We start from the raw sequence: 72,089 nt of genomic DNA, 5'->3' as shown, positions 1-72,089 counted from the left end.
GTCTCTGTCATAGTCATTACCAGCGAGAGGTGATTTCCCATGTAATTATTACTACTCTGCCAACGGTTGTCATACGGGTGGTGTCTGTTTTGGTGAAGATTTGTGTTGTAAGAATTGCCTTGTCGTGTCCAGTTATTATTTCTTTCATCGCGGAATTGTGACGGATGTGACCTGTAATTGATGTGTTCCTGTTTTAGCCGCCCACGATTGTCAGTGTCAACTTCCAATTCCTGTAACAGTCCCTGAAAAGTTTCAATGTCGTCTTTGCAACGTACTTCCAAAATAATATGTCGTAAATGTTCAGGCAATTTGATTAAGCAAATGCGGATGAGTTCTGAGGGGCTGTATGGGTTTGACAGATACTGATTCTTATGCAACATGTGTTCAAAATATTTTACAACACTGGAAAATTCAGATTGTTGAAAGTATTTCATCATCATTATGCTATGTTTTACTGCGAAAGGCAAAGGTCCCGAGTTCGAGTCTCGGTCCGGCACACAGTTTTAATCTGCCAGGAAGTTTCATATCAGCGCACACTCCGCTGCAGAGTGAAAATCTGATAATGAGAGAATTGATGAAGCCATGCTTGTGGATGAATGTAGTTGCCAGAATTCTTAAATGTTTTGAATTTACGTGTAGTAATGAACAGCTTATAGTGAAAATCATCATGTCGGCGAGTCGCATATCGGTCATTGTTATTTCGTTTGGGCGGTTCCATCTCAAAATTCGGTGTACCTTGCCAATTTCTTTCATAATTTCACAAGTGCCCTGTGTTATTGTTTTGTGGCTGTTCCGTATTTCTATGTCCCTCTTCCCATATTGGAGCGCGAGTGTCCTCTGAAATATGTAATTCTTGTATTACCTGTCTCAACTGATCTTGTACTTCCTGGATTTCTCTTTTGTACTATGTATTGATTTGATTTTGATTTTGTTTGAATTTTATAATTTGTTCATACTCTTCTGTGTCAGTGAAGGCTACAGGTCTTGTGTCATTCTGATCATCATCTGCCTTAGTAGATAAGTTAGAGAACTGATCCGAAAGTTCGGCTACTTTCTCCGATAGTGAACTGATTTCCTCAGTGTGTTTTTCTGAACCAAGTTTCAGAGTGTCCATTTGTGTTGAAATCGTATCTACTGTGTCCTATAAGTTTTCCTGAATTTTTGCAAGTTGCGTAACCGAATCGGTAGATGCAACTGAGTCAGTTTTAGCTTGCAAGGTGTCGTGATTTTCATGAACAATAGTTTGCAGTTCTTTTATGGCTACTTCGTGATTCTGTAATGCATTTTCATGACGCGAAAAAATAGGTTGAAAATGCTCACAAATTTGTGTTTTTACGTCATTACAGAGTTTTTGACATTTTAAGTAACTCAGCAGTTAAACCTTCACGTGTTTGTTCAAGCGTTTGTTCCACTGAGTCTAACTTCTGAAGCTGTTGCTGTGTTTGTCTCTGATTTTGTTCCATCGTGTATAACTGTTGCTGTGTTTGTCTCTGATATTGTTCCATCGTGTCTAACTGTTGCTGTGTTTGTCTCTGATTTTGTTTCATTTGTTGCATTAATTGCAATGATAATGTATTTGTGTCTGGAATCTGGTCCTCTATGCTTTCCGGCAGTGCATTCACATTGTGACCTGTTGCCGACCGATCGATCGATCGATCGGTACTGATTCCCTGTTCACTAATTGTTTCACTGTCTACACCATTATTTATTGCTTGGTCCATTTCCCTATGCACAGTTACCAAATTACTATTCTGAATATTTATTAATTCATTACACGGTGGCGCTAACACACTACTCTCGTCTTCACTGTCATTTCTCAACTTACTTTCCAGCCTAGTGTTACGTTTTTCACATGCCATAATTGTCACAATATTTCACACGGTAACACAGAAAAGCACAATTTGAAGAGCAAAAAGAGAAAACACATTAAAATAGCACTGAAAATAATATCCAATTAATTGGAAGCGCGGCTGCGAAATACTTGGTGCAAATTTACGTGCATGCCACAACTGTTTTACACTAGAACAATGAAAAACAACAACTACAAAGAAAATTCTCTCTACAATTACGCGCTAGCAATAAACAATAACTACACTAATTACTCAAACTACAAGGAAAAAATCAGAAGATTCCAGTGAGGTATCCTCGGCTAAGGGTCGACATATGAAACATCCCCTTAGAAAAATTAATGAACTACTGTGCTGGTAAACCCCTTACATTATTTGATTTTCAAACAGCTGAGCAGAACTGAACATACTCCGACGTTTCTCTCTTTGCTTATTCTGATCAACACTAAACTGACACACTATATTTTTGGCGCAACGCAATCTGACTTTCAACAATCCCTACAAAAGAATGGCCCTGACTCACAATAACCTATAACTTTCATGAATCACTTACCTCACAAAAATCTTCGTTACTCGAACTACTGCAGTACAGCGAGCGCCAATACTGCCAGCTAAATAAAAGATTCTAACTACTGAAGGCACTAACTACTGATAGGCATAGTTAGCAAATGAAGGTTTTTGATAGAGAACAAACAATTTATTTACCTTAATAATGTTCAAAAGTCATCATATATATATATATATATATATATATATATATATATATATAAGTTCATGATATCCAGTATTAGAAATTTACTCTTTCTGGCGGACACACGTCCAGATCGTCCGCTCTTAAAACTCCGCCATCTCTCCCCCCACATCCACCACTGCTGGAGGCTCACCTCCAACTGCACAACGCTGCGCGCTGTTCACATCCAACTGCCCAACACTACAATAGAGACTATTCCAACAATGCCAACCAGCCACAGACTTCACACAGCACAGTCAGTGATTTTCATATAGAGTGCTACGTGGTGTTACCAACATAAAAACCTAAACAGCCTACTTACAATCTGAGTCTGGCGTCTGCTTTTCCCACTATTTGTTTTATGTGCTCATTCCACTTAAGGCTGGCTCTGAGCACAATGGGATTTAACATCTGAGGTCATCAGTCCCGTAGAACTTAGAACTACTTAAACCTAACTAACCTAAGGACATCACACACATCTATGCCCGAGGCAGGATTCGAACCTGCGACCGTAGCGGTCGCGCGGCTCCAGACCGTAGCGCCTAGAACCACTCGGCCACTTCGGCCGGCATTCCACTTAAGGTCGCTCTAGATAGTTACCCCTAGACATTTTACGCTAGATACTGTTTCCAACGGTTTATCATCAGTAGTGTAGCTGTACAGAAGTGGACTTCTTTCCCTGCGTGTACGCAGTATGTTACATTTATTTATGTTCAGGGTCAACTGCCAGAGGCTGCACCATTTACCACTTCTCTAGGGGTCATTCTGCAAACCGTTACTATCTTCTGGCTTTGCTACTTTGTTATAGACAACCACATCATCTGCGAACAGCCTTAAACAGCACCCGACACTTTCTACTAGATCATTTATATATATTACAAACAATAACGGTCCTACCACACATCCCATAATTCAACGCAACATACTGACGTCAACGATATACACTACTGGCCATTAAAATTGCTACACCAAGAAGAAATGCAGATGATAAACGGGTATTCATTGGACAAATATATTATACTAGAACTGACATGTGAATACATTTTCACGCAATTTGGGTGCATAGATCCTGAGAAATCAGTACCCAGAACAACCACCTCTGGCCGTGATAACGGCCTCGATACGCCTGGGCATTGAGTCAAACAGAGCTTGGATGGCGTGTACAGGTATAGCTGCCCATGCAGCTTCAACACGATATCACAGTTCATCAAGTGTAGTGACTGGGTATTGAGACGAACCAGTTGCTCGGCCACCATTGACCAAACGTTTTCAATTGGTGAGGGATCTGGAGAATGTGCTGGCCAGGGCAGCAGTCGAACATTTTTTGTATCCAGAAAGGCCCGTACAGGACCTGCAACATGCGGTCGTGCATTATCCTGCTGAAATGTAGGGTTTCGCAGGGATCGAATGAAGGGTAGAGCCACGGGTCGTAACACATCTGAAATGTAACGTCCACTGTTCAAAGTGTCAGCAATGCGAACAAGAGGTGACCGAGACGCGTAACCAATGGCACCCCATACCTTCACGCCGGGTGATAGGCCAGTATGGCGATGACGAATACACGCTTCTAATGTGCGTTCACCGCGATGTCGCCAAACACGGATACCACCATCATGATGCTGTAAACAGAACCTGGATTCATCGGAAAATATGACGTTTTGCCATTCGTGCACCCAGGTTCGTCGTTGAGTACACCATCGCAGGCGCTCCTGTCTGTGATGCAGCGTCAAGGGTAACCGCAGCCATGGTCTCCGAGCTAATAGTCCATGTTGCTGCAAACGTGGTCGAACTGTTCGTGCAGATGGTTGTTGTCTTGCAAACGTCCCCATCAGTTAACTCAGGGATCGAGACGTGGCTGCACGATCCGTTACAGCCATGCGGATAAGATGCCTGTCATCTCGACTGCTAGTGATACGGGGCCGTTGGGATCCAGCACGGCATTCCGTATTACCCTCCTGAGCCCACCGATTCCATATTCTGCTAATAGTCATTGGATCTCGACCAACGCGAGCAGCAATGTCGCGATACGATAAACCGCAATAGCAATAGACTACAATCCGACTTTTATCAAAGTCGGAAACGTGATGGTACGCATTTCTCCTCCTTACACAAGGCATCACAACAACTTTTCACCAGGCAACGCCGGTCAACTGCTGTTTGTGTATGAGAAATCGGTTGAAAACTTTCCTCATGTCAGCATGTTGTAGGTGTCGCCACCGGCGCCAACCTTGTGTGAATGCTCTGAAAAGCTAATCATTTGCAAATCACAGCATCTTCGTCCTGTCGGTTAAATTTCGCTTCTGTAGGACGTAATCTTCGTGGTGTAGCAATTTTAATGACCAGTAGTGTAGATCTATAATTGTGTGCATATATTACGGCCCTTCTTATAACCGGGAATGACCTGCACTTTCTTGCAGTGGCTAGGTACCATTCGCTGTTCAAACGAAAAATTGCTACTAGAAGGGGAGCAAATTCTTTCTCATAATCTTGGTATAATCTTATGAGTATTTTATCTGGTCCTGACACCTTTCCACTACTAAGCGATTGTAGTTCTTTTTCTATTCCGCGATCGTTTATCTCAATATCTGCCATTTAGACGTTAGTACGACGATTGAAAGCAGGGGCCATGTTACGGTCTTCCGCGGTGAAATAATTACGGAAGACCTAATTCAGTATTTCGGCCTTCTCTGTTATCTGTTGTTTAGGTGCCAGTATAGTCACTAAATGAACTAACAGATGAGTTTGATCCACTTCCTGATTTTACTCTGAACATACTCGTCTAGGGAATATTGCAAGATGCCTTTGAATTTTTTCCATTTGTTCTCCACATCTTCGTCCTCATCATCGAATATTTGTTGCTGACCGCTCAGATACTCTGAAACATGAAGTTCGTCAGTCTTGGTAAGAAAAATATCTTCCTATCTTTGTTAACATTCTTTGTAAGACCCGTTATCATAGATGCTGTCACAGCCTTATGATCACTGATACCTTCATCTGCATTAAGTGATTTGATAAGTTCAGGTCTGTTTGTTGCCAGGAGGTCTAAGACGTTACCCTCACGAGTTGGTTCTGTGATTATCTGCTTAAAGTAATTTTCGGACAAGATACCCCGAACAATGTGACACGAATCCCTGTCTCTGGCACCACTTTTGATAGCGTGACATTCCCAGTCTATACCTGGCATGTTGGTCACCCGCTATTACAACGGCATGATCAGGAAAATTATTAACGATATTCTGCAAGTTTTGTCTGAAACGCTCTACCACTAGAGCTCCTGAACCAGGTGGTCTATAAAGGCATCCGATTACCTTTTTTGACCGATATTTGATACTTAATTTCACCCAGATTAATTCACAGTCGGAATCCGTGATAACCTCGCTAGATTTTATCGAATTCTTTACTGCAATAAACACGCTGCTACCATTGGCGACAAACTTATCTTTACGATAATAATCATATTAACCTTTTCTGTCTCTGATCTGCGACGACGAACATTCTTTGAGGACATTGTGACTAATTTAGTAGGCAAATCATCGTTGATCACAAGTGAGGATTTCTATAACACAAAAAAGGTCCCATGTGCACGTCGCACGTACTCCGCTACCCTAGTAGCCATTTCCTGCGTGTGGTGTACGCTTGCCCTACTACTGGGAACCCTACAATTCTGCACCCTATAGCGGAGGTCGAGAAATTCGCATTCGATACCGTCGCAGAGTCACCTGAGCCTCTGGTTTAGACCCTCCATTCTGCTCCAAACCAGGGATCGCGATCAACCCTTTACGATGCTACAAATAGACAGATTAGCCTGCACCCTGCGTGCGATGCTACTTTCCTTCACCAAATCAGCCATCCGCGGAAAGGAGCCGAGGATGCCCTCAGAATCCAAGCGGCAGGCGTAATTCATTCCGATATATGCCACTATATGCAGCCGGTTGCAATCAGTGCGCTCGATAGCTGCGGGCAGGGCTTCCTCCACATCACGGGCGAGACCGCCCCCCCCCCCCTCCCCCGCCCCGGCAAATATCAAATATACCGAGTGCACACTGGCATTATTTCCTGCCCTGCCTGCTATTTCCCTGAGGGTCTCCGCCACTCACCTAACATTGGAGCTCCCAATGACAATCATACCCACCCTCTGCACTTGTCTGAACTGGTCAGGAAAATCGTTCGCTGGCCCAACGGGAGAGGCCGTGCTGCCTCAGAATTGTCATTAACACTGGGTAGCACCTCGTACCGGTGGTTAAGACGTAGGGATCCAGCCGCGCGACCTGCTCTCTCTTTCGCCTTCCGCCCAGTGACACGCAAACCCACCACTGTCTGCCACCCACTCTCGAGTGAGGACGGACCTGTCAGATGTTGCGTATCAGAAGATGCAGCGACATCCGCGTCATCAGGGGATTCCAACAGCACCAACGGTGTCGCAGGTGTCCTCAACATCGCCCCGATATTGCCGCAACTTCCAGCTCTTGCCTGAATCATGTCGACGGTAGCAAACGCAGCTGCCAGCTGTTTATGGACAGCAGCCAATTCTCTTTCTGTCCACTCACAACAAGCACAGTCCCTAGCTATATCGTAGTGTGTAAAAAATGGATATAAGATTGCAAATGGCGCTAATGAGTTCGGAATGTACGCAAAATATAACGAGAAGAATAAAGGAATACTAAAAACTGCTCTGCAGAATTCTCACTATAGCCTGAGACGGCAAGCTCTTAAAGGGAAAGAAATTTCTCTGCTGAAGTGGATGTATCTATAGTTACCTGTTACTAGAAACTCTGCTGACCGAAAAGCTACTACACGAGATAAGCATGCAAAATAGAATGCACTGATCTAAACTATATGCCGTGTACCAGCACGAGATTTAAACTTAGTGGTGTCACGTGGAGCTTCTCGCGGTGGTAAAATTGTACTAGAAGCTGCCTTTCACAAGGATTTGCAACAAGATTTACCAGTACACAAAAGCAAAAACTTACAGTAATTTGCTAACCGCTAGTCTACACAGTGAATTAAATAGGTATAGCTCACTTCTTAGAAGAGCACGTGAAAAAAAAGAGCTAAATTACTGTGTATCAGACAACTGCTGCAGCTGCTGCTACCGCTGCTGGCGCGTCCGCTCGGCTCGGTGTCCGCCGGAACATTATCATATTATCAACGCAGAGATATCCTTGAGGCGCGATTCCTATAAGCATAGCACATTCGGAAGAAATACATGGGTGCAGGAAAGTGGTGCTGCGGTCTCGCCCTCATAGTTAATTTAACACTATTTAACAGAACTTATTTAAGTCTTTTGGTATTAATCTACTCACAATTTTGCCTGTGCATTATGCCTGGTACCAGAGTGAGGAAGTTATCATTGTCGAAAATGACACCATAGTGGTATCTCCCTTTTGGTTAAACCTTAAACAACAACACTGTAACCAATGAATATAGGACATAGCTTGCTGTCATCAATCATTGTAAAATACAGGCGATTTCTTTTTGTTGCGGCTGCCACGTGAGACTTGGATGCGTGTAGTGGTAAACTTCTGCGTTACTTGAAAGCTTATGCAGTTACATCGTAATGGAATTTTAAGCTCTGCTTCAATGCCTGCAGAAAATAATAATGGATTGAAGTAAGTCCACCTTTTCCCAAGAATAAAAATGTCGTTTCATTTAATCCCCGAACACGTTCCATCGCTGTCGTGGCATCTAAGTGGGTTCTTTTCTTTTATTGTTTCTGTAATGTATACATTAAAATTTTATATAGCATAGGAATATGTTGACTTCAGACTTCTTTTAAAATAGTGGGGTATATCCATTTGTTTTTACACTTACCTGTCCTGAAATGAGCCCGCCTCCGTAGTTGAGTGGGCAGTATAGATACTGTGTTGTGAAGGAACCCAGTTCGATTTTCGGTACTGGCAAGGATGTTTTCTTGGTGCAACGACTGGTAGCGGCTCCTCGGTCTGGAAAGTCGGCGAAGTGGCCGTAAGAGCTGCATGCTGATCACATGCCTTTCCATAGTCCATCTCCATGAGCCCGCACGGCAGAGGACGACAAGGCGACTGACAGACATACCTTAGGCCAGAGGATCCCAAACTGATGGGCGCGCCCCCCCTGGAGGGGGGGGGGTGGAGTTAGCGGTATAAACTTAATATTTAATATCGATATTTTAATAAAAATGAATGTGCAGGTATTAATGATAGATTATGGTGCTAAATGCAATCGTTTGGCGTCCCACTTCCCGCAATCCTATCTCAATAACCTATCCTAGAACATACAGCTTTTGAAGATCACGTTTAGAATGTCACGTTTAGAATGTCACACACAGAAACTCTCAAAATTACGAATGCGATATGCGTTAATTCTAATATATCAGATTTGTAAACAACTTACTTCTGACAATTGGAAAACAGAAAAGTCAGTTATTAACTACTCTGTACATTTGTACACATGAACTGAACGGAATCATGTTATAACTTGTAGCCGTAGTAGGCTATGTTCATCAGAGTAATAAGCACTTATACTGCGTAAGTGCAAAAATGCCTTTTTATTACCCTGTCAACCCGCGGATCCCCATGTGATGCGATTACAGTGACTTTAACAGACTGTATACGCTTCAAATGAACTGGCAGGTTCGTAATTTGGGCGCCAGGGTTATGCCCTTTGTCACCAGAAAAACGTGCACAACGTGAATGTGAAACCACCAAGCGAGGTGGCGTAGTGGTTAACACACTGGACTCGCATTCGGGAGGACGACGGTTCAATCCCGCGTCCGGCCATCCTGATTTACGTTTTCCGTGATTTCCTTAGATCACTTCAGGCAAATGCCGGGATGGCTCCTTCGAAAGGACGCGGCCGACTTCCTTCCCCATCCTTCCCTAATCCGAGGCCGGCCCGAGTGGCCGAGCGGTTCTAGGCGCTACAGTCTGGAACCGCGCGACCGCTACGGTCGCAGGTTCGAATCCTGCCTTGGGCATGGATGTGTGTGATGTCCGTAGGTTAGTTAGGTTTAAGTAGTTCTAAGTTCTAGGGGACTGATGACCTCAGCAGTTAAGTCCCATAGTGCTCAGAGCCATTTTTGAACCTAATCCCAGCTTATGCTCCGTCTCTAATGACCTCGTTGTCGACGGGGCGTTAAACACTAATCTCCTCCTCCTGAATGCGAAACTAGTACAAGTGTTCGTTATGAGCAGAGTACTTCACGCCGTTCTGGAAACATTGCCGTGAGTGCTAACAATGAAACGTAACCCAGCTAGGTAGACAATGAAGTCCATTAGTGAGGCTATTTTTTTTTTCTCGAACGGTCAATACTACAGCTCTTTCATTCGGATTACTTATCTGACGAAACAGTTATTTTTCTTCTGCCTTTTTGAAATACGGCATAATTTCGTTTGAAATTAGAGTACGTTCTTTGCTGCGATGTGTGAGGTGTATCCATGACCTTACTTAATTACTTTGAAATTTGACAACAAATTCATTGATGTTGTCTCAAAACTTGTAACGTTTCATTTATAAGTAACGAAAGACAGGGGCACGAAAACGATTTTCGCATAAAATCCCAGGCTGCACTGCTCAGAACAGCACCACAGAACAGGTAGCAAATTCTTAGGGTGCCTGTGGGCTGTTTCCGCCCTAATCCGGGAAAAGCCCGTTTCTTCCAGCAAGAGCCCTGCTCGGCCACCCGGTCGCAGACTAGTGGTGGGCAGAAAATCGTGTATGTTAGAAATCACAGTGATTGAGAAGTCACAGATATCACAATAACAACTTTACAAAATCTACCTGCGACTTCAGTCACAGTTAGCAGTCGCAAGTAGCATTTCACATTCAACGCCGTGAGCCATCTGTTGGCCGAATTCCATGCTCCTTTCTGCGATTTCAGTGACAAGTCGCGGCTAGAAGTCGCAAGTAGCAACTAAAAAGCGCAGTTAACAGTGCCATCTGTTGGCCAAAGTTCGTACTACGCTCACCTCTGCGACAAGCTATCGAGTCCAACTGCGGTTTCCGTGACAAGTCGCAACTAAGAGTCGCAAGTAGCAACTAAAAAGCGCAGTTAACATACTTTCCCCAGTGCTATCTGTTGACCGACGTACGTACCTCGTTATGAGAGCCTTGTGCCTCACGAGAACGACGTGCTGTGTGTGCATATGAAGAATGTACACTCCTGGAAATTGAAATAAGAACACCGTGAATTCATTGTCCCAGGAAGGGGAAACTTTATTGACACATTCCTGGGGTCACACTGACAGAACCACAGGCACATAGACACAGGCAACAGAGCATGCACAATAACGGCACTAGTACAGTGTATATCCACCTTTCGCAGCAATGCAGGCTGCTATTCTCCCATGGAGACGATCGTAGAGATGCTGAATGTAGTCCTGTGGAACGGCTTGCCATGCCATTTCCACCTGGCGCCTCAGTTGGACCAGCGTTCGTGCTGGACGTGCAGACCGCGTGAGACGACGCTTCATCCAGTCCCAAACATGCTCAATGGAGGACAGATCCGGAGATCTTGCTGGCCAGGGTAGTTGAGTTACACCTCCTAGAGCACGTTGGGTGGCACGGGATACATGCGGACGAGCATTGTCCTGTTGGAACAGCAAGTTCCCTTGCCGGTCTAGGAATGGTAGAACGATGGGTTCGATGACAGTTTGGATGTACCGTGCACTATTCAGTGTCCCTTCGACGATCACCAGTGGTGTACGGCCAGTGTAGGAGATCGCTCCCCACACCATGATGCCGGGTGTTGGCCCTGTGTGCCTCGGTCGTATGCAGTCCTGATTGTGGCGCTCACCTGCACGGCGCCAAACACGCATACGACCATCATTGGCACCAAGGCAGAAGCGACTCTCATCGCTGAAGACGACACGTCTCCATTCGTCCCTCCATTCAGGCCTGTCGCGACACCACTGGAGGCGGGCTGCACGATGTTGGGGCGTGAGCGGAAGACGGCCTAACGGTGTGCGGGACCGTAGCCCAGTTTCATGGAGACGGTTGCGAATGGTCCTCGCCGATACCCCAGGAGCAACAATGTCCCTAATTTGCTGGGAAGTGGCGGTGCGGTCCCCTACGGCACTGCGTAGGATCCTACGGTCTTGGCGTGCATCCGTCCGTCGCTGCGGTCCGGTCCCAGGTCGACGGGCACGTGCACCTTCCGCCGACCACTGGCGACAACATCGATGTACTGTGGAGACCTCACGCCCCACGTGTTGAGCAATTCGGCGGTACGTCCACCCGGCCTCCCGCATGCCCACTATACGTCCTCGCTCAAAGTCCGTCAGCTGCACATACGGTTCACGTCCACGCTGTCGCGGCATGCTACCAGTGTTAAAGACTGCGATGGAGCTCCGTATGCCACGGCAAACTGGCTGACACTGACGGCGGCGGTGCACAAATGCTGCGCAGCTAGCGCCATTCGACGGCCAACACCGCGGTTCCTGGTGTGTCCGCTGTGCCGTGCGTGTGATCATTGCTTGTACAGCCCTCTCGCAGTGTCCGGAGCAAGTATGGTGGGTCTGACACACCGGTGTCAATGTGTTCTTTTTTCCATTTCCAGGAGTGTATTTCAATACTGGTACAAGTCCATTTTTGTTCATTTTGAGATACAGAGTCGTAAAGTTAAATGAGCGCTGAAAAATCTGCAGTTGAGATGCCAGAAATATTCAAGCTTCTGGCTTCTTGCTAGAGATGAACCTTTATTTATGTTTGTTTGGATCATTAATTTCAGAAGCATTATAGACAGAAAAGTGGAGGTAATGGACTTGTACCACTATTGAAATAAGCCCTTCATATTATATGACGACACGCACATTCGGCATCAGTTATCATTGGTCAAACACTGCTGTGACTCTGAATGTATTATATTAATATGAAACAATATTGCATTTTTCTCATGAAAATATCAACTAACGTAACAAATGTGTTTGATTCTGCTTCCAACATGACAGTTTTGGTTAATACTCCACACGCCTACAGGACTTTGCAATGTTAACGCAGCAGAACTCGGACATCTGTATAAGTGTAGTGAAATGAAAACAGTATTATTGAGTCATATGAATGCCTCACTTTTGTTCCGACACAGTTCAAGACTCGGGAGAAAAGTTTTACACCTAGTGTTCTACATGGCAACTTCACACACATGAACTTTTTGCCGACACTACTACCACCTACGTAAGCAAGCTTTTCCTGTGTTACTTTCAAGTAATGCACTTAAGCTATTCCTGATTTAACTGGAAGATCTGTATTTCCCACTTTCATATCAACAGCCTCAAAACGCATATTGTAGACTTCGGGATATGTTACAGGTGAGTGCCACACCAAGATTGTGGAGAAAGGGAGGCGGCATGTCACTCTCCAACAAGTGTTTACCAATAAGTAAGTGGCGGAAAATTACGGGTATTGGACGGCTTAACATGTGGAAAATGAGATTTTCATTATTCACTCACTGTATTTAACATTTATTATTCCTTTAAAATCGCACAACAACTTCAATAAAACACAGTTTAATCACTCACACACTTATTTCACAATTATTTCACTTTTAAACTGCAAATCCTCTAAGAGCTGTCCTGAATCTTCACGAGTCTCTCTCAACAGCCTTGATGTGGATAGATACGTACAGCAACCAGTAATCAGGGTCAGAACTGCGTCTGCAAAAACACAAGGATTATTAAACGATTTTTGCTGTCACTAATTACTAGCAATCTAATTGACAGAGTAGATTGCTAATATTTGCTGTAATGAATATCACATTTGCAAGAACGATCTCACTGAAGTAATGGAGTCCATCGAAACGCTTAGAAACTAACCTCTCGTCTGACGAAAACGGTCTAAAGACGCAGTGGCAATTTCTTCAGATCTGTTGACAATGATATTTTGAGTTAACACTTTACTGAGTGACTGAAATGTAGTTCGGGTACCTGTGAACATAACAATATGTTAGAATTCATTTTCTGAACACGAACTATTACGGTACTGTATGGCTACTTACCTATTAATTACACTATTAATATTTTCACAGTTGATTCTTTAATACAAAATTAAAGCCAACGGAAGAAAAAACGTAAAACATACTTACCAATGACAAGTTTGTTGAGATGCAATTTTCTGTGTGGACAGATGTAACTTTTTCGTACGGTGGTAAAAGTAGCAGAAGTCACAGAAATCGCAGAAGTCGCAGAAATCGCGGAAGTAGCAGAAATCGCAGAAATCGCAGTGGCGGAGGGATACACGACCTATGTTCCTTAACTGCGACTCTTAACTGCGACAAATCACAGTTAAGAATAACAGATACTGAAAAGTAGTTTTCACAGAAATCACTGATATTGGAAAATCGCAGTTTAGCCCATCACTATCGCAGACAGACAGTGCACTGACTACCTGCGCTGCGGCTGGGCTTCTCCGTTATTCGCCCCACTCCTCACAGGCAGTCATCTGAGGTGCCGACAGATGACAGTAGCTTTCCTTTATTTCAGTTGGTTGCTTGCAGTTGTTGACACATCTGATGTATTGGATTTTGCTGAAATCGCGTTGAATCTTTCACAGCTGTGCCTCAGTAAAATCAGTGTTAGTGCGAAATTATACTGTGAACTTCTTGTTTTCTTTTTACTTCACCATGAGTGGCGTGAAAAAACGTAAATATAATGATGATTATATCAAATACGGTTTTGCTTCTACACAAAAGAATGGTGTTGAGCAGCCGCAATGTGTTATTTGCTATGAGGTATTGAGCAATGATTCCATGCGACCTTCTCGTCTGGAACGCCATTTGTGGGCAAAGCATGGTGCAATGAAAGAGAAGCCGAAGGAATTTTTTGCTGCAAAATGTGATAATTTGAAACGGATGAAGTGGGACACTGCTAGATCCTTCGCTCAGACATCAGAAAAGGTACTGGCAGCCTCGTATGAGTTATCGTTATTTATTTCAAGGACCAAGAAAAGTCATATAATAGGAGAGACACTAGTCAAACACTGTTTGTTGAAAGCTGCTGATATTGTTCTTGGGTCAGAAAGTAAACAAAAACTTTCACAAATACCGCTTTCTGACAATACCGTGAAACGTCGGATTGATGATATGGCCGAAGACATACAAAATCAATTAGTTACAGCCGTCAAACAATCGCAGTTTTTCGCAATACAGTTAGACGAGAGTACCGACGTTGCGAATTGTTGCCAACTGCTAGCTTTCGTTCGCTATATAGAAAATGAAGCAATTAAAGAAGAGTTAAAGACAACTTCAAAAGCAATTCATATAATGGCAGCCGTCTCTGAATTCTTTTGTAAAAATGAGCTATCATGGCAGAAACTGATAGGCGTATGCGCCGACGGTGCTCCATCAATGCTTGGATATCGCTCAGGATTCGTGCAAATGGTCAGAGACGAAAACCCTAGTGTTACTGCTATCCACTGTGTAATACACCGTCAAGCATTGGCAGCTAAGACACTTCCAAAGGAACTCAATGATGTCTTGAAATTGTGGATCAAAATTGTGAATCATATTAAAAAGGGTGCGTTAAATTCCAGATTATTTACGGCTCTTTGTAAAGACTTGGGAGCAGAGTATAAAACATTTTTATTTCATACAGAAGTACGCTGGCTCTCAAAAGGAAATATGCTAGGAAGATTATTTGAACTTCGAGGCGAAGTGATGCAGTTTTCGGGAAAATAACAAACAAACTGCATTATATGTGGAATTTAGAATCTTTAAACACATTGAATTTGAAAATACAAGGTGGAGAGTCAAACATAGTTTTTCATTGGGATGCCATCAAAGCGTTTACTGATAAGTTGCAACTATGGAAACGTAAAATTTTAGCCTGTAATTATTTCTGCGTTCCCATATTGTTTGGAATCCTGGAAGAAGCCCGATTTCACAACGATTTTAAGGATACCAACACTAAGAGTAAAATATCGAACCATTTGCAGCACCTTATTGATGAATTCGAACGATACTTCCCTAACAGTTGTGATGATAAAATTTATTATAGGTTAGCGACGGATCCATTTCACGTTGACGTGGATGTGTTGGCAGACAGACTACAAGAGGAAGTCTTAGAAATTAAAAATGATTCTGCAGCGAAGTATGACTTTGAGAAGATGGATAAGCCTTTATTTTGGGTGAAATATCTCACGGTGTATCCCAGCACAGCAGAACAAGCACTGAAACTGTATTTACCATTTTCATGCACTTATTTGTGCGAAAGAGCATTTTCAGCGGTAGTGGCGATAAAAAATAAGCTTAGAAGCAAACTCAGTATTGCCAATGATTTACGTTGCGCAGTTTCTACTATTCAGCCAAGAATTCAAAATCTTGTAAAAAATATGCGAGCTCATCCTTCACATTGATTTATTTGTTTGTTTCTTGCCATATGTGTGTGGAAATAATATTTTTATAATAAATACGTCACCTTATAAGAGAACTTGTTATATTTCTCCTAACTATACTGTAAAATTATAAAAAACTATTTCGAAGAAACAATATAAAATAAACATAGTGATTCTGATTTAAATATAAATACTGCGTGTGATCCTTATGGATTCTGATGTTACGTGTGGTATGTTATTTCAACTAATAATAGTATTTCTTCTGGATGAAGACACAGCGAAAGTTTATGCTAGATATGGCAAGCGAAGAGTAGTCCTAAAATCGTATACTGGTGAAGAAATTGTGTCCAGCAAGGGAATGTAATCAAGGTAAGGAAGTTGTTTTATTCATATTTTTAAAGTTCCGTGTATAGTGCAAAATTATTTCGTAAAACTTATTTTTTATTTTTTGTTTGGTTCTGAGAACTAGGCGTTTGTCTCCGTTCGGTAACTGTCGTCGTTGACTTAAATGCCAACCTATGCGCAATGACAATGGGGAGCGCTATAGGAGTAGAAATCAGTGATGTTCGTTAACACCGTGACTGAGTGACTATTTTTGATAATGAGTGAAAGTAATAAGCTACACTCAACTTAAAGTAATGCCCACATCCACTAATCTGCAAAGGTCGCAAAAATTTTTCCTTGTTTACCAAGGACTTTCTTTACTTTAGGAGTGGCTTATAATCACTAGACTACACTGATGACGTAATAATTGTGACTCGATACATTAACAGCCCACCATGTTACATGACGTCACCATCACAAATTTTTCAATAGTTTCTTGATAATTAATAAAAATCTCTATATTTTTAGGTGGGGGGGGGGGGGGGCGGCGGGCACGGAAGTTTTCTTTTCGGCAGAAGGGGGGCGTGACAAACAAAAGTTTGGGAACCTCTGCCTTAGGCCTTCGTGGCCTGACGAGGAGCACTTTTTTATTTCTTTTTGGTCTTGAGATGAACTTCATTATCATTTGTCAGATACATATGTTGCCATTGTTATTTTTATTTTTAATATAATTTGCGTGCAAAAGCAATCTGATGAGGTTTTGATTTGGAAAACTATTTGGCGTGGTTTGCTATTTATAGAATGTGTTGTAGGTTTATAAGCACGCTTACTTACGTTTTGGCGAACTCATTAGAAAATTCTGGTTGTTACTACGTTGCTGTGACTTACAGGCATTTTTCACTGTACGTTTACGTTTCAGATACGCTATTGACAGCCTTATGTTTCACAGTTTTGTTTCCTACTTGTGCAAACGGTGTTTCATTTGTTCAGTTGTGTTTACATTTTGTGTGTGTGTAAATACGGTACATCCAATTTAAGTATTATATGCCGAGATAAGTGGATTTTTGTGTGTAGCTGCAACAAGTACGAGATTCTAGTGACGTTGGCCTCCGTCTTCAAAACTTGCTATCGACACTCAAACCAAGACAGAGGAGTACCGAGTGAGGTGGCGCAGTGGTTAGCACACTGGACTCTTATTCGGGAGGACGACGGTTCAATCTCGCGTCCGGCCATCCTGATTTAAGTTTTCCGTGATTTTCCTAAATCGCTCCAGGAAAATGTCGCCATGGTTCAAAAAATGGTTCAAATGGCTCTGAGCACTATTGGACTTAACTGCTGAGTTCATCAGTCCCCTAGAACTTAGAACTACTTAAACCTAACTAACCTAAGGAAATCACACACATCCACGCCCGAGGCAGGATTCGAACCTGCGACCGTAGCGGTCGCGCGGTTCCAGACTGTAGCTTCTAGAACCGCTCGGCCACAGCGGTCAGCCGCCATGGTTCCTTTGTAAGGGCACGGCCAACTTCCTTCCCCGTCCTTCCCTAATCCATGAGATCGATGACCTCGCTGTCTGGTCTCCTCCCCCAAAAACAGCTCAAACAACCCAACAAAGGAGTAACAATGAAATCAAATGTTTTCAAACAAGACAATATAGACAGTATCTACGATTGATTTCGGAAGGACGGACTTTTAATTACACTGCTCAACACAATTGAAGTATCACTGTTTTCAGACCCCGTAACTGACTTACAATGCGATGAGTAAGTTTGAAATTTCGCTCAAAGATGCATTCTACTGACCTCGACAATAGTAGTAGGGTAGTGGCGGCATTCATGCAATTTTGATACCAAATTGATGTCAAACTGATCAATTAATCCGCCCACCGACAGCCACCCCCACCCCCGACACGCATACCAACACCCTCGACCCCACCCACTCCCACCCTCAACCATACCCACTCCCACCCTAACCCCGGATGATGTCATGTGTTTTTCTCAGCCTGTACGTAGCACCAACCCCCTCCCCCACCCGTCCCCCTCCCTACTCTATTGATAGGTATTTAGAATCTTGGTGGGAATTACAAATTTTGGCGGGAATTTTGATTTTGGCGGGAATTTCAAATTTTGGAGGCAATTTCTTTGTGCCAGGGCAGTGCAGACATCACCCTCCCCACCCTCCCAGATATTGGCGGGAAATTAATATTTGTGGTGCCCTTTCCCGGACTCAGACCCTGCTTCTTCTGGATAGATAGCCAAAGTGCATCCCCCTAACACAATTATACCACCAGAGGTGCTTGGAATTGATGGGAAATTAAAAATGCCGGTACTTTTTCCGGGACTTGAACCCCAGTTCTACTGGATGGAAAGCCCAAGTGCACCCCCAACACATGAAAACTGTCCAGATGCGGGTTAGTGCACTTTATTTATTTTGGTCGGGAAAATGAAGTAAAGATAGGTCCTAATTACGTAATTGATTATAAAGGTTGGGACTAATTACACAACTATATGCGTAGTGCTACACAAGGATGGCCTAAAATAAGAATACAACACAAAAACTGACGATACCATAAACTGGTGTTATCCTGTACGGAAAAAATTTCACACTACCACTCGAAACTAGTGACAGACACACTCAAACCCTACCCTTTACCTACAAACTGGCAGGTAGAAGGCAGGGGTATAGGGTATACTATCTTATCTTTATTCTTTTTGGCAGGAAATATGGTCTACTGCAAGCGTACAACTGAGGATAGTATCTATCATTGATTGACGTCAAGGTTCTCTACAGGCGCCTACTCAAACGCACCCTGCAGCTCAGGTAACTGAAGCCAATACACGATATCACAACTGATGGGAAAAATGCATCACAGTTATAATTATACTTTGAAATTGCTGTGAAAAAAAGCCAGCACTCGTAATGAACATGTCATAATGCAACACATATACTGGGGAAAATCGTTGTCCTAAGAGACTGCAAAGGGGGCCGTAGTTGAACGCGTGTTCCCTTTGATGTACAATCACAAAGTGCTGAAAATCGAGGTCCCTTATCCATCACCTCTTTCCCTACCTCCGTTCCTCCCTCCCCCCTTCCCCGCACCCTCCGTCCAGCCACCTACATGGAGGACACAGGCTTTTGCAAATGGCCAGCTGCTCCACTGAATGTCTCGTGGCATGAGCTGGCCTATGTCCGCACTAGGCCTTCCGCCCATTGCTGTTTTTCTACAGCCCCACTGCCACCCCTCTGTAGCTGCTGACCTCACCAGTCCTTCCACTATCGTTGGCTGCCATAAGGCGGCACCACTTAGTTCAAAAGGGAAATTTAGTAGCATCACCCTACCCCTCCAGAGAATGCTCCAAATGGCTTTTTCGATAGTTTGCTGCTTGGAAAACAGGAAACCTTCCGCCTAAAGCGACGGGAACTTCTCACCACAGTGTCTTCAGTGCAATGCGCTCCAGCGAGCATGCTGTTGGGCGGTCAGCTTTATCGACGGCGACCAAAGCTACACATACAACAGAGAACGACGCCGGCGCCCCTCAGAACAAAACCATGATAAATAAAGACTATCCTGACTGCAGGTTGATTGTCTAAAGGGCAGCCGCGACCTCTTATGGAATGCAGCCACCACGATGTTCTGAGGACTGGGCTGTAACATTTGTATTTAACATCAACGATATTCCTATAACAATACAACTATTAAAAAAAGAAAACACAGTCATGACGGTAGTAAATGTCCTCGTTCCAAGAAAACATTTTCTTTCAGTTTTATGAGCAAAATCGGTATAGGTTTACATTCAGTTGCAGGATACTATCCGCATCTCATATCTCATTATTTTGCGACATCCAGCGAAGTGCACACCTTTCACAGATGATCACGTATGTATTATAAACATTTAAGACACGTGAAATAACATTAGAGAATACAATATTTCATGCCATTAGCTTACATGTTGGAAAAAAAAACCGCAATCATTTTACGTTCGACAACAGCAAGCTATAAATCAGGAGGATGTAGCTGTTTTGTACACTATGGCAGGTCTCATTGTACCATTGTGATGCTATTTCATACAGGCATTTACGAAACAAATCGTGAGAGTCTGTCTTGTAATAAAACCTCCTATAAGATTCTACCATGCGTCTCTTTCATTATATCGAAACCAATTACCCCCTGCATGCTTACATTTGACGTTTTTGATGCATAACTCACCCCTTCCGACAAGTCTTCTAAAGCTTCTGTCATACAGCAGCAGATTTTTGAGTTCTAATTTTGTAAGCAATTTGATCAAGACAGCCTGTTTCACTCAATCTACTCACATTTTGAAAAAAAAAGAAACCGCTACCATTTCTAGAGTCCACAGTGAGCTATATGTAATTCAGGTAGTGTCTACTTTATAAGTAGAAGTTATGAAGTAACACCTATTTTTAAACACACAATCGTGATGATAATAATAAAAAAACAGTCATGAGTCCACGAGAATAGAAACAGCCGATTCCTATTAGTTTTATAAGCAAAATAGGTGTAGTTTTGAGAGAACTATCTACTTCCAAACTTTAACCAGTTATAGCACTCCTTTTAATAATACCTTCTATAAGACTTTACCGCATCAGTCTCTCCCGATATACCGGAAAACAATTACTGTATTACTGTCTGCGTGTTGTCATTGAACATAATACATACACCCTAACGCTCCATTGGAGCTGAAGGCCAGTGCTCGAAGTCTTTTGCACAGATCTACACAAAATTTTGTCGTGTCTTCTGGAGGAAGATCGTATCCAGCAAGCTTATAATCATACGAGAGCACTTCTGTATCGTTCCTTCATAAGCAGTGTAAAAATCTTGCATCCCCTTAGAGGTATCGCAGTATTCCACATCAAATCCATACCTTTCCCTATGATAGGACATAGTCATTTTCTTTGCACATTCGGAACACCCACATACCTTATAAGCCTGCTGCTCAAGGCGAATCTATCACGCATCGCCTACTACTACTAAATGTAAAACTTCACCAATAACTGAAAGCGCCGGCCGGAGTGGCCGAGTGGTTCTAGGCGCTACAGTCTGGAGTAGTGCGACCGCTACGGTCGCAGGTTTGAATCCTGCCTCGGGCATGGATGTGTGTGATGTCCATAGGTTAGTTAGGTTTAAGTAGTTCTAAGTTCTAGGGGACTGATGACCTCAGATGTTAAGTCCCATAGTGCTCAGAGCCATTTGAGCCAATAACTGAAAGCTGGCGATACGAAACAATACTGAGCAAAAGTCAGCGATTGACGGAAGTGTCTCATAAGATTTTTCCTTGTGCGTGGTTCCACTGTCTTTTAGAAAGAGAGACGTAATCGTCTTACAAGCCACCAGATGTTAAAAACACGATCGCAACGGCCATGTTACTGTCACATGCGGTCTTGGTTCTACAGGTGGTCACAAGTATCGCTAACGATATCCATGTTAAAAACTATACAAGTCATATAAATCGAAATATTGCATTACTTCCGAATAAAGTGGTTTTGCCACACAAATAACTCGACAATGAATATAGACGGCGATCGCCGGAGCGTGTATTGACAGACTGACAGTGCAATTACACGTCGCTGACGTTGTAAGCACGTAATAAAATCATCTAATTTAGGAAGTGATTCGGCTAAGGAACGCGACATGAAGTCGGTATTGGTTACTCCCTCATACCACCGTTAGATATTCCTCCAGTATTTTTAACACACTCTACCTCGATGACACGTCAGAGGTTCTGCGATATATGCATTGGGTTATAGTTGATGGTTGATTGAGAAGGATCAGAAACGGTAGATACTGTACTGATTGAGGTTGTAAGAAATTCTCTATTGCTACGCTTTCTGGTAGAAATGCTGTCCAATAAAGTCATTCGATTCAACCATATACCTGCGTTGGATCATAATGAGAAATATTTTAATGATTACAGTCACTAGTGAATCATATTTCTGGCACACTGGTGTTTCGAAACGAGTCACCTATTCTGAACCTACCTGGTACAGTAAAATTCTGGATAGTCCTTATGCATCTTGCAACTGCCCCTCAGACTCTGTGCTGCCATCCCTGCAGCCTTGCGCTTGTGATCTTTCCAATTTAAGTCAGAACTGAGTAGAAGTCGGAGAAAACTATATCTAACACATTCTGCAATCCGTGTATAAACAGGCTCAGCTGAGTTAGTGTGATAGGACTGTGTTTTGACCATTCGATCGAAATGGGAACATGTTGTCGTAACTCCACCTACCATGTTTTATGTGTATGGTCGGCGCCAAATGAAACCTCCTCCTGCAACACGAGGTAGAATAAAGACAGTATGAACAGTTACAGGGGTGTTTCTTATCGAGAAAATTAGGAAGACTCAACATCATACAGGTACTGCAGTCTGAAGCAGATCCGCGTTCATCAGGGGCCATTCACCTCTATCACCCCAACAATCTATCATCGTTATTCTGTACCATCCAACAGAGAAAAATTGCGAACTATAAATTTTGTGGCGGTGTTCGTGGCGACAAACACTTGGCTGTGGAAATGGCTTACGAAGTCACCGCCACACTTTTAATAGCGGGCCGACCGGTCCGCTGGAACAGTGAACAGAAAGATGAAAGCCCAAACACTCAGATTAAATGAAAGTCGGTACTTATCTTTATTCACTAAGATACAGAAACAAGGTCGTGAACTCCGTGTCTACGGAAATCTGTCTAGTTCAAGTCGGAGCGGCTAGGTCAGCGTCGGCTGACGACAAACAACAACTCTGCTGCGATGAACACACAACTGACTAGCAAGTACACAATTCGGTGGCGAGTACACAACTGAGCGGCGAATGCAGAACTGTCCTAGCGCTCGCGACTCCAGCGCTTAAGAAGCCAGAAGCCAGCGGTGGCGCGCGCAGACTTGCGGCGATTTGCTGTCTCGCTGGCGCTGCTTATGCGGACGGCGTCCGGACTTTGATGCTGCCAACCTTTTGGCAGCGGGCTCGGGTGGCATTACTGGCTAGGACATAACACTACTCCCCCCCAAATCGCCGCACCGTCGTTGAATAATGACGTGGCGAGCGTCGACGGCGGGGGAGGGGTCTGGCCGCAGGCGTAGCAGAAGAGACCGGGGCGGAGACTGTTGTCGGTGGGAGTCCCCGGTCCGCACCCCAGCATTGGCTGCGAGGGGCCTCGGGAAACACCGACTGAAAACCGAGGTCAGGGCGCACGCCTGTGACCACGGGCGCAGCTTCTGGTACTGGACGCGACGGGGCGTCGGGACCCACGAAGATAGGCAGCGTCTCCTGACGCTGCGTCGACGGCTGCTGAGTGGGCGCCGGACAAGGCGCTGCGGTGTCAGACTCCTTGGGGGTGCATAAGGAAAGCGGCTGCAGGACAGGCTGCACAGCCACCGCTTGGGACGGCGGCCCGGCTGAGGGGTCGACGTCCATCAGCTCCGAAGGCGGTGGCGACTGAAGAGGGACCGCAGGCGCCCTAGCGACCACCTGGGGCGCTCCCGGATGAAGCTGCGCGGGAGGTATCAACGGGACGGGCTGTCGGCGTGGTAGCGGCGACGGCTGCTGCTGCCCTGGCGGCGGCAGCGAAGTCGGAAGGCGCGGCTGGAAACCGCCGCGGACCAAATCTGTGGACAAAGAACGAGCGGCAGAATCCGGGCGGCCAGCGCGGCGCAACTGGTTCTGATGCCTCCTGTGCACCCCAGTAGCACCTTGAAGAGTATAAAAACCGCGACCCTGGACACGTATCACGGTACCACGTTCCCAACGACGGCGACCGTGATAAACTCTGAAAAAAAACGGCGTCGTTGCGCTGAAAACGCGTGCGATGCTCAGAAGCGGCGGGTCGACCCGGGGGGTGCAACAACCGTAGGAGGGTGCGATGACGACGGCCGTGGAGAAGCTCCGCAGGCGAAGGGCCGTCGCGTGGCGTGGTCCGGTACGACGACAGGAACGTGATGAGGGCCTGCTGACGAGAGTGCGTAGCACGAAGGCGGTCCATATGATCCTTGAATGTGCGTACAAAACGTTCCGCTGCACCATTCGATTGAGGGTGGAACGGCGGAGTAAGAACATGGCGAATGCCATTGGCAGAACAAAAACTTTCAAATTCAGCAGAGGTAAATTGTGGACCATTGTCAGACACTAAAACTTCTGGAAGACCCTCAATACAAAAAATTGAAGTCAACGCCTGTACAGTTTGTGCAGACGTTGTAGACTGCATGGGCACAACAAACGGAAAATTACTAAATGCATCTATCACGATGAGCCAACGAGAATTCCAATATGGACCAGCGAAATCAATATGTACTCGCTGCCAGGGACCGACAGGGCGTGCCCACTCAAAATAGCGTTGAGGCGGAGCAGCTCGGTGTTCGGCACACGTCGAACAATCTGTAGACATCTGCGTAATCTGCTTATCAATGCCGATCCATGTACAATGACGGCGGGCAAGCTGCTTGGTGCGGACCACTCCCCAATGACCTTGGTGCAACAAGTCGAGGACCTTGGATTGGAGCACTTGGGGAACCACTACACGAAGCTGGTCATTCTCGGTGCGTAACAGCAAAACTCCGTGCGAAACAGACAACAGATGACGTTGCGGATAATAGCGACGAACCACAGGATCCGATATGTCCTTTGCCTTGGACGGCCAACCACGTTGAACAAAACGTAATAGTAAACTCAGATGAGGATCCGTAGCTGTCTCACGTACCACCTGACGATAATCAATCGGAAAATCCCGGAGGGATTGATGCTCATCGGCGTCAATCTGATGGCAAGAGTCTTCAGAGGAATCTAAGACATCATCCGCAGCAATCGGCAATCTAGAAAGCGCGTCAGCGTTTGCATGCTGAGCTGTAGGGCGATACAGTATCTCATACTGGTATTGTGATAACAAAAGAGCCCAACGTTGTAGTCTTTGAGCTGTCCGCTGAGGAACTGGTTTAGACGGATGAAACAGTGACGTCAGGGGCTTGTGATCTGTCACTAAATAGAATGGTCTACCATAGAGGTAGTGATGGAATTTTGTGACACCGAACACAATAGCCAACGCTTCCTTGTCCAATTGGCTATAATTACACTGAGCTTTGTTTAGCAATTTAGATGCGAACGCAATAGGACGTTCGGTGTTACCGACTCGGTGAGACAACACAGCACCGAGGCCGAAAGAAGAGGCATCACAAGCTAACACCAGAGACTTGTTAGGGTCGTAATGGACCAGACAACGATCATTCAATAAAGCCTCTTTAAGCTGCTGAAAGGCTGATTGGCAATCAGCTGACCACACAAACGGAACATTCTTACGGCGGAGACGATGCAACGGTGCAGCAATCTGTGATGCATTAGGTATAAACCTAATATAATACGTCAATTTGCCAAGAACTGCTTGCAATTCATGCAGATTGCGAGGGGCGGGCAAATCACGAATAGCTGCTAAATGTGACTGGGAGGGATGAATGCCTTGAGCATTAAGAACATGTCCCAGATACTCCAGCTCTGTAAGGAAAAATGAACATTTATCGATGTTGCAACGTAGGCCTGCCTGAGACAACACTTTAAACAAACACTCCAAATTACGGAAATGTTCAGCAGGCGTCCGACCGGACACAACAATATCGTCTAAATAGTTGCAACACGATGGCACATTAGCCAAAAGTTGTGACAAAAAACGCTGAAAAACAGCTGGAGCTGACGCACAACCAAAAGGCAAACGCAGAAAACGGAACAACCCCAACGACGTGTTTATGACAAAATACTGTTGTGATTGCTCGTCGAGGGGCAATTGCAAATATGCTTCACGGAGGTCAATTTTGGAAAAGAACCGAGCTTCCCCTAACTTATCCATCAGCTCTTCCGGCCTAGGCAAAGGAAAAGAATCAATGACAGTCTGAGGATTAACTGTCGACTTAAAATCAGCACACAAACGTAACTTGCCAGACGGTTTCTTTATAATAACTAAGGGAGAAGCCCACTGGCTCGCTGAAAGGGGTTGAATAACACCGTTGTTTTGCCAACGACGAAGTTCATCTTCTACAGGTGCCCGGAGGGCGTGAGGCACTGGACGAGCACGACAAAATCGAGGCTGAGCATTATCTTTTAACGTAATATGAGCGGCAAAGTTCGCAGCACAACCTAGTTCGTCTTTAAATATGTCACTGTATCGTTTACACAATTCGGTTATGCTGTCTTGAGGAACAACAACAGAATTAATTTGCAACACATTGTCTTGGATAGACAGGCCAAACAAGTCAAAACAGTCTAATCCGAAAATGTTTACACTGTCTGTAGCGCGGAGCACTGTGAATGAAACTGTTTTTGTATTGCCACGGAATGTGGCTGGCACGCTACATACACCTAACACAGGAATTCGTTCTCCACTATAAGTAGCCAAAGAATGTTTTGCCGCTGAAAGTTTAGGGCGGCCGATAGCCGCATACGTAGCACTATTTATGAGAGTCACAGACGCACCAGTGTCTAATTGAAAATTGAAGGTCTTATCCTGGATGCGTAGCTTCGCAAATAGTTTATTACACTGTCTCTGGATCGGTGCAGTGGAGGCGGAAGACACAAAATCACCGCGTTTAGCGCGTGTCCGCTGCTTACGACAACTCGTGGGTTGGGCGGGTGGAACAACAACTCCCGCTGCACTTGCAGTCTGTACATTACTTTTTACAGCGTTTGAATTACGCCTGGGTCGCATAGCAGAGGGCTGGGTGGGTGGCTTATTGCGAACAAGTTTATTACCCACACGAACCGTGGAAGAGTCTTTAAACGCGACCTTCTGGGCGGGCTGGCTTTGAAGAACATGATTATCCATGGGCTGGGCAGCACTAGAATTGTTCTTGCGTTTACGCAAACAAACAGTCTGGATGTGTCCTTTCCGTTAACAAAAGTGACAAACCGCGTTTCTTAACGGGCAACGTTCACGAGGATGAGCAAGAACACACTTAGGGCAAGACTTAACTCTATCATTTTGCACACGCGGCTGACGAATGTGTTTAACATGACGCGGCCGGCTAGTGTTTACAGTCTGACTCTGCCGGTGGGGCCGCGGGCGTGACAGAACTTGCTTAGCACAGGCAATTTGAGAAATACATGGCTGATCTAACTCACACTCAGCATAGTCAAAAGTATCTTGGGCTTCAATGATGTTCATCACAGTCTCTGATGACGGGTCAGGCAACTTTAAGATAGCAGCACGAATACGAGAATCTGCAATGTTTTGAGTAATAGCGTCTCGTAGCATGACATCACTGTAGGAAGCTCCACACACACAATTAAATCGGCACTGACGGGTGAGGCCCCGTAAATCTGTTAACCACTGTTTATTAGATTGATGTGGCAGTTTCTTTAATCTGAAGAACTTGAATCTGGCTGCTGCCACATGAACTCGCGACTCGAAATACTCAGCAAGCTTGTTAACAACAACGTCATAGTCTAAAGCTTCTGGCTGGGATTCCGGGAACAACTTACAAAGTAGTCGATAGATTTCCACGCCTGCAGTGGAAATTAAATAAAGCTGCCGCTCAGTACCTGTGATTTTGTAGACTGACATGTGCGCCTGCAACTGCGCGAAATATTCGCGCCATTCTTCTCTGGATTCATCAAAAGCCCGGAACGGTGGTGCTGCCTGTGCTTGTTCCTTTTGTGTTGGAGGATTAGCCGCTTGTTTGGCGATTGCTTCCACCAGACTTTGTATTTGCTGACTCTGTAACAAAATCAACTGTTGTAATTCGGCAGACATAGTGAACACAAATGAAACCAGCCCCCAAAATTCTATCGCTACAAGTAGGAAAACCAGAAACAAGTTGAACCAGCCCTGCACACGAGTTCGGAAGTCCTCGTCGCCAGTTTTGTGGCGGTGTTCGTGGCGACAAACACTTGGCTGTGGAAATGGCTTACGAAGTCACCGCCACACTTTTAATAGCGGGCCGACCGGTCCGCTGGAACAGTGAACAGAAAGATGAAAGCCCAAACACTCAGATTAAATAAAAGTCGGTACTTATCTTTATTCACTAAGATACAGAAACAAGGTCGTGAACTCCGTGTCTACGGAAATCTGTCTAGTTCAAGTCGGAGCGGCTAGGTCAGCGTCGGCTGACGACAAACAACAACTCTGCTGCGATGAACACACAACTGACTAGCAAGTACACAATTCGGTGGCGAGTACACAACTGAGCGGCGAATGCAGAACTGTCCTAGCGCTCGCGACTCCAGCGCTTAAGAAGCCAGAAGCCAGCGGTGGCGCGCGCAGACTTGCGGCGATTTGCTGTCTCGCTGGCGCTGCTTATGCGGACGGCGTCCGGACTTTGATGCTGCCAACCTTTTGGCAGCGGGCTCGGGTGGCATTACTGGCTAGGACATAACAATAAAAGCTGCGCTAACTTCATCCGATAGAGAACTCGATACGATTTTTACCGCATCTACCTCTTCCCATATATCGAAAACAAATACCGTCTGCATGCCGGCATCGAGCACATGTGGCGATCCTATTAAATATACAGGTATTGATCTATTGCACAGAGCAGTGTAAAGCTTTATCGCCTGTACTGTAGGAGGATGACCGTATCCTACAGACTATACTACAAGTCGCAAGAGACGCTTCCTGTGACCCTGTGTCATTGTTTGAAATATTGTTCTTTTTCTGCTGTAACACGCATTGTACACGGCCATACATTTTGCTTTTTCCGACAGAACTTCGAGGTCTGTGTCAGGTTCTAAACTGACATTAACACGTTCTGATCCACTGCCTCTCACAGAAAACTAGACGTCGCACTGTGTAAATCATGTTGCTGCTGCTGCTACCATAACACACACGCGCGCGCGCGCGCGCGCGCGCGCGCACACACACACACACACACACACACACACACACACACACACACACAGGATGATTTTAAATAAAATACAGTCACAGCATAAGGAAACTGGAAGAGTTTTGAGGCATTTTGGAGCGTCTCCAGCCGGCCGCGGTGGTCTCGCGGTTCTAGGCACGCAGTCCGGAACCGCGTGACTGCTACGGTCGCAGGTTCGAATCCTGCCTCGGGCATGGATGTGTGTGATGTCCTTAGGTTAGTTAGGTTTAAGTAGTTCTAAGTTCTAGGGGACTGATGACCACAGCTGTTAAGTCCCATAGTGCTCAGAGCCATTTATTTGGAGCGTCTCCAAACTGCTGTCTGATTGACAACCTCTACATTTAAACTCATCTGTCACAGTGACAAGATAGCTGATGGCGCTGTGTTCCGTTTTATTGATTCCTCATATTGCTGCCATGTACGCGATCACTGTTTTGGTGTTAGCCATCTCCGGAAGGTGTTGCCCCCTACATCAAGACTCTTTCCCCATCTCAAACAAGCAATGTCAGTCAGTCATTATGTGGTAATCAACGGCGCACCAGTGGACGAATGGGATGGAAAAGACACCGTCGATGCACTGTAATAATAAGCATCACAGTTGATAGTGCGATCAATTTAACAATTTTACAGTAATTTCAACACCGACCAGTGATACGACACCATACTTCCCAATTTCAGTATCATCGCTAAACTGCCGCTCCTCTACTTTGTGAGTACTATTGCAAATGTAGATAGATGACTGTGCAGTACGTCCATTCATTGTTAATTCTCGAGTATATACGTCATCAAAGTATACCAGACAGCAATCTACACATTTCTAACAGGTCGAACATAGTGCACAATTTACAATCTGTCTCTATGTGGATGAGCGTCACAGGGCAGTCTCGCAGTCTTAGGATAAAGTTAGAGACTGAAAGATCCCATTGCACTACCTTTGACCAACCTGCCCTGCAGCACCGTGACCGATTGAATCTGCAGCCGACCAGGAGTAGACCGCTACATTCCGCGTGTAGTGAATGAATGGAGCTTACCGAGTCTGCACCCATCCATGTGCACAAGATTTCTTTAGATGCGCCCATGTCGAGGAGGTTAGCACCCCTTATCGGTGTATAGTCGTAGATATGAAAGTTTTGTGATGCAATAGCAGATGGTTAAGAAGAACAAGGAACAGGTGGTTTTTATGCATGGTGGAGCTCTAGACGGATGGAGACCGAAGTATTTTATGTAAATCAACTACGCTATCAATTCTAAGGTATTGTTCTATTATCTGGGATCAGTACCAGGAGGGTTTTGGTAAGAGAGAACTTAACATACTCACTCCTAAGGCTACATAGTTCTGTACTTAAAACAGGCTATAATGTTAGATTGCTTCTGTTTCCGACCTATTAGTCGTGTGGAATGCAGCGCTGTTAATATTCCAATGTAAGAAATAGATTTCCAGGCCATGACATACATCCTTCTTGCAGGTTTCTCTACGATAAACTATGGTAACAAACTATAAAATGAAAAAAACTGCTTCCTTAAAACAATGGCTCTGTATGATACATGCATAGTATAGCTTTCCAGAGGTGTACAGCCGATCACGGTTCAGAAATTGTACTATGCCCGCATTAGTCCTATATAAATTGATCGTTAGTAACGGAGGATACCTCTTACAAGGAAGCAGATAAACGCAGAGCAGCGGCGTCTGAATAGTGAAATTACACGTCATGCTACCACTAAGTCTGTAAACAGGACATCTGTCAAGCAGATGTATACACGGGATTTGCAGTACCTCATAAACACCTATCGCTAACTTAGGATCAACTTAGTTATGAAACTGAAGTCTCGATTTTGTACCCAAGACGCGACAGGGGACTGGAGTACATCGCATAAATCTTCGTTCGATCAGAAGAATGTGTCGAAACAGGATGGTAACATTTCATCACACATGAGATGAAAGTCCTCTGATGACCGAGAGGTTTGCTGTTAACGATCGCTAGTAGACAGTGCTGTAAGTCACACACGAGTTGAACGCAGGCTGTGTCACAAGACTGATGCATGCTGACAGAACAAAGGAAAAAAAAATGGTCAAATGACCTGCAGCAACATCTCCCTCCCTCTCTAGAATGCATCATCTGCCATTAAATCGTACCTCGTTACAGCTCCATCTCAACCGATCACTCCACCCGCTCTCTGTTATCCTTTAACGCAGATGCGTGTAAGTTTAGGGGCCGATGGTTCTCTGCTTTCCTGGAAAGCGTCAAATACAGTAGTCAACTCGCGTGTATCACTATTACGTCAGTAGACATAAAGCAGAATGCTTCCTCGACGGAAAAAAGTGACTGTTTCCCTGTTTCCCTGTTTCCTCCGCTTCCATGTCGACGTTTTCTCGGACTCCACTTTCTGTCGCATACTTGTTCCCATGTACCAGAATTGATCTGCGCCAACCAGAAGACACGCAAGTAATTTCTCAATTTCCCCGCATTTCGGTGTATTTTCCGTCAATTTATACGTATTTTCCGTCATTTTTCGTAATTCTATCAATTTTATACCACTTCTACCCATGAGACCATGATATCACCTCTCGTTCTGTGTTCTGAAATTGCTTGTAAATGTGGTACAGCTGCCAACACCTAGCGAAAATGCACTAGTTTTCTGATCGGGAGGCATAGTATAGCACTGTACTTGATAGCATCCAGTGACCTCCACCCACATATTCTACATTTGCAGTGCATTTCCTCTGTTTCCTGGATGTCTGTGCATGTGCAAGTGTTGCGGATGGCTCCCATACCTCGATTTATTAGACTTGTATAGTTTTTAACACGGATATCGTTGGCGATACTTGAGAGAACCTGCAGAACCAAAACTGCTTGTAACAGTAACATATTCGCTGCGATCGTGTTTTTAACATCAGGTGGCATTTAAGACGATTACTTTCCTCTTTCTAAGACACTGCGCTACCACTCGTAAGAAAAACTTATGAGTATTGCTAGCGTTGGACGTCCTACCACTCTGGTGAGCCTAGGGTGTGGTGTCATCAACGGCCGGCTGGCCTCTCTCTGGCTGACACATGCTTCTGCAGTTGCTGTCCTGGGCCGTGTTTACGGCGGCAGTTTCCTCTGACGGCGCTGCATAGCGACAAGGTGAGTATGTGAGATGTATTTGACGATCTGTAGACCACTTTTGTGGGGTATAACTGTCAGTGCAATATGGCGATCTGTACAAAATAGTTTTGTCGCTGAAAGTCACGTCTGCAGAAAAAAGTGGCGAACAGTGCTCCCACACTGGTAGCATCAGTAATTTGGGGGGTTAATTAAGTAAGAGCCAATCAGAATACTCCATTCATTCACAAGACGTCCTTTGTGCTGGGATATAGGAGCCTGTACAAACTGGTTTGAACAGGATGGAGGCAAGGTATCTATGGCTGTGCCTCATCCGCCATTGTGGCATTGGAACATCTCCAGCAGCTGTAGGACACCGAAAATCCCAGCTATTTTTTTCTTCTGCAGAAGAGTGCTTCGAATTCTGTTTGCATAATTGTTCTGATTTTCCCATCTGTGCTTATACATTGCTCTCTTTCCAAACAACAAGAATGATTTTATGAATAACGGTGTTTCCGCGAGCGTGCACAGACATTATAAAGGCTTTTAACAGTGATAACATTTACCATTTCTGAAACGTATGTTGAAAGCAGAACGTCACGATTTCCAGGAAGGGAAGATGTGATGCCTCATTAGAACCATCAGGAAGAGGTCAATGTGTTTGAAATCTTATGGGACTTAGCTGCTAAGGTCATCAGAGCTTACACACTACTTAACCTAAATTATCCTAAGGACAAAGACACACACCCATGCCCGAGGGAGGACTCGAACCTCCGCCGGAACCAGCCGCACTGTCCATGATTGCAGCGCCCTTAGACCGCTCGGCTAATCCCGCGCGGCATCAGGAAGAATACAATCGGTGTTATTATGGTCTATTTTCGTAAACAGGTCCTGTTAGGGAATTTCCATGCAGACAAGCTGAGGCAGCACGAAAGCTCTTACAACAACAACAAAAGCGACCGTTCACTGTTTCTGTTAGGATCACTAGGAAGAATGCATCCTGTGTTATTCAGGGGAGCACTGGAAAAGGTTTTTATAGCGCATTCAGAGGGAAATGACTCTAAGCACTATGGGACTTAACAGCTGAGGTCATCAGTCTCCTAAACTTAGAACTACTTAAACCTAACTAACCTAAGGACATCACACACCTCCATGCTCAAGGCAGGACTCGAACCTGCGACCGTAGCAGCCGCGTGGTTCCGGACTGAAACGCCTAGAACCGCTCGACCACCCTTCTCGGCGCATTCAGAGCGAGACTTGTCTGTTATTCACATAGATGTGTGACCTCAGTATAACACAGACTACCTTTTAGCTGCGCCTGTGAGGTGAGCCGCTATGCAAACATCTCGCTGGACTTCAGGTACAGAGGTTATGCGAAATTGCGCCAGCAACAGTGTCCAGGCAGACACGTGGTTCGACAGGCACTTCTCAGGTGTCAAGTGTGAAAGGGATGCCGCCGCCTCACGCTCGCGGGACCTGAACCATCACATGCGCGTTGTTCGGCAGCTGACAGCCGAGGGGGCCGCTGGTGCATCCCGACACCTGGGAGCGTGTGTGGTGGCGTTCTGTGCGGTCCAGAGGAGAGGGGACAACGGACGGTGCGTGCTGCGCAATCGAGAGATTTTTGACTGTGGAATTACGTGTGATGTGTGAATCATGATGCTATTCCTTGTGCTATTGGAATAAAAAGAAAGCTACCGATTTAATTACGTCTTACAAGACCTTTAGCCTTCGAAAAAGCAGAGAATGATGAGCAAGTGGAATTCAACCACATGCCGATTTTTTTAAATAAATAATCAATATACCGCTGAATTTCGCTTGCTGAGATCCTTCTTCTCCACCGCAGAGCCGCCATTTTCCAGGTGTAGAAGGGAAGGTGGAGTGGGGAGGGGGAGAGGTTAGATTGGGTGCCGAGGAAGGTAGCGAAATCGATTTCCTGAAAAATTCTTTAAGTAAATAAATAAACTATTTTCCATACACTGCTCTGAATCTCATAAATTGTTTAAATAAACAATATTCCACACATTGCCTAAATTGTTTGAACAATATACCATACATTGCAATCGATTTCCCTAAAAATTCTTTAACTAAATAAATAAACTATTTTCTGTACACTACCATAATTAATTAAACAATGTTTTATATATTATCAAAATTGTTTAAACAATATTCCATACACTGCAATCGAATTCCATCCAAATGACCGAAAAAGTGAGTCTTTTTCCCGCCAATTTCCGGGAGGGAGGGTGGCAGGGGAGCAAGATTATCAGAGGGGGAGAGGTTAATTAATTGATCAATTTAATTAAGTAGTCAATCAAATCGACATGAGTGAGAGGGGCTATTGCAATAACTCAGACCTGGATGTGTACCTATATACTGATGAGGAGGGGGCAGGTTGGAGGTTCCCTCAGGGGTTGGGTAGAGGGTGGGGGAACGGTAGGTTAAGGACCTGTCAGACAAAAGGAAGTATCCTTTTAGCAGAGCAATAGGTTAAGGATCTGTCAGTCAAAGGAGAAGAATAGGTTAATGACCTGTCAATCAAAGGAGAATAATTGGTTAATGACCTGTCAATCAAAGGAGAACAATAAATTTGCCCCTGAGTGAACACCTGCCCATAATGTACGCAACCAGCTCTAACAAAACGCGCTGGTGTCGCCCCTGTCTCCCTATTTATGTCATGGGCTGGAAATATATTTCTTGAATTCTGATAGTAACAGTGTTGCATTCCATACGATAAATAGGAGCGATCTAACATTATAGATTGTTTTAAGTGCAGAACCTTGTAGCGTTTGGAGTGCATGTGTTTATGTTCTCTCTTACCAATGCCTTCTTGGTAATGACCCCAGACTGTAGAGTAATACTTTAGAATTGATAGTGCAGTTGATTTACATAAAATGCAGCAAACTTCGTCCGTTTGGAGCGCCATCATGGATAGAAAGCACCCGTTTCTTGTTCGTAACCATCTGTTATATCATCACAACAGTTTCATATCTACTAGAAACCGATAAGGGATGCTAACCTCCTCGACATTCGCGCATCTGGAGAAATCTTGTGGTCTTGAATGCGTGCGGGGCAGCAGTAACAGCCTCGGTTCGCACTGTTCCTCCACGATACGTAGAATGTAGCGGTCTACTTCTGGTCAGCTGCAAATTAAATCTGTGCCAGTGCTGCAAGGAGTATTGGTCAAAGACAATGCGAAGAGATTTTTCGGTTTGTAAGTTTATCCTAAGAATGCGACAATGCCCTGTGACTCCCATCCACATAGAAAAAGATTGTAAATTACGCACTATGATCGAAGTGCTAGAGACATGTATGTCGCTGCCTGGTATAGATTGGTGTATATGCTCGAGAATAAACAATGAACGGACGTACTACACAGTCATCTATCTACATTTGCAATAGTACTCACAAAGTAGAGGAGGGGCAGGTTAGCGATGATACTGAAATTGGGAAGTACATCTACATCTACAGCCACACTCCGCAAGCCACCTGACGGTGTGTGGCGGAGGGTACCTTGAGTACCTCTATCGGTTCTCCCTTCTATTCCAGTCTCGTATTGTTCGTGGAAAGAAGGATTGTCGGTATGCTTCTGTGTGGGCTCTAATCTCTCTGATTCTATCCTCATGGTCTCATCGCGAGATATACGTAGGAGGGAGCAATATACTGCTTGACTCTTCGGTGAAGGTATGCTCTCGAAACTTCAACAAAAGCCCATACCGAGCTGGTGTCATATCACTGGTCGGTGTTGAAATTACTGTAAAATTGTTAAATTGATCGCACTATCAACTGTGATGCTTATTATTACAGTACATCGACAGTGTCTTTTCAGTCCCATTTGTCCACTAGTACGCCGTTGATTACCACATAATAATTGACTGATAATGCTTGTTTGAGATGGGGAAAGAGTCTTGATGTAGGGGGCAACACCTTCCGGAGATGGCTAACACCGAAACAGTGATTGCATACATGGCATCAAAACGCGTTAATGTCAGTTCAGAACCTGAAACAGACCTTCAAGTATTGGCGAAAAAACAAAATGTATGCCAGTGTATAAAGCGTGTTACAGCACAAAAAGAGGTGATTCAAAAAAAAAAAAAAGGCGACCCTCTCCTGTGACTGATAATCCATGGGAGATATTGCTCGTACAATACAGGCGATGAAACTTTATACTGGTCTGTGCAAGTGACGTCGATCACTGATCATCTGCTCAATGGATCGGTACCTGTATATTTAATAGGATCGCTGCATATGCTCGATGCCACCATGCTGACAGTATTTGCTTCGATATATCTGCAGAGAGAGATACGGTAAAAATCAATGGGGTGTAATTAGCGGAGCTTTTATGGTTCCTAATTTTTCTCTATTGGATGGTACAGAATAACGATGATAGAATGTTTGGGTGATAGACGTAAATGGATCCTGAGGGACGTGGATCTGCTTCAGACAGCAGCACCTGTGTGAAGTTGAGTCTTCAAATTTTTCCAATAAGAAACACCACCTTAGCTGTTGATAGTGACTTTTATACTACCTCATGTTGCAGTAGCAGGCTTCTTCGTTTGGCGCCGACTTTACATATCGTATATGGTTGGCAGAGCTGCGACAACATGTTCCCATTTCCACCGAGTGGTCAAAACATGGTCCTGTAGCATTAACTCAGCTTACTCTATTTCTACACAGATTGCAGAAGGTGGTAAATATACCTCTGTCTTACCTCTGCTAATTTCCGACTTAAACTGGAATGATCACATGCGAAAAGAAGCTGGGATGGCAGGGCAGAGACTGAAAAGCAGTTACAAGATGCGTAGGGACTGTCTAAAACCACGTTGGAATTTTACTGTAAAAGAAATGTCCGAAAAAGGCGACTCGTTACGAGATATGAGAGTACCACGAATATGATTCACTAGTGGCTGTAATGATTAAAAGGCGTCTTCAAAGCATCTAACACATGTATGTGTATTGAATGGAAAGACTTGATTCCAAATTGCAGACAGTTTCTACCGGAAAGCGTAACACAAGAGATCTGAAAAGCATGTGTACATTTTTTACGACCTCAATCGACACACCATCTACTGTATGTGATCATTCTCAACCAACCATCGCCTATGATCCAGTGGATATATCGCAGAACCTCTGACGTGGCATTGAGACAGAATGCATTACAAATACTTGAGAAATATCTAGCAGCGGCATGAGGGAGCTGGAAATACCAGCTTTATACTACATTCCTTAGCCGAATCACTTGCTACATTCGATGATTTTATAACGAGCTTACATTGTCAGCGTTGTGTAATTGCACTGTCAGTCTATTAATACACACTCTGGCAATCACCGTCTGTATTCAGTGTCAAGGTATTTGTGTGGAAGAACCACTTCATTCGGAGATAAATCCATACCTCGATTTATAAGGATTGTGTAGGTTTTAACATGGATATCATTAGTGATACTTGTGAGCAGCTGTAGAACCAAGACTGCATGTGACAGTGACATGGCTGTTACGATCGTGTTTTTAACATCTGGCAGCTTGTAAGACGATGACGCCTCTCTTTCTAAAAGACAATGGAACCACACACAAGGAAAAATCTTATGAGACATCTCCATCTATCGCTGACTTTTGCTCAGTATTGTTTCGTATCGCCAGCTTTCAGTTAGTGGTGAAGTATTATACTTAGTAGTAGCAGGCGACGCGTGATAGATTCGCCTTGAGCAACAGGCTTATAAAGTATGTAGGTGTTTCGACATGTGCAAAGAAAATGACTATGTCTTGTCGTAGGGGAAGGTATGGATTTGATGTGTAATACTGAGATATCCGGAAGGGGATGCCAGATTTTTACACTGCTTATGAAGGAACAATACAGGAGTGCTCTGCCAGTCTGTGTGGCTGAGTGGTTCTAGGTGCTTCAGTTCAGAACCGCGCGACCGCTACGAATCGAGGTTCGAATCCTGCCTCGAGCATGGATGTGTGTGATGTCCTTAGGCTAGTTAGGTTTAAGTAGTTCTAAGTTCTAGGGGCTGATGACCTCAGCTGTTAAGTCCCATAGTGCTCAGAGTCATTTGAACCAGGAGTGCTCTCGTATGATTATAAGTTTGCTGGATACGATATTCCTCCAGAACATACGACAAAATTTTGTGTAGATCTGTGCAAAGGACTTCGAGCACTGGCCTGCAGCTCCAATGGAGCGATAGGATATATGTATTATGCTCAATGACAACACGCAGACGATAATTGTTTTCCGATATATCGCGAGAGAAAGAGGTGGTAAAGCCTTATAGGAGGTACTATTAAAAGGAGTGCTACAACTAGTTAAAGTTTGGAAGTAGATAGCTCTCTCAAAACTAGGCATATTTTGCTTATAAAACTAATATGAATCGGCTGTATCTATTCTCGTGCACTCATGACCGTTTTTTTATTATTATCGTCAGGATTGTGTGTTTAAAAATAGGTGTTATTTCATACTTGATAACCTATAATTATAAAGTAGACACCACTTGAATTACATATAGCTCATTGTGGAATCTAGAAATGATAGCGGTTTTTTCCAACATGTGAGTACATTGAGCGAAACAGGTTGTCATGATCTGCTACTGTATGACAGAAGTTTTACAAGACGTGTCGAAAGGGAGTGAGTTATGCATAAAAAATGTCACATGTAAGCATGCAGGTGGTAATTGGTTTCAATATAATGGAAGAGATGCATGGTAGAATCTTATAGGAGGTTTTATTACAAGACAGACTCTCACGATTTGTTTCGTGAACGCCTGTATGATATAGCGTTGCAATGGTAGAAAGTAAAATTATTTTTTTTCCGACATGTGAGCTAATGGCGCGAAAGATTGTATTCTCTAATGTTATTTCATGTGTCTGACATATTTGTAATACACATGTGATCGTTTGTGAAATGTGGCATGCATTTTGCTGGATGTCACAAAATAATCAGATGCGAATTGTATCCTGTGGTTGAATGTAAATCTATACCGATTTTGCTCGTAAAACTGAAAGAATATGGATTGTGCCTGTTTTCATGGAAAGAGGACATTCATTATAGTCATGCTTGTGTTTTCTTTTTTTAATAGTTGCTTTATTATAGGAGTCACGTTGATGTTAAATATAAAGCCCAGTGCTCAGAACGGAGTGGTGGCCGTTGTCATGGTATTGTTTTGAGGGATGCCGGCGTCACACTCTATTGTATGTGTAGCTTTTGTCGGTGTCGATAATGCTGACTGTCCAGCAGTGCACTGTACTGGAGACACTGCAGTGTGAGGCTGTGGTCACTTTAGACGGAAGGCTTCCTGTTTTGCAAGCAACCAACTTTTGAAAAAGCCCTCTGGAGCATTCTCCGGAGGGGCAGAGTGATGCTGCTAAATTTCCCTTTTGTGCTATTGGGCGCTGCCTAAAGGTATTCAGTATGCCGCGAGTGACCATGGAGGATAGTGGAAGGACTGGTGAGCCCAGAAGCCACAGAGCGTTGGTAGTGGGGATGCAGAGAAACAGCAAAGGGCGGAGGGCCTAGTGCGGACAGAGGCCGACTCGAGCCACGAGGCATTTAGTGGAGCAGCTGGACATTTGCGAAAGCCTGTGTCCTCCTTGTAGGTGGCTGGAGCGAGGGTGAGGGGCGGGAGTGCGGGACTGAGAGAGGTGTGAGGGATAAGGGGCCTCGATTTTCAGCAGTTTGTGATTGTACATCGAGGAGAATGCATATTTAACTACTGCCTCCTCTGCAGTCTTTTGGGATGACGATTTTCACCAATGCATGTCTTGCATTATGACCTGTTCATTACGAGTACTGGTTCTTTTCACAACAATTTCGAAGTGTACTTATAACTGTGACTCATTTTTTCCATCAGTTGTGGTATTGTGTTTTGGCTTAGGTTACCTGGGCTTCAGGTTGCGTTTGAGTAGGCATCTGTAGTGAACTCTGAGTCTGACAATGATAGATACTGTCCTCAGTTGTATGCTTGCAAATGATACACTTTTTAAGCTTCTCTCTGTCTAACACCAGCATCTCACCAGTTGAACATATTTCCCTTCAAAAAGAATGAAGGTAGTACCTTACTCACGTGCCTTTTTTCTGCCAGTTTGTAGGTGAAGGATAGAGTTTGAGTGTGTCTGTTACAAGTTTTGAGTGGTATTGGCGAAATTTTTTCGTTGCAGGATAACACCAGTTCTATGGTATCGTCAGTTTTTGATTTGTATTGCGACTTTAGGCCATCTTTGTGTAGCGCTACGCATATAATCGTGTAATTAGGCCCGATCTTCATGAGTAATGGTGTAATTAGGTCCTATCTTTACTTCATTTTCCCGACCAAAATAAATAAAGTGCACCAACCTAACCTTCCTCTCCTGCATCTGGACAGTTTCCATGTTTTGGGGGGTGCACTTGGGCTTTTCATCCAGTAGAACCGGGGTTCGAGTCCCGGAAAGGGTACCGCCACCTTTAATTTCCCATCAGTTCCAAGCGCCTCTGCTGCTATAATTGCGTTGAGGGGTGCACTTTGGCTTTCTGCCAAGAAGAACCAACGTTTGAGTCCCAGAATGGATTCTGCCAATTTCAATTCCCCACGAATTCCTGGGTGGGTGACGGGTTGGATAGCAGCACAGCCCTGGGACAAAGAAATTCCCACTAACATTCGAAATTCCCATCAAAATTCAAAATTCCGGCAAGAATATGAAATTCGCCCCAAAATTCTTAATTCCTGCTAATGGGGTAGGTTGGAGGAGGGGGAAGGGCGCTCTAGATTTTTCGACTCATTAAATCCTTCTTTCTCAAACTGAGTCGTATTTTCCTCAGGACTGAATGCCAAACAGGGTCCGCAAAATACAGATCTTTTACTTTCAGAATAAACCAGCCAATTACAGTTAATTACTTCATTATTTTTAATTTTTCTTTAGAAGATACTCACTGGCAAGAAACGAGACTGATCAGCATATATTTTTTCACCTTTAGAGAAGTCTCAAGACTTGGTTTAATCGGAGCCGTACCTAGCGATAATCTCCCTTAAGGTATCGTTGATTTCTCATGAAGTTGGATCTTTGTTTAAATTTACTGTTGTTTGCACTGGATCATTACTTAACTTCTGATTCTGTTCTTAACGTCTGATTCTGAGACACATCTTTAGTTATTATGCTTATTGATGATTGCTCTACCGCCTGTTCGTCAAAAACATAAATATCCTCTTTTTCAAAAGTAGATTGTTCAACAGATGGATGATGTTATTGGGCCGCAGAGCTCAAATCCGTTTCGTGTTTTCCAGATTGTATTGTGTCATTGGACCGTTGAAGTTCCTGTTCTTTCAACATCACTTACACTTTAAAAAACTAATTTTTTATCGTTTTATGGATAAACTCTTCTTGATCTACTGTCTTTCATTCTGGTCTTCTTTTTATGCTCAGCTCCACTAAGAGGCTTTCTCCCAAGACTCATTCTAAAAATTTATCTTCGAGCGCAGCCAACGTTAAGCTCGCCGTTCAAAAATGGTTCAAATGGCTCTGAGCACTATGGGACTTAATTTCTAAGGTCATCAGTCGCCTAGAACTTAGGGCTACTTAAACCTAACTAACCTAAGGACATCACGCACATCCATGCCCGAGGCAGGATTCGAACCTGCGACCGTAGCGGTCGCGCGGTTCCAGACTGTAGCGCGGTTCCAGACTTGGCCACCCCGGCCGGCTAAGCTGGCCGTAGACGCGAAGAGGTACTGCACACGTTGTCAAGGGTAATGGCGCTAGCACTGTTGCAAGCAACAGACTCTGTCTTCCCCTTACCACTACTCTACCCTGGAAAGCTTTAATGTTGGGACAAGGCCGTTCCCAGCAGCCAAAGAGCTAATTGTCAAGTTACCTTGGTTAGATAGTATTAGAAAATGCAGGACGAAATCAAAATGGTTCAAATGGCTCTGAGCACTATGGGACTCAACTTCTGAGGTCATTAGTCCCCTAGAACTTAGAACCACTTAAACCTAACTAACCTAAGGACATCACAAACATCCATGCCCGAGGCAGGATTCGAACCTGCGACCGTAGCGGTCTTGCGGTTCCAGACTACAGCGCCTTTAACCGCACGGCCACTTCGGCCGGCAGGACGAAATCAACCGAGACGGCTTTTCTTTTGTTTTTGAAGTAACTACGGGACTGGACTTCCCCGTTTGTATTGGCGCTCTATATCTGTCTTTGTCCAACTCAGCTCCACCACTCAGCGTATGCCTAAAACAGCACAACCACACTTCAGCTCCTGCGGCGGCCGCACAGCTATCCTGCAGTCAAATCAGCCAATCACATTTAGCGAAGGGTCATGTCACTCGTTCCCAGGCCGCAACAAAACGCGACTACTTAATTGTAGAGAAATTTGTCTAAGTCGTGAAACATATTACATGTTGAATTGTTTGTGTGGACCTAATAACATTTGTGTATATAAATATGTATCTTTTTAATTTCTGTAAGACATAAAAAATGTTGGCCCCAAATTTTCCACCCCTTAAATCTGCCGCCCTAGGCTTCAGCCTATTCAGCCTGCTGGTAAATCCGCCTCTGTGTGTTGGGCGGGTTGATGACGTACATTGGCACCAAATCTCACCAAAATTCTGCCCAACGCCACCGTGGAAATGTCACACTATGGGAAGGTCGCCACACGACCTCTTACCCACATTTCAGCTCTTTTTTTGACGTCTCTGCGATGGAGATCAGAAGGGTTGAAATGACACTGTTTCCTTATGGGTGGCCGAGGGAAACATTTCAGAAACACCGCCGCTCAGAATCGACACCCTCACACATTTGCGGTCGAATATGACAGTTCACTGTTGGGTGAGCAACAAAAAGACAGACGACGTTCTTGACTGCCGTTGACTCTGATGACACCCCTGGACGATTCAAACCTACTGTAATGACATCGAGGCCAGCAACCCCACTTCACGTGAGCGATCCCCTTTGGAGTGCAGTGTGATAGCAATTTTTGCTCTTATGTACAGGGTGAAACCACTAAGGACAGTTAAAAACCATTCGACGAAATTTGAACGAGATCCGAAGCAGCAAAGAGTGCTTATGGATTTTCAGCCCTCCTGTTTCGTGCCGTTCCGTGGCTTATTCAGAGGGATGCGGCATTGACACATGCATGAATAACCCCTCCCCCGTTCACCCGAACCCTCAGTTACAACCATCCGTCTTTGTTGAACACTTTAGAAATGTACGTGAACATAGACAACCTGTAATGGAATACCAGGCGCTTGCAGATGGGGAATCTCGTTTCGACACCTTTCCAATTCCAGATGACCTACCACCAGTCGCAAGAGCAGCAGCGTAGCCTGCCTAATTCCCGCTGTTGCTCAAGCCCTTCGTTAAGAATTGTTACTGTAACGCAGCTTTAGCGATAGATCAACAACATCCTTGGATAACACATGAGATACTGAATTGAACTGACAGAACACTGAACTATACAAATCGAAGTAAGGCATTTTGAGTAGATGACATTCCCTCAACTTTACTGAGGTCCCCGAGAAAAAAATATTGTAACAATACTGTTCCATCTGGTATGCAAGATAAATAAGTTACAGGTGAAATATCCTCAGATATCAGGAAGAAAGTAATAATTCCAGTTTCAAAGGTTCTAGTTCCTGACAGATGAGAATATTACGAAACTTCCTGTCTAATACGTCATTATTGAAAAATACCGACATGTATTATCTACAGAATTATCGAAACATTTCTCAGGTTAGTATGGGTTCCAGAGAAATGTACGAACATGAGTCGCCACAGTGGCCCCTATCTTAGAAAGTAGCTTGAAAAACGGGAAACTTATGTCTCTAGCATTTGTCTGTTTTGAGAAAATTTTTGAAGATGTTGTGTAAGACACTCCGGTATTCTAAAGGTAGGAAGGATCGCAAAATTATTAACAGCTGTTAAAAATTACGAAGAATAGTTGAGGAGTGAGAGAGTGTTGCAGTCTATTCCTAATGTTATTCAATCTTTGCACTGAGCAACCAGAGGATACCAAGGTGTCATTCTGAATGGAAATTAAAGTTCAGGAAAAAGAAATAAGAACTTCGAGACTGGCTGACGAGATTGTCATTCTGTCGGTAAGGACAAGACTTGGAAGAGCAGTTGAATGGAATGCATAATGTAATGAAAAGTTGTTATAAGACAAACATCAACAAATAATGATTTGTTGTCTAATTAAATCAGGCGACGGCGAGGGAATCAGATTAGACAAGGGGACACTAAAAGTAGTAGATGTGTTTTATTATTTAAGCTGCAAAGTGACTAAAGAGAGTCAAAGTAGAGGCGATAGAAAAAGTGTGGTGCAATAGCAAGAAAAGCACTTTTGAAAAAGAGAAACTAGTTTAAATCCAATATACAGAGTGAAGTGAAATTCGCGCACGCGGGCTTCGCAGAGGGAATCCTTACATGCCAGCGATAAAAAAATGTCACTCACAAAATTTCAACTGTAGAGTACATCCGGTAGAAAAAGGACGTAAAGAGTGGCAATCTGGCAACACTGTAACCACGTGTATGGTAACTACCTCCGTCAGCAAGTTTTAGTTGTGTTGTACAGTAGGTGCAGTGGATAGAGTTTTGGGTTAGCATTCAGCAGGTCGATGATTCGATTCTGGGTTGAGGCATATGTTTTTTATTTAGTAAATATAGTCCCGGTGGTACTGTACCTCGCATCTTAATTATCAACAGCGATTGCAGTGGGTCCTCTAGAAAACATTTGCACTTACATACTACAATCGTAGAAGTGGAAGATGAGTCGGCTTTGAAAGAAGTCCTTTCCACGTCGCGGGAGTGAATTTATTCCCATCATTTCATCTACTAGATGCGAAACCTGTTTTCTTTGTACCCTTCTCCAACGATCTCTTAGATTAGAACCAGCTATTATTCTTGCCTCGTTCAGGTCCATTACATTTCGTTAGGGCCTTACGTTACCAGTAGGAATAGCCACGTGCTTTGCGAACAATGCCCAATCTCGGTCGGTTACTGTTTCTATGTGTCATCACCATGTTCCCACTAATTATGCCTTTCAACATCAAATCTGGTAACTGCATGCTGTTTAGTATGTATCTCAATGCATTATTATTATTATTATTATTATTATTATTCTATCGATGAGATTGTGGAAACATCACGTCTATTACCGTTAGGGAAACAGTATAATCCGAAACCGAACATTTCACAACTAGAGGTGTCGGGATGAATCATGCAGAACAACATCTGTCAGTGGGGTAATGCACGTTAGGTGGAACAGCGCGCAGGACTGACAGCGTGATTATACTGTATGCGTTGTCCACCAGACAGGGACTACTGGTGAGCGGAGTAACGCCCCCATGCAGACTTCATGTACAGGCATACACGTATCGAATTTTCTCATTGAAAACCTCTAAACTAGTGTGGCAGGCGTATGGCATACACAAACGATGAATATGTGGATATGCTTCTGGTCCTTGGTGCAGCTGATAACCGGTCTGGTGTTGCTGTTTGTGCATATGTTGCTAGATATCCTCGTTGACGCCATCCAGATAAAAATGTGTTTTGTCATCTGGAGCTGCACCTTCGGGAGTCAGGTTCTCTTCTTCCACCATCGTGCGACAGGGTCGTCCACAGACTCCCGTACTCCGCTACTGAGGAAGCTATTCTGGAGGTCATACAACAAGAAACTCAGCGAAGTACACGTAGTGTAGCAAGGCAGCTTCGTGTCTCGCAATGCAAGGTCGTTAATGTGCTGCACAAGCATGGGCTGCGCCCCTATCATTATGCTTTCACGAACAGCTGCATCCTGCAAATCGCCATCAGCGGATGCGATTTTGTGAATGGTTCCAACAAAAACAGGAAGCCAACAACGACCTCGTGAACACTGTAATATAGTCAACTGAAGCGGCATTCACGCGTGAGCGTGTCTACAATATGAACAATGCCCAACATTGGCGTGAGGATAACCCACACGTCATTCGCGACTGTGCATATCAAGTTCGCTTTGTTATCAACGTCTGGGCTGTAATATTGGGCAACAGGTGTTTGGGCACTTACATGTTGCCTGACCGTTTGACTGAACAAAAATATCATTCATTCCTCTCAAACTACCTGCCTGATGTGCTGGAAGATGTCCCACGACATGTTCGGCAGAGGATATGGTTCCCACTGGCTGGTGCACTTCCACACTCTGGAATTAATGTGCGACAGTATTTGGACAGATAATTTCCAGAGACAGAGAAATGGCTCGGACGTGGAGGTCCAGTTCTATGGCTACTGCGTTCACCTGACCTAAATCCCCTGACGATCTTCCTCTGGGGACACCTGAAGGAGCACGTGTACTCTGCTCCGCCGACGAATGTGGAAGAATTGGTAGCGCGTGTTCATGCTGCTCTTGTTTCTGTGGACTCAGATTTGCTGAGAAGGATCCAGAGCTGTATCATCTGGCGAGTTGCGCAATGTTTGGACCTGCAGGGAGGTCGCTTTGAGCATCTGTTGACCTGAGGACAACGTAATATGGACATTATTATTGTCACTGATTGCTAATGTGCGACATCCTATTACATGTAGTATAAATGACAAGTAGATATTGTGTTATTGTGCTGTACTATCATTTTTAGTATCTCGAAATTGATATAGTTTTTGTACTTACTCTGCGCTATGACAGGTCATTTGTTTCAACTATATATTTCTTATTTGTCGCCGGCCGCGGGGGCCGAGCAGTTCTAGGCGCTTCAGTCCGGAACCGCGCGACTGCTACGGTCGCAGGTTCGAATCCTGCCTCGCCTCGGGCATGGATGTGTGTGATGTCCTTAGGTTAGTTAGGTTTAAGTAGTTCTAAGTTCTAGGAGACTGATGTCCTCAGATGTTAATTCCCATAGTGCTCAGAGCCATTTGAGCCATTTCTTATTTGTCTAACTACGTGTTTGTTATGTTCAGCGTTACAAAATGTTGTAAATTTAGGACACATGTGACCTAAGAAGCGGTATATATTACAGTATGAAATGTCAGAACGAAATTACCAAGTAAAAAGGAATGCGGCCCAACCTAGGATCGAACCCTCGACCTCCTGCATGCTAACCCAAAACTCCAGCCACTGCACCAACTGTACAGCACAACTAACATGTGCTGACAGAGATAATTACCATATATGTGGTCATAGTGTTGGCAGATTGCCAGTCTTTAACATCCTTCTTTTGCTGGATGTACTCGCCGGACGAAATTTTGTGAGAGACATTTTTTTTATCTCTGGCATGTGAGGCGTCGGGAGTCGCGCAGCGAAGCCCGAGTGCTCGAATTTCGCTTCACCATGTATATAAATAACTAATTTTCGGAAGGCATTTGTCTGGAGTGTAATCTAGAACGTAACTGAAACGTGGACTAACCAGCTCATACAAGAAGAAAGTAGAAGATTTTGAAATGCCGAGAATTAGAAGGGTAGATCGGATGGAAATGCCGTGTTGCTAGGGCCTCCCGTAGGGTAGACCGTTCGCCTGGTGCAAGTCTTTCGAGTTGACGCCACTTCGGCGACTTGTATGTCGATGGGGATGAAATTATGATGATAAGGACAACACAACACCCAATCCCTGAGCGGAGAAAATCTCCAACACAGACGGAAATCGAACCCGGGCCATTAGGTATGACATTCCGTGCCGGCCGGTGTGGCCGAGTGGTTCTAGGCGCTTCAGTCTGGAACCGCGCGACCGCTACGGTCGCAGGTTCGAATCCTGCCTCGGGCATGGATGTGTGTGATGTCCTTAGGTTATTTAGGTTTAAGTAGTTCTAAGTTATAGGGGACTGATGACCTCAGATGTTAAATCCCATAGTGCTTAGAGCCATTTGAACCATTTGAAGCACATCTCAGACCCCTCATTTCATCAGAATTACCGAATGATTGCGGAACGCTTGTTATCGTGGAACTTCGACGATCTCATTGGGCAGTACACTCGAGAACATCGGAAGCATCATATACGCCAGGAAAGCCTCAGACAGCATATAGTTGCCAAAATAGTGTGTATTGTGGACCGTAGATCGTCTTGGTCCTCTACCAGGATAACGACTGCCGACGAAAATTTTTAAGTTTGAAAATCTCTGCAGTCTGAGATGTTTCATTTTCATTATTTATTACTACTATGTCATTTCCAGTGATATTGAACAACATTTACTATTTTTCCAAGCTTTTGAATTTATACAATTATGTTAGCAACTGTCAAGTACTACCATTGGTCGTCCCAAGTTGAAATTCTGTCAGCAGTAAGCTTTATTACACCAGATAATTTATTTTCTTGATCATCTAGTCTTATGTAAGTTCTCTGGGCACTTGTTTATTGTATTTGAATTTGAGGTGTTGAAAGATATTGGTGTTGTACTGGGATTCGAACTCAGATCTTATCTTTGGCCGACTTTGACCCCTTTGCCATGTAACAAAATGGTTCAAATGGCTCTGAGCACTATGGGACTTAACATCTGAGGTCATCAGTCCCCTAGAACTTAGAACTACTTAAACCTAACTAACCTAAGGACATCACACACATCCATGCCCGAGGCAGGATTCGAACCTGCGACCGTAGCGGTCGCGCGGTTCCAGACTGAAGAACCTAGAACCGCTCGGCCACAGCGGCCGGCGCCACCCAACAATTTTATTGTTTCCTCGTTAATAAAACTTTACATTTCAAATGGTAGCATGTGCACACCAGCCTGCAGCTTTAAGGTCCCTGCGATCATTTTCAACAAAAATGGTTGGTGTCGATTTCAACTCTCGGTCAGACACAGAACATTTCATCATATTATTTCAGATTCAAATTTTCCGTTCCTAGTCACTGGTGAAAGAGAATTAGATAGTTAATGTTTTTTCGTGTGTAGTTAACAACGTTGATGTGTGCAGTGTTCGACTCCGATTCAGCATAGATCTTTTCGTCACGTTGTTTCCAGTTCAGACGTGTGCATATGTCGATTCTGCTGAAAGTAACTGATATTTAACGTCTGTTTATGGCGCGGAAACAATGACGATAGGCGCTAGGTTCGATTCACTTTCAATCAACTCGCTACTGGTGAAAATTTAGATATTTAACATTTGATTGTGCATAGTGCACAATTTGATTAGGTGCTGGGTTCGTATCCCTGTTCAACACGAAACCACACGGCACGTCATTTCATCTTTAAACAGGTACATATTCTGTTACTTGTAACTGAAACCATATAACCATATTTAACGTGTAAATAGTCTTCACGGGTTTGCCGCCGGATGACGTTGTGCAAGTATCACAATATTTCCTCGGAGCAACTGTCCGACATCTTCAGGTAGTTCAATCTTGCTCGTGGCTAGGTACGACTGTCTAACATCCACTTGGCTTTCGTTAGTACAGACAATAATGCTTGTACGCAGTACCAGCTATTTTGAGAGTGATATCATCTTCAGGCTCTTTAGTAAGAAGATACTGAACCTTTCATAGTGGGATTGTGATATTGCCTGAATGGGCTCAACCCGTTTGTTTCTTAAGACCACCTGACAGCACCATATTAATAACAGAAGGGTCATTTTACCTGACATTGGAAAGTTAGCGAAAAGTTGGGTGTGTAACCATTTTGGCGCATCGCTTTAGTAATAACGAACGTCGCTGTGGAACGATTAAGTTCCTGTATCGTGAAGCAAATGCTACACGATTTCCGAACAACGTAGTGATGTTTAGGTTTCACCGTCATAACCACTACAAACGATATGATCTGATGATGGAGAACAAGAAAATGTTCGGCCATGCCGTCAAAAAACCGTGTAATCGCTCTAGTCAGTAACCGACTGACACGAATAACTATCAAACCAGCACGTTTGAGAAAACAGCACTCATTGTGTGGAGGATCAGTGGCCTTTGGGGTTTGTAGCGTAGGAGAAGGTTCATGGATCGATAAGCTGCACATGTTTGTGTGCGCCGATAAGTCTGCGACTGAGTACGAAAGCAGGGTACTGCTTAAGCCGGAAAATAACACTTAGCTACGCTCCACGGCTCTATCCAGGGAGAACTGAAATCTAAACAGCCTGTCTTGTTGTCTAGAAGCCTACAGCAAACATTCGACTGAGTTCTATAACACTGAACCTATGTTATGGCGTGTGCTGCAATTGTGTGTCTGAAATACCGATTCAGCAGTTACTAAAGCTGTTCATCAGTTAAGAAGTCTGCAGTGTGAAGGTTAAGATTAAATCTCTTATAGCTGCACATATATTTGGCAGCTCAGCATCGCAAAGACGATGCCAAAGGGTGTCCACAGTCGCCGGGAAACGGGGCAGTGTTTTCACAGTTGGAGTGCTTTACAGGTTTTTGCAGCCTGAGAATCATTCAGGTGACAATCCTTTGCCGGTTTTTGAACTCAACCAAGAATAATAGGGGCCTGGATGCTCAATTTACTGCAAAGTAGTGCCTCCACGAACAATGTCACAATCCCAGCTCGGTGACAACCCAGCTCGGTGACAACTAATTGGCTTCCTTCACATGAACAATGACATAGTCAAGAACGATCATTAAATCACAGCATGCCAGTTACGAGAGGCGTTCAATAACTAATGCAACAGATTTTTTTTTCTCTGCGATTTCCAGCTGAGAAAATTCGAAATTTGTTTTATAACATATGGAATATTCACGCTTCAGCCCCAATAGTTTTATGAAGTTCCGATAGGTGGCGGTGATGTATGTAGCCTTCAAATCGGCGTCTGTAAGGGAGGTGCGTTCCAAGCAGAGAGCTATCACTAACATAATTTTTTTTTTTTTGGAAAACCAGAGCATCGCAGATATTCACAGGCGCTTGCAGAATTTCTACGGAGACCTGGAAGTGAACAAAATTACGGTGAGTCGTTGGGCGAGGCTTCTGTCATCACCAGAAAAGGTCTCACAAACCTGTCCGATCTCCCTCGTGACGGTCGGAAGCACATAGCTGTGGCTCCCGCAATTTTGGAACGTGCGGACATTCTCATTCGGGTTGATCGACACAAGGCCTCATACAAGTCGATGCACCCGACAGGATCTCACAAAACTTCAATGGACCGTTCTTCCTCATGCACCCTACAGTCCATAACTTGCGCCTCCCGACTTCCATCTGTTTGACCCAATGAGAGATGCACTTCGCGGGAAGCAGTACTTGGATGATGGGGATGCTACAGAGGCGGCAAGACGTTTGCTTCGACGTCTACTAGTAAACTGGTACCAGACGGAGATACAGGTCCTCGCAGGAAGGTGGCTTCAAGCCTTCGCACTGAACGGAGATCATGTTGAAAAATAGTGTTTTGTAGCCAAAAGAGTGGGCAATAATGTGATGCGTAGGAATCCTGAATAAAAGCAACCTGCTTCCACAAAAAAGTGTTGCATTATTATTGAAATCCCGTCATAGTTGACTGGAAAGTCAAGTGGTGCATATATTTGGCATTTAATCACATACTGACGCTGTTTAGCTGTTCCCAATAGCGAAACCGTCGGCTGTACAGCTGTGCAAAGTCGGCAGGTGCGGGATAACTAACTGTTCTCTTGAAGCCGAATATACTTAATTGGAAATTACATACATAGGAACAGTCAAAATATACTGAGAATGCAACAAAGGACTTTACTAGAAGAGTTACACATGGCTTTCCATGTTGTTGTCTTGAAAGAATACGTTGTTGTTGTCGTTGTTGAGGTCTCCAGTCCGAAGACTGTTTCGATGCATTTCGCCACGCCAGTTCATTCTTGGCAAGCCACTTGATCTCTTACTCATTTTTGTAACCTACATCCTCTTGAACCGGTTTACTATTGTAGCCTTGGTTTCGCTCGATAATTTTTATCTCCTGCTCTCTACCCTCCAACCAAACTGACTATTTCTTGACACTTCAGTACGTGTCCTACCAACCGATTCCTGTCCTTCAGTTAAGCTGTGCCATAAGTTTCTTTTCTCTCAGTTTCGATTCAGTACTTCTTCGTCAGTTACCCGATCTACACATCTAATCACCTGCATTCTTCTGTAGTTTCACATTTCAAAAGCTTGTCCATACTGTTTATCGTCTACATGTCAGTTCTGTAAAAGGCTACAGTCCAGACAAATACTTCCAGAAAAGATTCGTAGCACTTACATTTGTATTCAGTGTTAACGCACATTTTTTTTCCAGAAAAGCTTTTCTTGCTTGTGCAAGTCTACATTTTATTCTTTGCCACTGCGGCCATCGTCATTTACTTTGCAACCCAAGTATACTAACTTTCACTGTACATAATGTCATTCCTTATTTAATTCCCACAGCGTCACCTGATGTCATTGACTACATTTCCTTACCCTTGTTTCACTATTGTTGATATTAATAATATAAACTTTTCTCACAACACTGTCAGTCCCGTTCAACTGCTTTTTTTCCGGTATTTAGCTGCCTCTGACAAAATTACAATTTCATTGGAAAAACTTAAAATTTTTAATTCTTCTCCTTGAATTCTAAATCCCTATCTGAATTTTTCTTTGGATTCCTTTATTACTTGCTTATTGTTCAGGTAGGTTACAACCCTGTCTCACTCTCTTCTGAACTACTGCCTTTCTTTCATATTCTTTGAATGCTATTGTTGCAGTCTAGTTTCTGTACTAGTTGTATAAAACCTTTCACTCCCCGTATTTGATCCTTGCTGCCCAAAATTTCCGAAGCTTAAATATTACGCCCAAACAATCAGCAATTTCCGCCGTTCGGAGCCTCTGTGAGGCTGGTCTCCTAAGTATCCGACCCAACAAAGAAATCACAAAAATTTTGGAAAAAAATGTATTTATTTTTCATCATAATCTCCTTTCAGCTCTATACACTTTTTTCAGAGATGTTCAATAAGTTCTATACCCTTTTTATAATGAGAACTAACTCCTCCAAATAGCCATTAATTGACATCACGTCCTCATTTCTTGAAAATCTTCCACCACCGAGCCATTTTTTCAAGTTTGAGAACATAAAATAATCCGAGTGGGCTAAATCTGGCAAAGAGGGTGCATGAGGTAGCAATTCAAACTTCAATAATTAATTTTGGCCATTGCAATAACGGACTTGTGAGCTGGTGCATGGTCCTGAGGAAACAACACTTTTTTCTTGACCAAATGCGGCCGTTTTTGCTTGATTGCTTCGCCCAAACATTGCAATAAGTTTGCATAATACTCGCCGTTGATAGTTTTCCTTTTACAAGGTAGTCAATCAAAATTATCCCACGCGCATCCCAAAAAACCGACGCCATGACCTCGCCGGTAGATGAAACGGTCTTCGCCTTCTTTGGAGTCGGTTCTCCAATTTGTGTCCATTGATCTGATTATTTTTTTGTCTCGGGAGTGAAGTGGTGGACCCATGTTTCATCCATGGTTATGAAACGGCGCAAAAATTCAGCTTTGTTGCTGTGAAACTTCGCTAAACACTCAGTTGAAACATCTTCACGACACTGTTTTTGCTCGAGTGTGAGTAAACGCGGCACAAACCTTGCACACTATTTTTTCATGTCCAAATTTTCAGATAATATGCGATATACCGCACTTTTTGAAATGTCTACTATGTCTGCTAGCTCGCGTGATTCCAGTCGACGGTCATCCAGTACCGCGTTTTGGATTTTCTTTACCGTTTCTGGAGTCGTCATCTGATCTGGTCGACCACTGCAATGCTCTTCGTGGCAGCTCATACGGTCTGGTTTACACTCAGCTACCCAATATTTACTGTTTTCAACGAAGGAACAGACTCTCTCAAAGTAGAATTTAGCTCAGCTTTAATATTGGTTGCGCTGAGGCCTTTCAAAAAAAATATATTATATCACATAACGATGACAATTTTTCTCCATTTTCACAAGTTCACCCACAACATACACTATTGATGGCTTCCAAACAAATACTAAACAATGTGGAGTCTTCGCAGATCGTATACTTTCTAATCCAGAGATATTTTTCGACAACGACTGGATACCTATGGGACTACCATCGTAGTTGTGTCTTTCAGCTGCCAGTCTACCATGTGCGTCATTGTGAGTACATTGGTGCGAACGTTATTGATGAATTAAATACACCGTGTGCTACTGCGTTTATGTATTTCGAAATGGCTGACTTGAAAAAAGAAAATATCGACGTTATGTTTTGTTTTAAGTTTTGCAAAACTGATGCTCAAAGGCACCGCCTGCTAAGGGAGCTTTTTAATGAAAAGGCAAGAACATTTGAGTGATTTAAGTGATGTAAGTATGGCCGGGAGTCTGAGGAGAAGAAAGATAAATGCTCGCTCCACCTTACTTTCGTGATCTATCCCTTTGCGATTTTTCCCTCCTCCTGAGAAGGAAATTCAAGTTGAAAGAGGGGCGTTTTGATTCCATATAAGATATTCAAGCAAAAAAGCAATTAATTTTGAACCCAAGTCAACCAGAAGACTTCCAGCACTGCACCAACAACGGGAAAATCGCCCTAAGCGTTGCATACAATCGTGAAGGGGCGGCTTTTTAAAGTGACGGTGAAAATTAAGACATAAGGCTAATTTCCAGATTTTCATGGGGATCTGTTCACACATTTTGGGTAGTACCATTTATTTCAGTCAACGTTGTCAAACAGATTTCTCTAAATTTACGAACTTTACAAACCTAGATTTACTTTTCTTCTGTTGACCTTGTAAGATAAGTCATGGTTCCAGTTTTGCCTCGCGTTTTCGTACAGGTCTCTGGAACCCAAACTGATCTTCCCCAAGATTCTAAAGATCTTTCCGTTCTTCGGCAATTAATACGTGCTAGAATTTTGCAGTTATGATTTATTAAAAGCATTAACACACGGTAGCTCTCGAAATTACTATCTGCATCCAGTTGCTAACATGCCTCTCACATCTCGGCAAACACGATTTTTTTTTCTTGAGAAATTCACCTTCTTACAGTTCCTTCTTTGAGACTGCGTAATGATTGTTCTCTGTAAGACTTTCAACATTAGTGTTCATATAATTAGTTTTGTTTAACAAACTTCTTGCGTTCAGTTATTGTATAGCTAAAGGGTCTGTCACTTCTAATACCAATGTGATAGTTCCTTCAGCGATAAGATTAACACGTTTGTCAGTAATTTGATCCGTATTTGGGAAGTTTAGGGAACCCTATTTGGGCAATTTCTAGATGTTCCTCTAAATAGGAATCTTGACGAAACTGAGGAGCTTGTGGATTTGCTTCAGTAAGTTCACTTTGGCTGTGAGCAACATAAAATCTTGAATCGATTGCAAATATTGCTGAAGGTTGTGTTTACTGCAAAGCCTTCTTTTATGATGTAACTATCTTATTGGAAATACTGGGCTAAGCTCCTCGTCTCCTTTAGATTAATGAAGCATTGCAATTTCCTCGTATGATGTACCAGTCGCTGGGTTCTAGGTTTCGATGAAAGATTTATTTGCGTCTGCTCTCATGTTCCTGACAGCGTTTTTCTATTGAGCTGTGTTCCCCCTTTGCACTGGACGCACGAGCGATTGGGACTCGTGCACACATACCTGCCTTAGGAGTGACGCCAGACTGCCCCGCCGAGTTCATTACAGCCAACTGCAGTCTGCCTGGAATCAGTGATGCGTCTCGAAGATGAGCTTAAAGAAGTCAAGAAGGCTCATCTCAATCCTCAGACTTCGGAAGAAGTAACAGACGAACGTAAAACTTGGCGTCATACTGTACCTACGGTTATCGTTGCATTTGAAAAGGTATGTCACAGATATGACACCGTGAAGTGGCAAACACGGTAGCTTCGCCTAGCTAAACTCGTCCACCTCCAACCATTGAGTATGAAGCATTTGAACATGAATTTCAGGGTGCGACTGATGCCGAGCAGTCACGCAAGAAATCTAAGTGAACCGGAGGTGGAAAACACTTGGTGACCGACGGAGACAACGAGATTTTGTATTTCTCTAATTTAGGATAAACTTCGATTACAGAACTGGTTAAATTGCTATTTCGCTGGATCTGAAGGAGATTTTCTATCGTACTGCACTTGTATCAACAGTCAGACCAGTGGTTCAGCCGGCCGTGGTGGCCGAGCGGGTCTAGGCGCTTTAGTCCGGAACCGCGCGACTGCTACTGTCGCAGGTTCGAATCCTGCCTCGGGCATGGATCTGTGTGATGTTCTTACGTTAGTTAGGTTTAAGAGGTTTGAAGTTCTAGGAGACTGGTGACCTCAGACGTTAAGACCCATAGTGCTCAGAGCCATTTGAACTAACCAGTTCCCAACCGTAATGAGACGATTACTCTTGAGTGTAATCAGATATTAGCTAGTATGCCCATGCCGCTCCCCCCACCATCATCTACATTTTGGAATGAAAATAGAATCTTCTGTGAACACTTTTATTTTTAAAATAAAGAAAGATAAATGATATTTAGTGTTTGTGGGTGGTTTATTCAATCACCAACTAATCAATCAATGAGGCAGTCGGTATTGCTTTATTCTAACAATCAATATTTATTGAATGATGCAGCAGTTCTCCGTGTATCGCGATTATTACCTACAATTCCTTCGGAGAAAAGAGGGCTAACTATTCACATGGAGTGTAAATACTTGTTACAAAACATGCTGCCTCTGCACCGTTTCTTTCCCTAGCGACTTTTGGTTCACACACACCCTGCACCCCCATTGAAAACAACCAAGCTGAAATATGTGCACTATACGTATTGCTTGTAAATAATATGATTGCTGGACTCCTTACTTCTGAATTGACATAAATTGGGGCTTTAGGCTGCCAATGCTTTGTGTCAGTTCACTGACACTAATAATAGTAATTATTACTTTTGTGTACTACTGCTAATTTGTTCATGTATCTATTGCGAAGTCAATACTTAAGGAATTTTTGGTTCATTGCTGGTATTAGCTACAACATGGGGAACGTATTTTCATAATATACATATTTAAGCACATCTGAGTTATATGTCTCAGTTTTACTTTCACAGACGCAGTGGCGCGCGGTGACCATTCAGATAGCTGAAGCAGTGAATATTATAATTTTAAGTAAACACTAGTAAATCAAGGGACAGGCTTGTCTGGATGTTACAACTTCTACCATTTTAAATTAAAAGGAACAACTGGCAGCAGTTTAAACTGAAAGAACAGATACTGAAATAATTAGACCCAATATTATATTTATATTACTATAAGCAAACATTTTCAAAAAATAACTAGTTTCGGGCCTTAAACTCACCCTTGATCACATCGACACGTTCAGTGGAATTGAAATTCTATTCTTCTTTCTTGGGAAGCAAATTTGGTAACCACCTCCTCACAGAAATGCTCCTTCCTTCTGACTAAATCTAGAAGGCGAGCTTCAATTGAAATAATTCCAAGATGAGGCAGTCTCTCTTCTCCATTAGGGTTTCGAGAATAACTTCTGGTTCTCCTCAGCGCTGAAAACGACCTTTTTACTGAAGACATACCTACAGGAGCTGTAGACAGTCATGACACTAACATATTAGACTCCCGGAAACTTGTATTTAGCACTGAATTAGTGATCAGTAGGTTTGCAATATCACTCATGCTTTTATTTCCAAGCTTTTCAGTACTGTACACCACAGCCAGCTCATTTTACAATCGAATAGCGTCGAAGAGGTTTCTCATATGCATCTAACAGACCTTGGAAGCTGCTTTCGGGGAATGGGTTACAATATTGCCCATAGTTTTCATGTGACAATAGATATAAAAATTTAAATTTGGACAACGTTTTGAAGTCTTAAATCCAAATGGCTGTTATTATTATCAAAAACTTCGCAGTACACGTATTTACAGTGGATATTTTTCCTCTTCACTGGTTCTTCTTAAAGTGCCAAAAAGCCATTAATTTGTGATAAAATATGTAAACCATTTTCTTGAGGATGTTCTAGCACAGCACTTAACAAATCACAAAGTTTTGTTATGTTCCTGCACAATGGTTTATTAATCCCAACACGTTGAACAGACGTGTGGAAGCCGACGGAAAAATTTAACTCGTTTAGGAGATTTTGAAAAAAATATTCTGCAAGTCTATTAAGAGAACTAAAAAGGATTTTACACTCCGGTATTTGTCTAGTGTTTTGAGACAAAAGGAGGTTTAGTATATGGATGTAACAGTGAAAAAAAAATGTGGCTGCACGATGTGTGACTTTAATGCTTGAAACCCGTTCAGATTTCCCACCATAGTCACCGCAACGTCAAACGACTGTGTAACAAATTTTACATTACATCCGATTTCTGATAAGATGTGCCGAATACGTTCTGCAATAGTCTGGCCATGTTTTTCAATACTTGTATCTCAAAACACCAAGAATCTTTCCTTCATCTCCCCTTCACATCCAAAACACAGGAAAATACAAAACTGTGCTTTATTTGCAACGTATGAAGTTCCGTCAGCAATGACAGCAACAAAAGGAACATTCACAGATTTCCGATTTATAATCGATGAACGGTCGAAGTTATGTCTTGTATCAGATCATTTTGAACTGGATTAGAGATTCTCTTATGCACAGTAGAGATTTCTATGTGCTTCGCTATAAGAGAATCATACTGTACTTCAATTCCACGTAGTTTCCCTCATTAATAGAATTTGTTGACTAAAAGTGTCCTCAAGAAAACTTATCCCATTAAAAACACTGCATTAAAAGCGTTTTTAAAAATGTGTCTGATCCACTTTACTTTTTCATTTTGTAGAGCATTTTTAAGCTGGCCATCAAGCGTAGTTTCTTTTTTCCCCAAAAGCAGCCAAAGTTACAGACGATTGAAGATTGTTAGCAGACTGTTTGTGCTCGATTACTGAGTTCTCTAAATTTCTCAAGTGTGTGTCCCCAGTTATGGTCTTACTAGTATTTATGTCCTTTGCAGACAACAAACAATACCAGCAAAACGCAGCAGTTACACTGATGTGAAAGTCATGGGAAAGCTCCTAATATCGTGTCGGACCTCCTTTTGCCAGGTACAGTGCAGCAACTCGACTTGGCATGGACTCAACAAGTCGCTGAAAATCCCCTGCAGAAACACTGAGGGATGCTGCTTCTGTAGCCGTCCATAATTGCTAATGCTTTGTTCGCGAACTGGCCTCTCGATTATGTCCCACAACTGTTGGATGAGATTCATGTCGGGCGATCTGGGTGGCCAAATCATTCGTTCTAATTGTCCAGAATGTCTTTCAAACCAATCTCGAACAATTGTGGCTCAGTGACATGGCGTATTGTTTATCCATAGTACTTCCGTCACGGTTAAATTGCTGCAAATGGTCTCCAAGTAATTGAAAATAGCCATTTCTAGTCAATGATCGATTCAGTTGGACCAGAAGACCTAGTACATTTCATGTCAAAGCAGCCCACCCCGTTATGGGGCCACCATCAGCTTGCACAGTGCCTTGCTGACGTTCTGGGTCCATGGCTTCGTGGGGTATTTGCCACCCTCGAACCATACTATCAGCTCTTACCAACGGAAATCGGGACTCATCCTGTCATGCCATGGTTTTACAGTCATGTAGGGTCCAACCTATATGGTCACGTGCCCATGAGAGGCGCTGCAGGCGATGTCGTGCTGTCGCGTCGATCGTCTGTTGCAATAGCCCATGAACGCTAAAGTTCATCGCACTGCCCTAACGGATACGTTGGACGTACGTCTCACATTAATTTCTGCTGTTATTTCACGCTGTGTTACTTGTTTGTTAGCACTGACAACTCTACGCAAATGACGCTGCTCTCGGTATTTGGCGAAGGCCTTCTGCTTCTGCCGTGTCCGTGGTGAGAGGTAATGCTTGAAATTTGATATTCTCGGCACACTTTTGACACAGGGTGGATCTCAGAATACTGAATTCCCTAACGATTTCCGAAATGGAATACCCCATGCGTCTAGCTCCAACTATCATTCCGCATTCAAAGTCCATTAATTCCCATTGTGCGGCCATAACAACGGCGGAAACCTTTTCCCATGAATCACCTTAGTACAAACGACAGCTCCACCGATGCGTTCCCCTTTTAAGCCTTGCGTATGCGATACTACCCACACCTGTGTATGTGCATATCGCTATATCATGAATTTTGTCAGTTCAATGTAGGTCACCACTACTGGCTAACCAGTATACATATTACACTGGAAAGGTCTATTGAATTTAATGGACTTCAAAATGGCAGACAGGACCTTTTCCTATAGGTCAGCAGCCACAACGATTTATTTTATTAGTCCCAACACTGATTAAGCGTTTCAGCTAACTGTCATCACCGGACCAAATACTTTAAAATATTACTGCAATGAATATCTTCAAATACTACATATTCGTAGGAGTGTAGGTACGTCTCGTGTTTTGAACTACTTTCGGTAAGGAGTGCTGAAAAGTAATAATCCAGAATTATTTATTCTGTTCTCAATATCGGTTGGGGTATTACGTGGCATGTATATTATTATTCGGCCGACTTTCTCGCTTTGCTGATGTAAGTTGCAACCCTCTGCCGCTAGAGAGCTATGAATTGTAGCGTGTAATATGGCGGTGTGTAATGTAACAAGTGGATGAGTGGGAAGCAGCATGGTGTTATCGAGTTGTTGAAAACATGATCTAGAGTTCTTCCACATATAGAGCGCCCTCTCCCTCAGCAAGACAAAGCCACACCACACACGAGCGTTGCGACGTCTTCAACAATTAAACATCTTGGGTTCACTGTCATCGATCATACTCCATACAGTCCCGACTTGTTCCCATTCGATTTTAATCTGTTTCCAATATTTGAAGGACACCTTCGAGGACTTCACCTTGAGTGTGAAGAAGCGGTGAAAGTGGAGGTGAAGTTGTGGCTCTGTCAATAATTTCAAACAATGTACAGTGGCATTATCAACAACTTGGTCTCTCGTTCGATGGATTGTGTTCGTAGTCAAAGTGACTATCTTGAGAAATAAACACGTAGTCATGAAAAATAAACATGTAAAATGTTAATAAAATTGTTTTATTTAAAAATTTTCAAGAGTTTTCTTGTAAACAAGTCGGGGGCATTATTTTTAGCACGTACTCTTACATGTAGACATAGTTGAATATTAAACTTCCTGGCGGATTAAAACTGTGTGCCGGACCGAGACTCGAACTCGGGACATTTGCCTTTCGGGGGCAAGTGCTCTACCAACTGAACTACCCAAGCACGACTCACGCCCCTTCCTCACAGCTTTACTTCTGCCAGTACCTTGTCTCCTACCTTCCTAACTTTATCTCATTCTATAGTTGGATATTGTGTTACTATATAGTATCATAGATCTTCACATACTTTCATACACATTCGGCAAACCCGTAAACTGGCTAAAACAATACCGCACTACTATTGATATATTCCGCTACTCTGTCTCTGTATTACATGCCTATCCGAAGCTAGAAAAACACGCACACGTCCCGTGACCCAGAGAGGTGCGCAATGCAAGGATCTCGCTGGTCATCTAAGCTACACGGACATTGCTTTGCCTCGGTTTACAATGGTCTGTCAATAATGTAACGCAATCAACGCATTAATTCGAGCAAACGCATCTGTTTTATTTAGACATAGTTGAAATCTATGTGATTACCACTACATATGTATTGTTAAAGTTACTGTTGCCAAAGGAGTGTTTCTGTTGCCTCCCCTGAATGTACGCCACCTCACAGATGCACTGTACAAAGTATGTCTGTAATGTGTAGACTATGTGAGGAAGACGATATTCACTCATTCGTTTCACAGGTCCACCACATTGTGTCACGAGTTAATACTGGCATTTAAGGAATGTAATTGTTGGTAATTTATGTAATCAGTATTACAGTCTTATTAAATGGTGATAATGGTAACAATATTTTAAAAATAATTTAGTTTCATCGCAGAAGCACAATCGGAATCTCCTGTTTTTACCCCTTAGAAAGCTTAACTTTACCCTTCATTGAGTAATTACCCACAGGGTGGTGACCACTGCCTCAGACCAATACTTCACTGCATTATTACTTTAGTCGAAAGCCGGAAATATTTCAACTAGAAAGGCTTGTCCTCTGTGGGGGACACCACCTTGAGGAAGCACTGTCCGTGCTGGTGGAGAGGCTTGCGTATCCGCGGGAAGCTGAGGGCTATGCCGAAGGTAGAGGACCTACTGCCGGAAGGCCTCAGCCGATGGATCAGACTAAGATTGTCCCACAACGTCCCATCTTCCCTATCCACTCCTAGTCCTACCCAATTCCCTGACCCAGCCCAAGGTGTGAGGCGATCCGTGCCGAGGGGTGCGTGGCACATGGAAAGATGTGTCGCAAACGGAGTCTCAGAGATACTGGGCGACCTCCCTGAGTAATTAACCTTACACTTCGCAGGGTATTCGTGGTGTGGACCTTCTAGATCCCCAAATCTCGTGGGACCAATATCGACAGGATTATAGAAAATAAAGAAAAACAAACTGAAGAGCAAATTGAGGCCTCAGATACCAAACCATCAGGGACATGGAAGGCATTACCACTACTGAATCAGGGTCTAGAACTGAACCAGAAGTGGGAACTGTAACCGAGAAGCTAGACCAGATTAAGATCAAAGGCTTGTCTGGGGCCCAGATGAGGAAGCTACTCAGGGAACAGAGGAAAAAGGAAGGGAAAGAATGGCTTCCTAAAGACGAGGGAATTAAAGGGACCAGAAACTAAAACCCCCAGGAAGAAACTGTCTCAGGTTGAAGGGGACACGCAGACCCCCTCAACGTCAAAGACAGGTAGTAAGCAGATAAGGGAGGAATCAAAGACTCCCTCCTCCCTGCATAAGCGAGTCCAGAAGAAACTGATTCAAGAAATAGGGAAACAGACCTATAGTACTGCAGTCTCGGTTTTTAGGATGGTAGTTATCCAGGAAGGTTATCCACTGGTGGCCATCACCTCGCAGCAGGAGGAACTGGTATAGATGGCCCTCTTTGAAAAGATTGGGGGGAGGGGGGGGGGGGCACGCTGGCTCAGGACCCAAGTTCAGGAACGTCTGTCTAGATCGTGGTGCACTCGTTTTTGTCTGTTAGGGGGTGCACACGGTAGAATGGCTCAAGGACAAGGTGCTCATGGTATCCCCATGGGAAGATATGAAGCTACTGGTTAAGACGGCAGCGGAGCTTCTTAAGACCGCAAAGATATCATTATGGGTACCTAAGATCCTTAAGGAAGTCTCTCTCAAGACTCTGTTTGGGAAAATAGAGGCCCAGAACCCAAATGTCCCAACAGAAGACTGGAGAGTGATTAACCAGAAGGTTGCTCTGGAAGGAGAGCCTGGTGGTGGAGGTCGGTGAGAAATCCCTGAAGGCTATGCGGAAGCAGGACCTGAAACTGTTTTTATGGTTCTCACAGGTCACCATAAGGGTTCTCAAAGACCTCAAAGATGGCAGCAAGACGGAGCATGGAGGTGCTGCAGATTAATCTGCAGCACAGTAAAGCGGCCTCTGGTGCCCTGAGACGCTGCCTGGGGAGGCAGGAAGTGGACGTGGCCCTGATACAAGAACCCTATTTATACAAAGGGGCTGTATCGGGGCCTCAGTGGCACTAGAGGTAAGCTGATCTATGCTAGGAATCTAAGGAACTCCAGAACATGCATCTATGTAAGAAATGGCATTTCTTTCATGTCAGTGATGGATTTCTGCTCTAGGGACTTAGTGACCATCAGAATTCAGCAATGTGAGGAAGGTATCACGAGGGAAACTATTTTGGCCTCAGCATACCTTCCTTATGAGGACAGCTCTCCTCCTCCCTTGGAGGTGAGGAGACTGGTAGAGACTTGCCATCGGCAAGGTAATCAACTGCTGGTGGGATGCGACGCCAATGCTCACAACCTAGTGTGGAGCAGCAAGGACACCAACAGTAGAGGTGAGTACCTTCTTGAATTTCTTTTGGCTAACAGCTTAGAGGTCCTGAATAGGGGAAATGAACCTACATTCAGAAATAGCAGAAGGGAGGAAGTAACTGACATAACCTTTGGTTCCATGACGATGGGTAGCTATGTCAAACAATGACATGTGGTGTTGGAGCCATCCTCATCGGACCACATGTACATCAAATTCTAGGTTGAAATGGGATTCAGACAGACCATGACCTATAGGAATCCCAGGAAAGCAAACTGGGAAAACCTCGATAAGGAAACCAGTAGAATTTTAGAATTTGAGGAAGTAGCAGAAGCTGTTACCTCTGCCATAGTGACCTCATATCAGGACAACTGCACAGTCACTAGGAAGTGCATAAATAGGAGTGTTCCTTGGTGGAATAACAAACTGGAAATGCAAAGAAAACAGGTACGAAGACAATGGGCTAAATATCGTGAGGCCCTTGCCAATTACAATCTTGCAATAAGACAAGAAAAGGAGGCATCCCGGAAGGAATTCTGTGAGGAAGTGGAGGGCACGACTGCACAAGCCAGACTTCACAAGGTTCTCACTAGAGCACCAACCAATCCAGGAGGTACGCTGAGGAAGGAGGATGGGGAATATACAAAGACAGCACATGAGACGCTGGAATTGCTCCTCAAAACTCACTTTCCTCAATATGCTCTGCCAGACAACACAGACCAGTATGTGACCCCAGGGAGACAACGGTTCTCCGGCACTCGAAGAGAGGACTGGGAATGGCCAAGGAGTGTGTGAACTTCAACAAAATCCAGTGGGCGGTGGGAACATTCAAACCATTCACGTCACCTGGCCCAGATGGAATTTTTCCAGCTCTCCTGCAACAGGCAGGAGGAAAGCTCATAAGAGTCCTATGCAGGCTATTCAGGGTTAGCCTAGCAGTAGGAATCATTCCCAATGATTGGGGGGCAGTGAAGGTTGTCTTCATTCCAAAACCAGGAAGAAATGGCCATACCAAGGCCAAGGATATGAGACCAATCAGTCTGTCCTCCTTCATTATCAAAACATTGGAAAAACTGGTTAATGTACATGTTGTGGAGAGGAGGCTAAGCAGGGTTCCTCTACACCCTAACCAACACGCATACCATCCTGGTAAGTCATGTAGGACAGCTCTCCACCAACTCGTTGGGAACGTGGAAAAAGCACTTCACTTCCAAGAAATAACCCTCTGCATCTTCCTGGATATCGAGGGGGCCTACAGTAACACGACCTTACATTCTATGGTAAGTGCAGCAGAACGGGGTCTCATTCGGATATCCAGAATCACACAATAACATAGTGAGTGAGATGAATATAGGAATGGCTGGGGAAATGCCTGCAGACTATATAATAGCTCCCAACTGCTTAGACAAGCCTTACAGCATAATAATTGGAAGTAGGGAGCAGTGGGAAAAAATAATTCGACACCGTACGAGGGACATCGTTTGGTTCACCAATGGGTCGAAAACAGACCAAGGCGTTGGGCCAGGGGTGTATGCGGTTCAGCCAAGACTGGAGAACATCATCTCTCTAGGGAAACAGACCTCTGTATTCCAGGCTGAAATTCCTGCAATCAGGGCATGTGTGGAGGAGAATATGCGTAGGTGCTACAATGGCTGTAGCATCTACACTCCTGGAAATTGAAATAAGAACACCGTGAATTCATTGTCCCAGGAAGGGGAAACTTTATTGACACATTCCTGGGGTCAGATACATCACATGATCACACTGACAGAACCACAGGCACATAGACACAGGCAACAGAGCATGCACAATGTCGGCACTAGTACAGTGTATATCCACATTTCGCAGCAATGCAGGCTGCTATTCTCCCATGGAGACGATCGTAGAGATGCTGGATGTAGTCCTGTGGAACGGCTTGCCATGCCATTTCCACCTGGCGCCTCAGTTGGACCAGCGTTCGTGCTGGGCGTGCAGACCGCGTGAGACGACGCTCCATCCAGTCCCAAACATGCTCAATGGGGGACAGATCCGGAGATCTTGCTGGCCAGGGTAGTTGACTTACACCTTCTAGAGCACGTTGGGTGGCACGGGATACATGCGGACGTGCATTGTCCTGTTGGAACAGCAAGTTCCCTTCCCGGTCTAGGAATGGTAGAACGATGGGTTCGATGACGGTTTGGATGTACCGTGCACTATTCAGTGTCCCCTCAACGATCACCAGTGGTGTACGGCCAGTGTAGGAGATCGCTCCCCACACCATGATGCCGGGTGTTGGCCCTGTGTGCCTCGGTCGTATGCAGTCCTGATTGTGGCGCTCACCTGCATGGCGCCAAACACGCATACGACCATCATTGGCACCAAGGCAGAAGCGACTCTCATCGCTGAAGACGACACGTCTCCATTCGTCCCTCCATTCACGCCTGTCGCGACACCACTGGAGGCGGGCTGCACGATGTTGGGGCGTGAGCGGAAGACGGCCTAACGGTGTGCGGGACCGTAGCCCAGCTTCATGGAGACGGTTGCGAATGGTCCTCGTCGATACCCCAGGAGCAACAGTGTCCCTAATTTGCTGGGAAGTGGCGGTGTGGTCCCCTACGGCACTGCGTAGGATCCTACGGTCTTCGCGTGCATCCGTGCGTCGCTGCGGTCCGGTCCCAGGTCGACGGGCACGTGCACCTTCCGCCGACCACTGGCGACAACATCGATGTACTGTGGAGACCTCACGCCCCACGTGTTGAGCAATTCGGCGGTACGTCCACCCGGCCTCCCGCATGCCCACTATACGCCCTCGCTCAAAGTCCGTCAACTGCAAATACGGTTCACGTCCACGCTGTCGCGGCATGCTACCAGTGTTAAAGACTGCGATGGAGCTCCGTATACCACGACAAACTGGCTGACACTGACGGCGGCGGTGCACAAATGCTGCGCAGCTAGCGCCATTCGACGGCCAACACCGCGGTTCCTGGTGTGTCCGCTGTGCCGTGCGTGTGATCATTGCTTGTACAGCCCTCTCGCAGTGTCCGGAGCAAGTATGGTGGGTCTGACACACCGGTGTCAATGTGTTCTTTTTTCCATTTCCAGGAGTGTATATCTATTCAGACAGCGAGGCAGTCCTGAAATCATTGGCAGCTCGTGCAACAAGATCTAAGATTGTTGCAGATTGCCATAGGGCTCTGTTGCAGCTAGGGGGAGCAATAGGGTAAACCTAGTGTGGGTCCCTGGCCACTCAGTGATCTATGGCAACGAACAAGCCGATAGATTGGCTAGGATGGGGGGGCAACAACTCCATTTATTGGACCGGAACCTGTCCTGACAACCACCAAGGCTATGATGAAATTAGAACTACGGAACTGGCTTAGGAAACAGCATGTAGGATATTGGACCAAGGTCCATAAATAAAAACATGGTAAGGTAATGATGCCCAAGCCATGTTTTAAAAGAAGATCTGTAATCCTGGGATTGAACAGGGAAGAGATCAAACTCATGACTGGACTGATGACCGGCCATGGGAATTTCAAAAAACACCTACACAAAATGCTATAACGGAAGAGGACCCTAAATGTAGGATCTGTGATGATGGTGAAGAAACTGCATCACACTTAATCTTCGAATGCATGGCACTGGAAAGCAAAAGATACGGAATCTTCGGGGCATTTAGACCTGAAGAAATTGCGTCTAACAAAAAACTGGTTGAGGGACTCCTTGCACTATTTAAGGGCACTGGTTGACTTTGCTAGATATACAGGGAGCAATACCGCACAATAAACCTACTTTCGGTGCGGGCAGTGGCGGGTCAGACCTAAGCTGTTTTAGCTTCCCTGTTAAAACCAACCAATCAATCAATCAATCAATCAAGCCTTGTGCGTTTTAAATGGACCCTAATGTGTTCAATTAGACCTTACCATGGTTCAGCGCTATGTCTTAGCTGTTAAGGTTAGACGTGCTCAGAAGCTGTAGAAAACATTTCCATAACAGCCGTTGGTTCAGTTAAGCTTCGGGAAAAGCACGTGTCGTGAACCAGTGTTAAAGTTTTTATGCAGACTGAAAGATGGTTTCGATTACCAAGCCCCACGGGGAAAGCAACAGATTCTGTCTCAATGGTAAATTTACGGACTCCATGGGAAATATTTATTTTTTGTTCTGAATGCACGTGAGTGGTGTCGGGTTAGTAGTGACACCGAGTCCTCACGTATTATAGCACACAGAAAGTTTTTTGTGGAGCACCTCAGGCAACGTTAAGCACGCCGTCCATCTAATACAGAAGGAACGAGAAGGGATAGACAGACGTGAATGAAGGAATGTGTCACGTTTAAAAATTCCTTCTGGGATTCATATTTTGCGGAAATTCGTCGAAATAACAACATTTGTAATATTTTCAATCAGTTTATAACTGATTTCCGTTCTTATTTCTAGGATATATCTAAAAAGCATTTTCATTACTCAGTTCAAGATCAACAATTGCGTTTTTCAGTGAAAGAACCATCTGAACCACATAAATTCTACTGCTTCGCTCTTCTTTCTCTTAAACTTCTCAACCGAATGAGGTGGTGCACGCACAAGACACTGGATTTGCAATCGGATGGACGGAGATTTATAATCCTGCCAGACCATCCAGATTTAGATTTTCTGTTGTTTCACTACATCGCCTAAGCAAATGACGAGATGGTTTCTTTGGAAAGGACACGGTCGATTAAATTATCCATCCTTCCCCAATCTGAGCGGGTGTTCTTTCCCTAACGACCCCATCGCTAAATACGGCACGTTAAAACCTAGTCTTACATTCTAACTCTTTAATCCCTAAAGAGCTGTAAAATGCTAGCGAGAGAGAGAGAGAGAGAGAGAGAGAGAGAGAGAGAGAGAAAACTGGAGGAGTAGAGGGAGGGAAAACCTTTGTATCTGAGACACTGAGAAATCACTCCATCGGAAGCGTTTCTGAAAACAGGAAATTTGTTCAGTGGCGCGACACACTGGCGCTGTTTGCTCAGATAAGTAAGAGGCGTAAACACTTTCGCCTGGGCGTTGCATTTACATAGGATTGTTGACTCAGTTTAGTAGCACGTGACACACTAACGAGTTTATTATTTGTGATTCTATCTCCCGAGATGTGACGTTACTGCGACGGGTAGTGCCGCAAAACCTACGGCTTCGCCTCTAATGCGTGTAGTGACTACTACGTTAGAGCCGTGGATTCTATATGGTACAGCCTATGCGGATTCTATTTTTGATACTCTTTGTGTTTGACAGTACAGATGTTTGCTAGGATGCTCATTAGAATTTATCATAAAATTGTCTCAACTCGGCGGCTGGTCCCGGCGGAGGTTCGAGTCCTCCCTCGGGCATGGGTGGGTGTGTTCGTCCTTAGGATAATTTAGGTTAAGTAGTGTGTAAGCTTAGGGACTGATGACCGTAGTTGTTAAGTCCCATAAGATTTCACACACATTTGAACATTTTTTTGTTTCAACACGCTGATTTCATACACGCTCTCTTAGGTAGGACATCCTTGTTCACCTGCTCAGTTAAAAGATGCTTAAGATTTGAGGACGATCTACGATTAAAGTGAATCATATTAAGACGAGTAGAACTATAAGTTTAAAAGTTACCTTCTATTTTTGCATTTCACTTCTTTCAGATTCCAACTTAAACTTTATTTTGTCCCATAGCTGTTGTGGCTTTACCCAATTATATCATTTGCACCAAGTTTTTTACATACATCTGATTACATTCATCTCTTGTATGTCGTGGAATGCTCGCTTCAACGCCGAGAAACGTAGTATCGTATCTTTTCAGTTGAGTATACTGTTGCAGCTGCAATACCTCTAGCTTCCTGGGTTTATCACAACACATATTCTTTTACTCTCGTGTGGTGTTTAACTCTTACCAGTATGTGGAGCGTAGGATGATTTAATTTCCCAACTTGCTGGGCGACATTCACTGTTTGTACGACTTCCTCTTCATTGTTCTTACCAAGCCGCTTCTGTTTTATCAGTTGCGTTGTTAGACGTGCAACTTACTTTCAGACCCTGGCGACAGGTTGTTTATTGATACGCGGTAAATTTTTCGGTGGCTCAATCCTGCATGGTCTGTTAGTAGGTGCTACGCAGCTAACTTCATTGCGGTAATTTTTTATACTGATTTAAGGTGATTGTTCTGGGTAAAGAAATACGACTCGTGAGGAAGACGTTTACGATTTAGTGGAACACCTTTTTAATGACCACCTTCAGACAGACAATGTTCTTCTGTATAATTGTTTATTTCAGTTACATTGTCAAAAGAAATTTATGTTCGAGTGAAAATCTAAATGTATTACAGTTACAGTTGAAGAGTGAATTTCTATAGCTTAATTTGAGTCATGAGCTTAGTATGTTTTAGGCAGTGAACACTAATGGAAACTCATCCTAATTCGGCGAAGATTCATAAAATATAAGTGAAGAAATTAAAGTTCTAGAATGATAGGAATGTCTACCATGAACAAATACAGTTCTAACAGATAGGAGATGAGTTACTGACAACGTTATAATTTCAGAGGCACGATGGCAAGTTTATTACTACAACCTGGAGGCACTGTTCAATTTTTACAAATCTAATAAATATGTAAGGATGAGAGTCCTGAGTTTCTGGCGATGAAGTATTAGTGTAAGACATTTTTTCTTTTTTCTTTTTGTTTAACGCATGACAAACGACTGCATTAATGGTCCTTTTCAGCTACCGGTTTCGGTATTATACTAGCATCTCGGTATCTTAATCGAACCAACCAGAGCAACAAACATAATGAAATGTACAGGAACTAATCAGTTGTATGTAGATAGTGTGTGCGGTAATTATTACAAAAATATCAACTGTTTATCAGAAGTCACAGCGTCTATCAGTATGGTAATCCATGGTAGTCTCATCTACACTTTTACTTATCTAGACTTATCACAATATGTAGTTTGATCCGTTACAGACCACGGCTATAATTAATTGTCATTTATGTGTATACATGTCAAAGTGTAAACACCGAAGATGTCTGTTACGAAAAACAAACTCAAGCAGAGGTGTAGCTCATGCTGCTTCAACCATTCGAATTCAAAGTTGTTACACTTCATCACATAATTATCTGACGCAATACACAATTACAGAGCAAAACATTTTACAGTAGAATTAGAAGTCAGGTTCTTTCTTTGATACTGACATGCATAAAAATAGCTATAATATCAAAACTTAAGTAGCACACTATTTACTACACAACAAGCATGTGATAATGTGAGATCAGAAATGACAAGCCAAAGCACAATAAGAATTAGAAATGACAACAACCAAACTCTGCACAAGGTTGGAGCATCACGCGTGGGCAAAATATGTACATACCGAAGTTACCACTATGACATATTGCAAAATACTACACATTAACAAGTCACATGCAAAATTCACATACCACACTTTTTCTCATAAAACTAAATGCACAGCATTTACAGAAAATATGTATGCTAATGCTAATGTGAGGATTACAGACGACAATCAAAAGGCATAGTAAGAGTGAAATATGACAAAGAGCCAAGTTCTGCAGGAGGTTAGGACGTAATGTAAACGCAAAATATAAAACATACATTAATTACCACTATGGTATGTTGTAAGTTTGATAGATTCACCATTAATGCGTGTAGATAGACTGCCATATCTATTCTCACCAGGTTAAATACGTAATATTTATAGAAACTGAGTAAAAATTCAGATAACTTTTATAGGAAGATGGTTTATTAACAACAAAAGCGAAGTTTTATAGTAAGCATATGAAACTGTCATTGCAAGAATTCTCTTCATAAGAAGGAAATATTCAACTTCAATTAAGTAAGCGTCAACGTGAAACTAAAACAACTATAACATCTAAGAACCACTGTGCCCAAATATCATATATAATATTTCAGCTAATAGTGGACCGGTACCACTACGCGAAAGCTGGAATGAGAACGAAAGTAACCCCAGTCCTACAGAAGGCTGAAGACATAATGCAAATGCAAAATACCAGTACACAATATATAACTATGTCATATAATAAGTAATACACTTTCAACGAGTTACAAGTAAAGAGATTGGAAAAAATATGGAAACACCGGGAGAAAAATATGCTTGGAATAAATGTAAATAATAGCCAGTAGTAGATGATTTGGGCAGCCATTACGTTGTATTCCAAGGGACCCATAGTTACTCTGCAAGGTCACATTACTGCCAAGGATTATGTGACCATTTTGGCTGATCAGGAACATCTGATGGTCCAATGTTTTTTTTT

The sequence above is a fragment of the Schistocerca piceifrons genome, chromosome X (assembly GCF_021461385.2).
Source record: "Schistocerca piceifrons isolate TAMUIC-IGC-003096 chromosome X, iqSchPice1.1, whole genome shotgun sequence".
In the NCBI taxonomy this organism is placed as follows: domain Eukaryota; kingdom Metazoa; phylum Arthropoda; class Insecta; order Orthoptera; family Acrididae; genus Schistocerca; species Schistocerca piceifrons.
The sequence above is the reverse complement of the archived record's forward strand: the minus strand, read 5'-3'. Positions refer to the sequence as shown.